Here is a 72,089-nt window from a genome sequence, read left to right on the forward strand (position 1 = left end):
GTTCGTCTACAATTTTCAAATTTCAAAAAAAAAAAAAAGTATCACACATCAAGGACCCAAAATAGCCAAATTTCCAAAAATTAAAACATTACTCGATACTTTTATTTATTTATTTATTTATGCGGAAAATGGTAAGGTATTTATTAAAGAAAAGAAAAGAAAAGAGAGAACGTACAAAGAGGCTAAAAAGCAAAGAAAACTAAACCTAGGAGATCCCTAAAGAGAGACAACTGAGACGACTCACCCCAGGCCTAACAGAAACGCTACAACCTATAAGAAGTCAAAACTAAACATCCATACGCCCAAAACAACAGCACCAACCATTAAGATCAATGAAATTGGGCTTGGTAAGTGATGAAGGGTGATTTGGTACGACCTAGTAAGTAGAGGATACGTAGACGTGATCTATTCGAGGGATGACAATTCAGCTAAACGAACCCATTTCGCAACATTCGAAGCTCGAGTATCCTGCCACCTCGGCCTAGAAAACCACCTCGGCGTAGAGACACCTCGATACCCATTCCAGTTTGGGACTAAAGAATCGAAGTGCCAGTTCAGAACTAATGAGCCGAAACGCCACATAACCTACTCCAAAGGCCTCCCCAACGGATCCCGAGTTTCTCGGGATCATGATGAGGCTCGTCCTAGCTCCACCTGAATCGGGGGTAAAACGATAAACCTTATCAACATATCGCTCTCCTTCAAAAACGGAACAAACCTTATCTGCACAGCCCAGAGATCCCAGAGCTCTTTCGTAAAGCCCACGGCTACTCCATTATATAAAGACATGAAATTTTGAGGAAAAGGTACGCGTGATTATTTTGCTCACTAGCATTCAAGCACTCAAGATTCAACTCGCATTTATAGTAAAAGTACTGACTTAAGCATCAGAGTGACCTCGCCGGGTCAGCTACCCTAAGTTCTCTGATCTACTATTCTACAGATCGGTCCAGCTTGCTGCCCAACCAGAGTTCGGGTCGTCTTCCAGCTAGGAGTATTTAGATCTCACACCATCAATTGGCATCGTCTGTGGGATCCGATTGAAAGGTCATCCCAACCACAGCCGCAGTTTATCTATCCCAATGGACTCTTCCAACAACACTGGAAAAAGCATCAAGATGAACGTTACTAGGGGGCAAAATTAGCAATCAACCTTCCCCCAAGGCCCTACGGTATGCATTGGCCAATTCACTATTCCTCTTACCGTGTTCGGAGTCCCATAATTGTCCGTGTCGCAGGGCACTACACATGTGAGCGTCCCACTTCCCCTAGTGGGCGCGACTTTCTCCGAGCCATCTGTGGTCCCTCCTGGAATCGGGTACTCCCAATTCCATGACCTCATCCAGTGCATCCGGGCAATACAGATCTAGATCCAGCAGGTCCAACAATTTCAGCAGTACTATCTATACTAGTAGTATCAACACCAGTTCCCACCATTACAGTAGCAGTCGGTTCCACCTCGGCACACAGGACTGCACTAGGGACAAAACCCGAATCGACCTGGAACCAACCAAAATGTCAACCGATCCCCTCATCGGGGTGAGGAGACCTCTCAAGTACCGATTCCTCCTAGGGGTCAAGTCTCGCACCATGGGAGGAGAAATGGTCAGCACACTCCTCCAATCTCGCAGGGAAATTTTAGGAATAGGTCCGGGGATAGTCAGCTCAACAAGACCAATCCACCTCGGCTCTCCCAGCAAGAAAATGATGGCTCGCGAGGAGATAATAACCAACTCGGAGTTCGGGGCACAAACTCGAGGTAGGACCCCCCTGTCCCTCACAATAGCTAGTATGAACCTCACAACCAGGAGAACCTAGCGAGAAGGAACCAGGATTCACCCTGTGATAATGTCGAAGTACCAGACCAAACTGAAGTTAGCAACACCAACGTCGAGCCAGTAAAGAAGCAACAGTGGCGATGTTGCAAGACACGCCACCCCTCGACTAGGAACAGCCCACCGGCGAAACCAGGCTAGCAAGCAAAGCAAGCTAAAGAAAAGGAAGAAGTGAGCTCGGTGGCTACGAAGACTACGCCTCCACTACTTTGCCGCTCATCCCCACTGTATCCCGAGCTCTTGGCAACTCCGATGCCGAAAGATTTCAAGGTGCCCCCATTAGACAAATATGATGGGTCATTCAACCCCAATGACCATATGGATTCTTTTCAGTCTCAGATGCACCTAGCTAGGGCTGATGAGTCATGCATGTGTGTGGCCTTCTCCACTACGTTTAGGGGGGGTAGTCCGAACTTGGTATCAGAACCTTGCGCCGGGCTCCATCAAAAGCTAGTCCTAATTTTCCGACCTATTTACTACACACATCATTACCAATAAGAAGTGCCCAAAGTCGCAAGAAAGCCTTCTGAACGTGGTTCAGAGGGAAGGAGAATCAATTCGAAGCTATATAAAGCGCTTCAATGATACTTGTTTGCAGATACCAGACCTCGATCCAGCGGTGCGACTTACTACGGCAAAGAAAGGAATCACCCATAAAGACTTCAAGTGGCACATGGTAGCTAACAAATCGAAAGATATCACCGAATTCCTCAGGTTGGCAGATTAGTTCATTGGTACCAAGGAGGAGATCAACCAAAAGATCGATAATGTACCGTCAGAAAAGAGGAAGAGAGAGAATGAAAGAATGAGCAATGGTGGGCAGAAAAGAAAGAAAAGCAAGTCCTCAAGTAGGAGAAGAAGCAAGTCAATAAGTCGGTCCCCCTCGCGCACCCGCAAGTCAGGTCGGCGCTCTAGGACCCCACCGGTGGAGAGAACAAGCTATACGCCTTTGAATGCTAAGCGATGGGAGATCTTAATGGCTATTAAGGATTCCTCCGTCAAATCGCCTCCCAGGTTAAGGAGAGACCCGACAACAAGAAACCCGATTGTCAACTACCATTTCCACCGAGATCATGGACACAGCACGGAGAATTGCAGGAATCTCTGCGATGAGATCGAGAAACTTATCCATTGCGGGTACCTAAAGAACTTCATATTGCAAGAAGAGAGGGGACAAGCAGACCGGCAGGCATATCGATAGGGGGACCAGAGGAGAAATGAGCTCGAGGTCAATAGGTAGAATGAACAACCACCGCAATAGTTGCCAGAGGAAAGACCAGTCTGCGGGGTAATTAACATGATCACCGACGGGTCCATCATCGTTGGGTGCACATCAGCAGCTGGGAGGACCACGGTCCGCGAACTGGAGAACGAAGAGAAAAACCCGCCAAAGCGACCTCGGCTCGAAGAACCGATATACTTCACGAAGGACGATGCGCGTGGGATCCAGTACCCTTACGATGATACCTTAGTGGTGAAGCTAAGAATTAATGACTTCGAGGTAAAACGCATCTTGGTGGACTCAGGCAGCTCAATAGATATACTCTTCAAGGAGACCTTTGACAAACTAAAGTTACAACAGAGAGACCTGAAACCGGCAGATACGCCTCTGATAGGGTTCAGCAGCGAGGAGGTCAGACCTCTTGGTCGAGTCATAGTACCCGTGGAAGCCAGCACATGGCCAAACATCGTGCGATTCGAGCACACATTCCTGGTAGTCGCGACTCCCTCCCCCTACAACACCATAGTAAGTCAGCCTATCACGCATGTTTTACATGCGATAGTATCCACTTACTATTTAGCGATGAAATTCCCAATAGATTACGGAGTGGGAGTCGTGCAAGGTGACCAGCTCGAATCCTACAAGTGCTACTTGGCTGCCTTGAAAGGGAAAGCAAAGCTAGTAGAGGATGTCGAGCTCAAGCGACCAGTGGAGTATTCCGATGAACGAGCTGGCCCGAAAGAAGAGACGGTCCACATACCAGTCTTTGCCGCCGAACCAGCCAAGACCCTTCAGATCGGTGCCTCAATTAGCAAACCACTCCGAACCCAGCTAGTAAGTTTCTTACTAAAAAATTTAGATATTTTTGCTTGGTCCACAGCAAAAATGCCCGAGATTGATCCAAAAATCATAACTCACAAACTTAATACCAACCCTTTAGTTAGGTCAATAAGGGAAAAGAAATGCAACCTCGCCCTGGAACGTTGGAGGGTAGTCGATGAAGAGGTTCAAAAGCTCCTCGCGGCAGACTTCATCAGGGAAGTCCATTACCTAAGCAGGATGGCTAACCCGGTTCTGGTGAAAAAGGCCAATGGCAAGTGACGCATGTGCGTCGACTACACTGACCTGAACAAAGCCTGTTTGAAAGATTGCTTCCCACTACCCAAGATCGACCACCTAGTGGACGCGACCTCAAGGCATGAGTTGCTGAGCTTCCTGGATGCCTATTCCGGTTACAACCAGATTATGATGGATCCTACTGACGAAGAGAAGACCGCTTTCATAACTGAGCTCGGGTTATATTATTACAAGGTCATGCCCTTTGGATTGAAAAATGTTGGGGCAACATTCCAGCGCCTTGTAAATAAGATTTTTGAGCCGTTAATCGGCAATAAAGTAGAATGTTATGTTGATGACATGGTCGTGAAGACCCAATTTTCAAATTCTTTGTTAAATGGTTTAAAAGATGTTTTTCAAATTTTACGAAGATATAACATGAAGTTGAATCCGAATAAATGCGCCTTCGGAGTCACTTCGGGTAAATTTCTAGGCTATATAGTCAATCGACGCGGCATCAAAGCCAACCTGGACAAAATAAAAGCGATTTTAGATATGAGACCACATCGGAAAATAAAAGAGGTCCAGAGGCTGACAGGCCGGATAGCCGCCCTGAGCCGCTTCATGTCCAAATCGGCAAATCGGTGCTTACCCTTCTTTAAAGCTATAAAAAAGAGTAAGGACTTCGAATGGACTGAAGAATGTCAGATTGCTTTTGACGAGCTAAAAAGATACTTGGGTACCGCCCCAATTTTAACTCGACCCGAAGAAAGAGACGTGTTAGAGCTATACCTCTCTGCGAGCAATGAAGTGGTTAGTTCGGTACTGATCAAAGAAGTAGATCGGGTCCAACGACCCATCTACTATGTTAGCAAAATTTTGCAAGATTTAGAAACTAGATATCTGGAGATTGAGAAATTAGCATATGCACTAATCATAGCAGCCCAAAAATTTCACCCGTACTTCCAGGCCCATACTATTGTCGTTCTCACCAACAAACCCCAGAGGCAGATTCTGCTCAAAGCTAAGTGAATACGATATCCATCGAGCAATCAAAGCTCATGTTCATCGAGCTAAGCGAATACGATATCCGGTATGAGCCTCGGCCAGTAGTCAAAGCTCAAGTCTTGGCCAATTTTGTAGCAAAGTGTGCGTTCAGCACAGCAACCCCCGAGTTGATCGAGCTCGCTTACACTATAGGAGCTTCAACCAGTGTAGCGCTAGTCCCAATCAGAGTGGAACAGACCTGGGACGAGGATCCCTGGATCCTCCACATCGATGGCTCGTCCAACATGCAGGGAAGCGGTGCAGGACGGATACTATACGGCCTAAGCGAGGGAAGCTGGAGTACGCTCTCCGGTTCGGATTTGAGGCATCGAGCAACGAGACAGAATATGAAACACTGGTCACCGGGCTAACCATAGGAAAGGAAATGAAAGCAAAGTACCTAATCATATGTAGCGACTCACAACTAGTGGTACCAAGTCACTGGTGAGTATGAAGCCCGTGACCCCACTATGGCAGTTTACTTGGTCAAAGTCAGAGAGATCTTGTGCAGCTTCGTCTCTCACTTTATCAAACAAATTCCGAGGTCCGAGAACACTGAGGCCGATGCCTTGTCACGACTAGCTAGCACGAGCAACAACACCATGCGAATTGTGTACATTGAGGACTTACCTCGGCCCAGCATTCTCGAGGGGGCAGAAAAGGTCGCTCCCGTGTCACAAGCGGAATCAAACTGGATTGACCCACTCACAATTTATCTGCTACACAGGACCCTACCTGTGGAATGCAATGCAGCTCGGAGGGTAGAGCATTAGTCAGTCAAGTACGTCCTCATAGATGGATAATTGTACAGAAAATCCTTCACGCTCCCTTACCTGTGCTACTTGCAACCCTTAGAGGCAGAGCATGTACTTTGCGATACCCATGACGGTTTGTGCGGTGGACACTTGGGGGGTAAAGCCCTCACACAGAAAGTGTTGCGACAAGGCTATTATTGGCCCACGATGAAGGCAGATGCACTTGAGCTCATCAAAAAGTGTGACAAATGCTAGAAGCATGCCAACATCCACCACCAACCTACTGCTGATTTGAAATACCTCACTAGCCCATGGCCCTTCGCGCAATGGGGAATCGATATCCTTGGTTCTTTCCCGCCAGCAACAGGGTAGAAGAGGTTCTTGGTTGTAGCAATAGATTATTTTACAAAGTGGGTGGAAGTCAAACCCTTGGTAACAATCACAGCCCGCAACATACAGAATTTCTTCTAGAAAAGCATAGTATGCTGCCTCGGACTACCCCGAGTGCTAATATCTGATACTAGGAAGTAGTTTGTTAAGTTTAAAAAGTGGTGCGCCGAGATGGGGATTCAACAAAACTTCACCTCGGTGGCACACCCCCAAGCAAACGGGCAAGAAGAAGTAACTAACACGGCGGTATTTTGCAAATTGAAAGCTCGCTTAGCTTGAGCCAAAGGATTGTGGGTGGACGAGCTGCCCAGTGTCCTTTGGGATTACCAAACTACTATTAAGACCGCCATAGGTGAAACCCCTTTCAACCTCACGTATGGCACAAAAGCAATGATCCCGACAGAAATTGAGGTACCCACATTACGATTGGAGGCTTACGATGAGGAAGCGAACGGTGACGAGCTCCGTACCAACCTGAACCTGGTAGAGGAGGTAGGAGACCTGGCCTACATTCAGACCGCGGCCTACCAACAAAGACTATCTCGGTACTATAACGCTTAGGTCAGAAAATGACAATTCTGTGTCGATGACCTGGTTCTTCGGAAAGTTATGGTACCTGAGCCCGGCATAGGTAAGCTCGGACCAAACTGGGAAGGTCCTAGTTCAGGGCAAAATCTCTCTAAGTCTATGTGAATACCAAACTGGTCGAAAAAGACGACCGACTGGAGAGAGGACTGCGAGTCACTCCCAAGAGCCTAAGGGCTATGGTGCCGAACTGACAAAAGACCTCGGCACTACGATAAGTCCTTGTCGCCTCTTCGGCATAGGTAGACAAGTCCTAGTCGCCTCTTCGGCATAGGCAAACAAGTCCGAGTTGCTTCTTCGGCATAGGCAGACAAGTCCTAGTCACCTCTCCAGCATAGGTAGACAAGTCCTAGTCGCCTCTTCGGCATAGGCAGACACGTCCTAGTCGCCTATGAGGCATAGATAGCTTGGGTGCAAACCCTACGGTGTCTATCCACCTCGGCGTACAACAATGTAAGGTTAATCCCACCTAGAGTCTAGCTCGTTAGATCGGCACTAAGGGATAACCAACACTTAAGCAAGTGAGTAGCACGTGCGTAGACAGGTCGGGTATATACCCTATAGTGTCTGACCACCTCAGTGTACAACGATACGAGGTTATTCCTACTTGGAGTCCAGCTCGTTAGCTCGGCACTTCAGGGTAACCAACACTTAGAAAAATTTTACTCAAAAAAGATTTTGTTGTATTCACACACATGAAACTTTTGAAGTATTGTGTTTTATTAACAAAAGTAAAAAAAAATAAAAAAATATATAAAAAAATAAAAAAAAACAACTACAACTGAGCTTGGAGGCCCAAGATATACATTGTATATAGGAGGTCCAAGAAAAGAGGCACATCTAAGTATCAGATTTGTCAGAATCCCCTCCAACAGGTAGGTCAGTTTCCATGTGGTCCTCCTCCACGTTGTCTCGGTCTGCCTCCCTCGACGGCCTCGCCTTGAGAATTTCATCACTTTCCCCTTCGGAGGAGTCGGGTTCTTCGTCAGCCTCCTTCGCCATCTCAAGAGTGACGATGGACATGGAAATAGACCTGAAGTCGAGCTCGAGAAACTTCTGTTGCATCAGCCACTTGCAAAGTTGAAGCCCGACCGGTACGAGCTAGAGCCATACTCGACCTGAAGTTCGTGAAACTCAGGGGACTCCTTGAACTCCTCGACGGCGCGATCTCTCTCTTAAACCCATGCCTCATGGATGGCGGTGTCGAAGATCTCGATGCGCACCTTGATCATCGCCTCGAAGTTCTCGTTCTCTTAGAGGAGAGCCTCCTTCTCCCCTTTGAGCTTCTTCTTCTCCTCCGTTAGCACAAGGATCAGCTCCTCTTGGCTCGAAGAACCTCACCCCGAGCTAAATCTAGCTCACGGTAAAGCTTCCGAGCATTTTCTTCAGCCTCCCGAACTCGCTTCAAGCGGATCTTGGACTGGTAAACGAGTGAGTGGATAGCGGAGTTCACCTAGCAAATAGAAAGCAAGCGTAAGTACCATTAACAAAAGAATAAGAAAGTAAACAAAGGGGCAGGCTACTCACCACCATACAGTAACTAGTTGCTCTTCCCCTGATCTGACTCGTTGGTATGTCAACCCATTCCGTGACCTCCGTAGGAAACACGACATCCTTGCTCTTAAGAAGCCCGAGCCACGGAGTCATTATGCTCTCCTTCGCTGAAGGGGACTAAGGCTCGGGCACCGGAGTACCCTCTGGCTCGCAAGGTGGGGCCCCCTCATCCTGGTCCTTGTCCAGGTCAACAACTAGAGGCTGGGGGTGAACCTCCTCTCTCGGAAGCTCTATCGAGATCGGCTCTGGCGCAACGACCTCGGGTTGGGCAGGAACAGAGGAACCGGCCTCCTCTCGACGGGACCTCTTCGAGGCCTTTCTCTTCTTTCCCTTCTCAGCACTTCTCAGAAGGTTAGTAGCGTCAACACCCGTCATAGCTTTTGCAAGAGAGAAGAAAAAGAGTTAGCCACAAAGTAAGTGCAAAAAGGAAAAAGGAAAGGTGATATGTGTGCCGAGGTGGAGGCCTAGCAGGAGGACTCAGCCTAGCTCGTACAAGCTTTTCCTTAGCCAGGAAATCTTTCACTTCAAGGCCGAGGTCTCTCCAAGAATTAATGATCGCCCTAGTCTCAACATCTAGCCTCACCCCGGGGTCCTTAATGGCCATTCGCCAGTGAGTCGGGAATGGCCATCCCTCAGGATTCCGAACAAAGAAATACCTCCTCTTCCAGGCCGATACTTTGTTCGGGTTATCGAACAAAACCTTGAACCCAAGGCGATGAGAGATATAATACCGGGTGTCCCCGTGTAGGCAAGAGGAGTTCTTCTTGATGGAGCAAATCGAACTAAAGATATCTAGGGTAAGAGGTCGGTTATACTCATGGAAAAGTGAGATCATGCCAACGATGGTTCAGAGGGAGTTCGGGTGTAACTAGTCAATGGTGATGTTGAAAAACTTAATGATTTCTATGATGAAAGGGTGGAGTGGGAAGCGCAACCCAGCTACGAGCTGCTCCTCAAAAACCGCGAGCTCGTGATGACTGTGAACCTAGGGGTATTGACCCAAAGGGATAAAAAAGACAAGGGTGTCGTGGAGACGGTAACGAGCTACCAAGGACAACAATCTGTTCGAGGTCATCGTGGAAGGACCGAAGTTGTCTGGATCCCGACCTCGAAGAAGATGGGACCCCCTCTCTAGAGGTCGGTCGCTCTACCTGAGGTTCGGGTTCCTCAGGCCGAGATGGCCCGACGTCAGGTAAAGGTGTTTCCCCTAAAAGGTGTAAAGAGGAGCTCTCTAGCGAAGAGCTGGACTCATCAATGAAAGCCGAGGACCGCACCTCGACACCCTCGGGCTCACTAGAATCGCTAAGTAACCTATCCATGCTAGCACTAGACATATTGGACAGGAAAATGAAAGGGGAACAACTAATGAAGGAAGGCAAACTCACCAAGAAGACGACAACGACCTCGAACACAAAGGGAAGAATGGCGAGCTGAAGGACTCCGACACGATCTCATGAGAGCTCAATTACACGATTTATGGCGAAGGTAATGGGCCCTTCGGCGCTCTATTTATAATCCACCACATTCGGCAATCAACGGTTGAGACTTGTATGATCCGGCGACTCCCATGAAAACCGGTTGCATGCTACCTGCAGACGAAATCGGTTGAGCGTGCCCTTTGGCGTCCGCGGAGTTTATAAATAGTGTGACGTCCGCACGTGCCCGAGACGCGACCTAGGTCATTTAATGGTTAAGCCAAATGGTTGAACAGGTCCGACCAACAGTTCGCCCTCCAAATTGTCTAGACTTTCGCCAAATCCACCTGGACTTGTCGTGAACTCCCTGCACTGGGTTGGAACCCCTGGCACGAGGAGTGGGGGGCAATTGATGAAGGTTGATTTGGCACAACCTAGTAAGAAGAGGACACGTAGACGCGATCTACTCGAAGGATGACAACTCAGCCGAACGAACCCATTTCGTAACATTCGGAGCTCGAGTATCCCACCACCACGGCATAAAAAACCACCTTGGCGTAGAGACACCTCGATACCCATTCCAGTTCGGAACTAAAGAATCGAAGTGCCTGTTCGGAGCTAATGAGCCGAAACGCCACATAACCTGCTCCAAAGGCCTCCCCAACGGACCCCGAATTTCTCGGGATGATGATGAGGCTCATCCTAGCTCCGCCTGAATCGGGGGGTAAAAGGATAAACCTTATCAACATATTGCTCTCCTTAAAAAACAGAACAAACCTTATCTGCATAGCCCGGAGATCCCGGAGCTCTTTCGTAAGGCCCACGACTATGCCATTATATAAGGACATGAAATTTCAAGGCAAAGGTACACGTGATTATTTTACTCACTAGCATTTAAGCGCTCAAGATTTAGTTCGCATTTATAGTAAAAGTACTGACTTAAGCATCGGAGTGACCTCGCCAAGTCAACTACCCCGAGTTCTCTGATCTACTATTCTATAGATCGGTCCAACTCACCGCCCAATTAGAATTCGGGTCGTCTTCCAGCTAGGAGTATTTAAATCGTACACCATCATTAAGCAAACAAAGGGAGGCGAAACCCATCCTGACTCCAGACTCCTGAGTTGAAAATGAATTGAAAACAAATGTTCAAACAAGGGATAGCAAAACAAATATTATAATGTAGAGAAAAGTTGTACAAAGTTGCTTGAGTTGAACATGATGTTTTATGAAATGAGAAATAAAATTCATCCACCACCCAACCATAGAGGTTTAAATGCATTGATACATATTTACTCTAGATTCATATGTGAAAATATCTTATAATGAGGGGTATGGGGTACTAGTATTGTTTGTATCACATTCCTCCCTAGGAGGATATTAGATGTAGAAGGGTTGAACAGTATTTCCAGTTCATCCTATTTAACTTCACAGACAGATTGGTCACCTAGTCAGGTAATATATGATTAGGAAGATGACAACAAATGACACCACAAGTGTGAACATTCTTCGGCTCGATTTGGTCTCAAAGACCTGCAGCAGTAACAAGTAGGTTGGTACTCATATGAGACAAACATCTCAGAAAGAAATGCAACAGAAAGTGTGGAGTACAATCTGGTTGACTTACTATTTTGAACCTATCCACAGTTCCAGACAGGAGTCCCCTTGATACATCCATTTTATTTCCCTATGCATAGAATCCATATATAAAACAAAAGACCTAAGGGGGGAAAAATAGGAAGAAAAATGTTTGCAATTTTAAAGACAATAAATTGATTGATGATTGCAGCATACATACCATCTTGTCCAATACACGGTTATGACTTTCAACCTCCTCATGTATGTCTCCAGTTAACTGTTAACCATAAGGTTACAGAGGGATCACGATTTGATTCAGGAAGATAGTTGTCAGGTATATAATACAAACTTATTGCTCTTTAAACAGGATATATCATAGTTCTTTGGTGCTCATATACACCACATGTTTAGATCAAAATTATTGCAAGAAACAAATTGATGGAAACATTTTCTCAAACATGACCAAAAGCGAGTTAGAAGATCATTTAGATAGCACAAAAAATCTTTTAAGGAAAACATCATAGAGTTAAAGTTAATCACAAATATACCCTTATCTATCTTAGAAGTTCTACATTCTGTAAAACATTACAGCATATTAAAAAGAAAATTTGAAGGCATTCAAAATGATGATTGCAAATCCTGCACCTTGTGAGTTGTGGCACTAAAACATACACTTTTACAGTGAGCATCTATAGCACAAACGGGAAAGAGGCAATTATAAAACAGAAAGCCATCCACCAAAATGGAACATACTCTCTTCAATAGACTGACTCTGTCTTGCAATCCATCAAGAGCCCTATCATTGTCATGCTCATCGATTTCATGGGAGTAGGATGAGGAACCCCTAATACCTCCCTCCTCAATTTCATCAAAGAGAGAAGACCTATTGCTACGGAACTCTCTGCATAATGAGATACCTCATAGTAAGTAACACTGTTGTCTAAGATCCAGTATATAATAAAAATTCCTCTTAAATTGACATACAAGGGAAAACACCAAGGAATATAAACAAGAAGCTTTTTAACACATCATAAGTTTATCAAATAAGACAAAGAATCAGGTAAATATTATTTAGAAATTCACAGAAAGAAAGAAAAAGGATATTAAAAATGTCAGCTCTTAGACCTATTCCCAGTTTCTGTGAGATCTTTAACAATGCATGACAAAATAGGAATTGATAATCCGATTTACTAGGAACCATAATGCTTGTAGCAGAAACATATGTTTCTGAAGTAGAGGTGTTAACAGCATCTGACTCACTGACTGTCTAATTTTGGACAATTCAAATGTAATATTGATCGATTTCAGATAATAATTTTGTGTCAATCAATTTACAAAACCAAATTCCAATATATCCTGATTCTATCTAATAAATATCCAAATTGGCAATATTAAAGTGTATTTGTTTATATTGCGTAATTATATCCCTTACCTTCATCTCTCGAATACATCTATGGTGAAGGGTATAGTGGAAAAATATGCAACCTAACCCTAATCAATCAATAAATACCCATCTTTTCTATAATTTCTTTGATATCTTCTTCTTTGTTCTTCCCTTTCATTTCTGCTAACAGACTCACAAGAACTAACCACTGCACACCAGCATGGCAGAACTACAACCCATATACAAGGTCAACAGCATCTTTCTTCTTCCATTTTCTCAGATAATAATAGACACCTATCTTTCTCCCTCCCGTTCAACATTTGCACACTACAAGCCACACCAAGAACAATGGCAAAGCATACACATCCAAATTTGGTAAAGGATTGAATACAGGACAACAAGGATGCAAGGTTCAATAAGGAATTTTGAAGTTGAAAATTCTAGAAGCCAGTTTGTTGATAAGATTGGCGTTACTTAGTACAGATTTAAACATTAATACCTAGGGAACATACATATTGTATGGTATCCCATGAGCCACCTCACCTCCAAAGGACGTCTATATTTTCACTTTGCCAACATATTTTGTTGAGGGTATAAGCACATACATTTGGTGGATGGCTTTCTGTTTTATAATTTTCACTTTGGTATGATACTAACACTTGAAATGTTCACATTAATTTCTACTGCCCCCTCCCCCTTACTTTAAGAACTTTCCTAGATGCATCAAATTTCTAATTTTCCCCTTTTTTCTGTAACCAATGCTGATCTATCAAATATAGTAGGAGCATTGTGCTTAGGTATTTCCTACTTTCTTCACCCTGAACAAAAGCATATAACTTCCCCAATAAAAGCAATTCCTCTCAATTGAGAATCTGCATCTGCAAAGAGAATTGAGAAGTCACTTTAGTTGGACACCAATATCAACCAACAGTTAGGAAGATGCATTGGAAAAACAGGGAACAAAAAGGGATCAGTTTTATCGAGGGTTACCTCTAGGGAATCTACATTCTAGCTGTAAATATAAGAGATGGGTAATGGGGGCTAAGGTAGAAAGGGCTAGCCCAGATACCCTAGAAATATATATGGACTTGGATTGATAAATTCCTTCATAAGTAACTCCCATCAGCTGCTTGTGCTTGATTCTTGTCCTTTTGTTGGCTGAATCACAAACTTAAGCCTTTCTTTATTCCACAATCTCCAAGGAGATTTTACCTTTTGAGGAGGCCCCCAACAATAGCACTAGTAAAATTCCATTCTTCAAGCAATCTTCCTTAGATCTAAGCATTAATGATCCTAAGGCCTTGAATGAGAGACAACAAAGCTTCAGTGACCATTTGATACTTTCATTTGATTCCTTGTATGGATCTAAGTGCAATTATTTTCTCAATTCTAGGAACATATTAGTAGATGCTTTTAACATTCTGAAGCTATTAAAATAAAGACATGACAGAGTGATAGAAGTAGTTCAGGTTCAGTAAAAATGATCACCATATGGTATCTTCAAGCATTTCAGGTGATGCTTAAGAACAATATGATATCCTCTTTCTCTGGACTCCTGGTCATACTTATTCTATATATAAATATTAGAGCTATAGAACCTATTTGGTAATTTTGTGTTACAATAGAGTCAGATGGTCCTGAAAGATTTGTATGAATTCAATTAGCCGTTCCCCTTTCACGGCTCCTAATACCTTTTACTCCTTTTTAGGATGTCCAATTCCTTCTTAAACAATATACTATTTTCTGTATTCCACACTTTTTTCTAACTTTAATTCAAGTTTCTTTGTTGAAAGAATGAGATGTTATATGGGTTAAGCATCATGCTTGGAAAAATACTAGCACCTCAACTCATACCTCCGCCTTTTATTTAAAACATCAGTTCTCTTTTAATGTAAGTTGGCCTATGGTTACTTAGTGAGGCTTTTAATTGGTGGAGATTGTTATGTTCCAGAGATTTATCCTTTACATGATAACAATCCAAAGGAGACAGCCTCATGTCAAACAAGCCCATTAATCCACAAGATTAAGAAGAGATAAAGGAAATTAAATCAAAAGTTAACATTTTTCTTTGGATGGAATCATATGACAGTGAAAGTAACACAAACATACACCACAACAGTAAAAAAAAGGATTACCAACAGCAAGTATCTAGTTTTCCATTTAATCACAAAATAGAATACCAAGAAATTAGATGCCTGAAGAAATCTTTGGAGTTCCAGACATTCACAAGAAACGGCAGCTTAAAAACTGCCAAAGAAAATGGCAGAGCGGAATAAAACAGGGATTAGAAAAAAAATAATAATTAAGCTCTAGAACATATCTCACTGGTCACAACATAAAAATCTAACAAATGCCGGTAGAGATCTTAAGTCAATCAGATAAAAGATTTAATCAACAAACAAATCAACGATAAGAAAATTAAAATTAGAGGGAAAGACATTAGGACGAACCTTCTTGAATTCATAATTCGCGAGATTCAGTTATTCACGTGTTGTTTTGCCCTTCCAAGAAGGGTAAAGGCAGGTTTCGATTTTCTCTTCTATTCTAATAAGAAATTTCACATAACTAACAACAAGGCTGACACAAGCCACCGTCGAGAAACTTCACAAAGAAAACAAAATATCTGTTCAGAACAAATACACGAAATCCGAATAATGTAGGAAAAAAAGATATAATTTCAGGAACAGGTTGCAGTAGGACGAAACTGGAAACAAAATAGAGAAAACCGTGATTGATTCAAAATGCAGAAAGCAAATCGTCGAATGATGGAAACCAAAGAGCGCCTACCGCTTAATGACCAACAATTCCTCAAAAAACAAAATTGTAGATCGAAACAGATTCCGAAAAACGAATTTGAATGGAATGAGAAACTAATAATTAAACCTTCTGTTGACTGAAAGATGAATTAAAATGAAAAAAGTGAAAACGAGGAAAAGAAAAGAAACATACACTCCAGAGAGTCAGAGGAAAACTGATGGTAATCATCCCAACACAGAACGAGCTAACGAGGAAAAGAATGAGACCTGGTGTTTAGATTTTGAAGCAATCGGACAAAACCAACATCTCTCTCTCTCTGCCGTTAATGGGGGCCATGACAAGTGTCAGTAGGTTGGTAGATCGTGATTCTCTCTCCTACACTAGTGAGATGCAGACCGTTGATCTGTAACGGCACCACTGTATCCTTCCACCTTATGTCGCGTGATGACAAAGCAGAAGAATCATCGTACTAATTGAATTTATATCACTTGACAGTAGATATCAGTAGACGTTGATGGTCCAGAGATCCCATCAGTTGTCACAACCGACCCAAGACTATCCGGAGACCACCAATAAAAACACTGTCACCAAATTCCTTTGCGGGTGGTCTCTCACTCTTTCTTGTGTTGTGGTATCTGATTTAGATTTTTGTTAGGAATCGCTGCGTTTGTTTTTCGTGTAAATGTGAATCACGTAAACTTCACCGTTAACTTGGCATTTGCTACTTTTTTTTTTTGTATAAATTATTGGAATGGCCCGTGCACGGGGTATTTGATATAGGTGGTGATGTTTGATTATGTTATTTATCGGGTATAGATTTGTAATTTATGTTATTTTTTTTTATTTTTATGATATTTTTTTTAATTTTCTATATATTTCTTTGTTTTTTATAATTTATATTATTTTTTTCATTTTATGTGTTTTTTCATAATTATTTTGCAATAACATATTATATATATAATGGGAAAATATAAAATTGAGGGTAAAGTTGGAAAATAAAATTAGAGTCTTTTGACCAAATCAATTGCACCATTCTCATTTTTCAGTATGATATAAAAGTTTCTATGATTTTCTACATTTTTTTTTGTAAATTGTCAATGTATTTCTTTGTTTTTTGTAATTTATATTGTTTTCTTCATTTTGTGCTTTTCATAATTATTTTGTAGTGACAATATATATAATGGAAAAAATAGAAAGTTGAGGGTAAAGTTGGAAAGTAAAATCAAGGTGCTTTGACCATATTAATTGCAACATTCTCATTTTTTAACATATAATATTATATTGTTTTCTTCATTTTATGTTTTTCATAATTATTTTGTAGTGACAATATATATAATGGAAAAAAAATAGAAAGTTGAGGGTAAAGTTGGAAAGTAAAATCAAGGTGTTTTGACCAAACCAATTGCAACATTCTCATTTTTTAGTATATATATATATACATGGTATTGAAATTTTTATGATTTTCTATTTTTTTTTGTAAATGCTTTTGTGTATTTCTTTTTTTTTTTGTAATTTATATTGTTTTCTTTATTTTGAGGAGAAAGGTGCATAGGATAAATAGACACCGTTTCTATTTCCTCCTTCCTATTATGAAGTAGGGGGAATGGATAAGATATACACTATACGGAGAGGGATTTAAAAGAAAGAACTAGGGTTTTATAATTTATTTCTTCGCTTCATATGTGTATGATAATATTTGGTCTTTTGCTTCATGTCTCCTACCCATTAATGGTGGGACCGTTATTTGCACATCTAACGGCTACCATTTGGATATAGGTTGATCTTGATTCATCTATATTTAGATTCGAATTGAACATCCGTCTGATTTTTGTAGAAGAGTCTAGATCTCCTGCCAACAAAACACATTCCAAACCCCTACAACCCTACCAAGTACCAAACCCCTACAGTATTATGTTGGTAGGGTGTTAGATTATTGGACTAACCTAATGATCGTCGAGAAAAAACACCCTAAAACAAATCAATATAATGAACCTAAAAGCATTTCCTGATCCAATACAACTTATTATGTTAACGAAGAAAATCGAAATAGAGGGGAAATGGGAAAAAAAATACATGAAAAAATAGGGAGAAAACAAAAAAAGTCTTCATTTAATCATTTAATTGATTGTTCGATGATGAAAACAAAGATGTCGAAAAAATCCATTCCTCCCTTCAATTTGAATTCATGAGTTTTGGGCAAACCATTCGATACTTGACACATGTTGGTCCTAATCAATGAAGAGGTTCGTCAGATAGGCCTAATGGGAGTAGGCCTGTCAATGATACCCAAAAACCCGAGGTCCAATTCGACATCCAATCTGATTATTTTGGATTCAGATTACGTATTTATGTAATCGGATCAAATTCGAATGTTACAATCTACATCCCATTAATAATCAAATCGAATTTGGATTTGACCCAATATGATTTGATTAAAATTTGAATATGATTATATTATAATATTTATTAATTTTAATATATAAATTCTATATAATTATATTAAAATTTATAAAAATATATTTTAAATATTATATTATATAATAAATTTAGTATGTTATATTTATATTAATTTATTATATATAAAAGTTGAAAAATAAATAATTTTTTTATTTTATTGATATTTTAGAGAATCTAAAGTTGAGTCAGATTAAATCCGAATCCAATATGAGTTTGTTAGGATTCGAATTTGAATCCGAGTCTTTAAATCCAATCGAATTTCAGATCAAATTTGAATGTAGGTTCTTAATATTCAGATCAGATGCAAATTTGCTACATCCAATTAGAATCCAATCTGATTGCAGCCCTATTGGGGAGAAGATCATATAAGGCCTAAGAGGAGAGAGGAGTAGGTTCCATAGCGGTTTTATTATTATTTTATTTGCTTTATCCAATTACAATTGTTAACCATTAATTAAATAAAATTAGAAAAATAAAAAAGGGTAAAAATGGAAGATGAAAATCATGTTTTTTTACGAAACATTGTCACCATACTCATTTTTATAAATGGTACAAACAACATTCTCATTTTTTAGTATGGTATAGAAATTTTTATGATTTTCTATATTTTTGTAATTTTTTGCGTATTTCTTTGCTTTTTCTGTAGTTTATATTGTTTTCTTCATTTTGAGGAGAAAGGTGCACAGGATAAAAGAGATGTCATTTCTGCTTCCTCCTTCCTACTGTAAAGTAGGGGGAGTGGATAAGATATACAATATGAAGAGAAGGGTTTAAAGGAGAGAATTGGGGTTTTAGGAATTATGTCTTCGCTTCATGTGTGAATGATGACATTTGGCATTTTGCCTCCTATTGTTCTGCTCGTCAATAATGGGGCCGTTATTTGCATATCTAATGGCTAGCATTAGGATATAGGTTAATCCTGATTCATTTATATTCATATTCGAATCGAATATCCATTCGATTTATATAGAAGAATCCAAAGCTCTTGCCAACAAAATGCATTCCAAACCCCTATGACCCTACCAAGTACAACCCCTACGATATTATGTTGGTAGGGTGTTAGATTACCGGATTGGCCCAATGATCATCGAGAAAAAACACCTAAAATGAATCACTATAATGAACCTAAGAGCATTTCCTGATCCATTACAACTTATTACGTTAATAGAGACAATTGAAAAAAATAGGGAGAAAACAAAAAATAAAAATAAAAACTTCATTTAATCATCTGATTGTTCCTTGATGAAAAAATAGAGGTTGAAAAAGTCCATTCTTCCCTTCAATTCAAATTCGTGGTTTGGGAAAATCATCCGATACTTGACACATGTTGGCTCTAATCAATGAAGAGGTTCATTAAGTAGGTGCTTCGGGAGAAGATCAGACAAGGTGAGGAATAGGTTCCACAGTAGTCTTATTGTTATTTTATTTGTTTTATCCATTTACAAGTGTTAACCGTTAATTAAATAAAATTGAAAAAGTAAAAAAAAAGCATAACAAAGGGTAAAAATGGAAATTGAAAATCAAGCTTTAAAATAAAAAATGATAGAGAGTAAAAATGGAAAATGAAAATTAGGCTTTTTTGACACGTGTTGGCTCTAATCAATGAAGAGGTTCGTTAAGTAGGTGCTTTGGGAGAAGATCAGATAAGGCGAGGAATAGGTTCCACAGTAGTCTTATTGTTATTTTATTTGTTTTATCCAATTACAAGTGTTAACGGTTAATTAAATAAAATTAAAAAAAATACAAAACATAACAAAGGGTAAAAATGGAAAGTAAAAAAACAAACTTTAAAATAAAAAACATGATAAAAGGTAAAAATGGAATATGAAAATTTGGCTTTTTGATGAAACATTGTCACCATCCTCATTTTTATAAATGAAAATGATGAGATATAGAGATTATTCAATTACAAGTGTTAACTGTTAATTAAATAAAATTGGAAAAATAAAAAACATAATAAAGGGTAAAAACGAAAAGTGAAAATCAAGATTTAAAATAAAAAACATGATAAAGGGTAAAAATGGAAAGTATCATTTTTATAAATGATACAAATATAGATATATTATATTATATATTATATAAATATATATATATATATATATATATATATATATATATATATATATAATTCAAGCATTTTAAGAGGGGATAGGATTAGAAATATGAAATCAGGGAGGGGGTAGGATTGGAAATATAAATCAGGGTGTTGGACGATGGATGCTCATCCATTTCTCTTTTTTATAAATGGGTAAGAAATAGACTTGTGTGAAATTATATTTTGGATCTATATTTTTGGAGGTGTAAATCCGGCATGGCCCAATTATGGCATGACTGTATGGGCCATGTCGAGGTTGGGTTTTGTTAACTTACTTAAAATTTTTTTATTATTTTTTCAATTTCTTTTTTAAAATATACCTCTCATAGCTTGACTTGGTTTACAGTTTAATTTGGCCCAAGGCTCGACCCACGACACGGGGCCCACATGGGCTCGAGCCATGGATTGTGCTGGGCCAACCTCCTAAAGTGTCCCAAAGGAGGGAAGTACATCCCAGCTTGGCCCATGGGCCATGTTGTACCGAGCCAACATAGCTTGATTTACATCTCTACATATTTTCACGCATTTAAATGTAAACCTTTTTATCGTCCGAGCTTTTCATCAATAATTGGTATAAATAATATATCAATTTTATGAATGTACTTTTACATCGACTATAACATTTAAAAAAGTTGCAATGATTCATTAAAATTTTAAACCCATGTACATTGAACTGATTAATGTACTTTAAGTAAAGCAGCCTATTTATTTTTATCCATGACTCCACGTTAGAGATTGTTAAGCCCTATTTGTTGCCCATGGCTTTAGTCATGCCATGGGGTTTTTATCCATTCTCAGTAGGAATTACTAAAATTCTTAATTCAAATTAATTTTGTGATAGAACCTAGGGGGTGTTCTTTTTTTGGATTTTGATAGGAGAAAGTTGGTCAATGGGATTTTGGTTCCCATTGACCAAGAATCCCATGTTCTTTTTTCATATTTATGTGAGGACCAGGAAAAGTTTATTTTCCTGGGTACCCATCTCCTAGGTGGGTAAATAACTTTCTCACCTAGGGGGAAAGTTGCCAATACTTGAATGGGACAAAAATGCCCTTAATAATGGATTTTTGTGGCTAAAATGGTCATTGCCTTATTTACATGAGAAATAAAAGAACATTGATATATGCACTTACCCGGGTAAGTGTTTCCTAGGAAAACCTTACCTAGGTAACTGCATTTACCTGGGTAAGTAATTTACCGAAAAGTGAATTGGGCCTTAGAGTTGATGACATAGAATATGTTCGTTTTCCCCAAAAACCAGATTTCCCCCCAAAACCATTGATTTTGGTCAACAAACCGTTGAACCGGGCAGTTAATCATCTGAATGATTTTGTCCATTTTTTATTTTTTTTATTTTTCTATCAGAACGGGCCGAGCATTCAGTTTGAACGATCAGACAGTTCGACCCGATAACTAGACCCCTAACCGGTTCAGTCACTGGGTCGGTTTTAAAAACCATGATCACTGTTATGATGCAAATGGTTTATCTTGATCAGCTGCTTTTCTTTCACTTAAACCTACACTTATGTATTGTTTCAATATTTTCTATGCCCTTCATTTGTTATGTACCAAAATGATATTCTTCTAGAAACTTCCGTGAATCTTTTGACAAAGGGTTGATGGATCCTATTTTTCATAGCTGAGATGCACAACATGGTTAAAGCATAAAATGCCCTTGTATATTTGTTGTGTATTTTGTCTTTAATTAAAAAAGTATTTTCAGTTGGTACTTACTACTTAGGGGCCATTCTTTTTCTAGAATTTCAGAGGGGAAAAGTTGGTCAATGGGATTTTGATTCTCATTGACCAAAAATCCCTTGTTCCTTTTTCAGATTTATGTGGGGACCAAGGAAAGTTTATTTTCCTAAGTGGTACCCATCTCCTAGGTGGGTAAATAACTTTCCCAACTTGGGGGAAAGTTGTCAACACTTGAAAGGGACAAAAATGCCCCTTGTAATAATGGATTTTTATGAATAAAATGGGCATTACCTTATTTACATGGAAAATAAAAGAACATGGGTAAATGTACTTACCTAGGTAAATCTTTCCTGGGAAACAATTACCTGGGTAAATACATTTACCCGGATAAGTAACTTACTGAAATGCGAACGGGGCCTTAGTATTTTACCACTTTATTCTTTGTTTGTCCATCAAGACATTAATCACTTGAAAAAGTTGTTATCTTAATCATCTAATTAATGTAACCCAAATTTTCAAGAAAATATTAATGAACTTCTATTGACTGACTGATTCCATGTAATATATCATTGTCAAGCTTGTTTTGCTATATCTATATACATTTGTTGCTATATCTATTCCAATTTTTGAAGCCCTCACTCAATCTGACACTTGTACCATCACAGTCAAGAACATTGGTAAACTAGAAGCATTATACAGCTTAATGGATCTCCATTGAACCTTCCTCTACACATTCCTTTACGAGTTACACATCTAAAATGTAGATATGATGATGATATATATTTTTTCTTGCAATTTGTTTACTCACAGAGGTAACCTTTATGTCATCCATGTATTGTAAATTTGTAAAATAGTATAAAGATAATTTCTAGGCTGAGTTTGGAAGGAGTATAAATGCAAATATGTAGAGTGTAAAATCTTATATTTTGTATTATTTTGTATGTATTTACCCTGTACATATTTGCATTTGTACTCTTTCCAAACTAAGTCTTAAGAACTCAAAAAGATTTGTCTCACAGAAAATTGAAAACCTCATGTGGTTCTAGGAGCAATTCTTCATAATGAAGCCTGAAGAGATTGTGGTTTGCTCGTTTAAACTGTACCCAACAACAAATCAAGTAACAAAATATATATTGCAGGTAATATTAGGAAGTACAAGATTAGTATGTAAGAAAGTATGAAATATGATTTTGTTGAAATGCTTATGTTTAATGCAGATATTCTAAAGGAACAAGAGGTGATGGAACAAGCACCTAAAGGTTACAATACCCTATCAAAATTATCTCTAGATCCTGAGAATGCTTTGATGGAAAAAACACGATGTAGGAGGCATCAAAAGAATGCGGCGATAAAAGGCCAAATTTTCCTAGGCCTATGGTGAATCATTGGTGTCAGGATGCTCAAGAAATTGGAATCAACGACAAACTGCAACTCTTTTTTACTCGAGGTCAAGCTCAAGGCATTCCTGAATGAAGCAAGATATGATTAGAATTCTGAGCATGTAGACAATCTGCTAAGAAAGGAGATCACATTGATGAGAACAAAAAGAAAAAAAAACTCAAGTCCAAGAAGGTTCATGAAACGATTCAACCAAAAGTTCACAGATCATTTAGAAAAAACAAAGGTTATAACTCCTAGTATTTTTCTTAAGTTTCTTTGGTATTTTGTTTTTTTTTTTTTATTCTTTGCTTTGAACTTGGACTCCCATTTAGTTTGAGGGTAAGGTTTCATGCCTGCATTCTATGTTTTATCATTAATAAATTCCCCTTTCTTCTTCTAAAAAATGTGTGTTGCCAAAAGCATAATAAACAAGTATATATTGTTTGGAAATTCCATAAGGTTGTTGTCAATACAAATTTAGTCTATAAATCCAAATACAAGAAAAATGAAGACAAATTCAAATAAATTGATTTCTTATATTTATGAAATATTTGAGATACAAACTCTTTGTATTTGAATTCTCTTGCAAAAAATATAGCAATTCTGGTTCTCACTTAATGAAGTATTCTTGCAACTTGAAAATTTATATTTGAATTGAAGAAAAGAGTCGGATCACGTGTTTCCATGCTTCAGAGAACATTAGAGATTGTTTCCTTCAATTGGGCTTGGAAAGTTTCGTCAAAAGAAGGATTCTATTAGACTTTAAAAGTGTTGTGGCTTTACTCATTAGAATATGGTGTATGTGCTGCTTACTTTTTCCCAAAAGCCATCTTATTTCACTTAGTGTTTTTCTTTTAACTAAAAGTCTCCTCCCTCTTAATGGGAACTCCTATTTATAAATTTTTTGGTTTAATCTCTTCCTCCCCTTGATTGGGGACTTGATTAGTTTTTCTTAACCCTTTTTGGAGAGTAAAAGATTATAATTATTGTCATTCTTAGAAAGAATAATTTATCATTCACTATTCTCTCTTCAATCATTGACTAATTTCCATCTATGGGAATGTGTGACTTGTTTGACTATTTGATTATCTCTAGTTACCTTTTATAAAGAAAAGAGTTGGTAATTTGCCATTTATGCAATGAATGATTTTTAATCAATTATTCTCTCTTCAATCACTGACTAGATTTCCATCTTTGGGACTTCAAATGGGCTCTAATTCGATTGTTTCCATAAACCATTAAGATTTTAATTCAAATCTGAATTTAAGTTTGACTTTAAAGTGGGTTCCATATAAGCCCTTCTATCATGCTAATGAATTTGTAAAAGTATATCCCAAATATTAAGGCCCATGCACATGAGAGTATGGAGCAAGGTCTAAATAAAAAGACCCACACTAAAGCCCATTAGCAAATTTGAGTTTATGGAGGCAGGGCCCATCTAGAAGCCCATGAAGACTTTAATTTCTACAAATGCCCCCCAAGTCTGCTAATCTCAGCGCAGGCTTGACTATTTCACTTAGACGACTATTAAGCTATGCTTTGCTTTCCTATTTGTGGCACGCCCCAAGTCTGCTAATCTCGTGCCCAACATAACTGGAAGTTTGCGATTGCACTTCATTTATAAGTCTAACTTTGCATGTATACCATACACTATGTAGTAACGATGCCATAGTGCACAAGCCTTGTACAAAATTCAACCAAAAGTTGTAGGTGAAGATGATGCCTCTCCATGTGGAGACTTATTTAGTTAAGTCCAACAATGGGGTTCACGACATTGGAAAGTAAGCATATGGAGAGGTTAATCTCGTTAAAGAACTCTTTCTATTTTACTCTTTTAATTTGTCTCCATTACTTTATTTTGTTAACACCGGATCCTTATCTATATCTATATATTAAAATGGAATGTGCCAATTTGGTATTATCCTCCTTTATGGATTCTTCTCAAAATCACTCTTTTCTTTATTTTTTTTCAAAAGCACTTATCTTTTTTCTAGTTTTTTTTTTTATTTTTTAACTTTAAAATTGAACAAAATAACTCAAGTACTGACCAATCTCCTTTAAGACTTTTAGCACTCCTCAATAACTCATCATTAACTCTCTCTCTCTCTCTCCTCTTCCCCATTAACTCTTTTAATAATCTCTCTCATTAATTATGTCATTAACTCCCTCCTTCAATAACTAATGCCACTTTCTTTCTCCTCTCTCCATTACTCCATTAAATTTCACAAAATTCATTAACTTTATTTATATCTATATCCATTTCAATTTAACTATAATTTTATATATGTTAGATATATTTACATTAAATTGTAATTATTAGTAAAGATTAATTATATTAAAATTGAAATATTCAATGATATATTATTACACTAAATAATCTACTTCCATTAAAAATTATAATCGATTTGAAAATAATAAAAATTATTCAACCATAATAAAAATAATTTAGTAATTTACTTAAATAAAATAAGATACATTAAAAACTAATATCAATTTAAAATTAATATAAAACTAATGCAAGATTATCTAAAAATTACTAGTTTTATAATTAATTTTTACTAATTTAAAGTTCTACTAAAAATAAGAACTTAATATAGTTAATTAAATTTCATGAGGAATTTAAATTAAGCAAAAACTTAATATACTTAATTAAACTTAATTTTTACTAATTTCAAAAATTAATACAAAATATCAATTTTAAATATAGTTTAATTATTTTAAAATCATTTAAATTCCATTTAAAAATAAGGAAAAATATAAAAACCTCCATGGGTTTTCTAACAATCCCATGAAACTCCCCAAAGTTTTGACCTTAACAAAAACCTCCTTATTGTTTTGAAAAAAAAGTGCAAATACCTTCCTTTCGTCATTGTTCCAAATAAAAAATGTTGATGCAATGCAATAATTTTACTTCACTTCAGCTTTTTTCTCTTACTTTGTCCAAAAAAAAGTACAAATTTATCTAGAGAATAGGAAATTGGCTACTCTCATTAAAGTGTGGCTTAGATTGTGATTGGATAAACTAGCCATAACTCAAAAAATAAAACTTGAATTGAACTGAGATGGTCACCACGTAATTGGAAATTTCATAGATTTTGAGACTGCCGCTAGAAGTTTTACTGGCAGTCGGCAAACTGCTACTAAAATAAGTGTCGGTAGAAGTTCTAGCGACAGTTTTGTCGACTGCCGGTAAAAATGAATGACTGCCACTGAAACTACTTTTAGCGGCAGTTGCAACTGCCGGTAAAAGATGGGCCAACTGCCGCTATAAATCTGAAACGTTATATATATATATATATAATCTCTTTTTTTCAAGTATTCCTGTAATCCAAGAGCGGATTCCATTATAAATATCATTACCTGCTTGAATGATCAGTTAATTATTTCAAAACATTAGCTTTCAAATGCACGACTTTGAAAAATATATACACTACAAAAGGGAATCAAACACCATTAAATATATCACCTTCAACCATCTTTACTGTTGCACAAAGACCAAAATAGTTGTTCACACGTGTCTCATTAAATATATCACCTTCAATTATTTATCCACTAGGTATGCATTATCAACTAAAACTTGTAGATCTTCACTTTTATTTTTTGCTTTCACAAGATCTAGATACAGATGGTAAAGCAAATGAAGATCTTCACATTAAATATATCACCGTCAATATCATAGCAACGATTGCAGTATATCAATTTCAAGTGGCAATGCAAATGAAAGCTTGAAAACTGGAGAGAAGAGGCCTGCTCAGAACTTGGCCTCTATGAAGATTAAGCGCCAATAAGCGGATAATGATATATTGGTTTCCATGGTGTAGACTTGGCCATAGACCACAAAGTGATCATCTGCTGATGAAATAAAATTTATAACGGTTAAGAAACATAACCAAATGGTTACAAGGGACACCAAGTTGACTAAAGAATATATCTACATACCTGAGTTCTTTGCTCATCAAGAGTGAGATTGCATTTCCTGTGGGGACCTAGATTTGAACATAGTAGTAAGAAAATAACTGAATTAATTAGTGTTTCTTTCAGATGTTATCAAAAAGGTATGCCTCACTTGTGAACCTCTTAAAGTTTGGCATGCTTAGACAGTTCAGGTCAAGGCATGGCATATTAGATAGCTAAAAGAAAAGATTAAACAATAATTGCTGCATAGTAGTTTAAAGAAATTTAGTTCTCCTTAATATAAAGTAATAACTAGGTCAACTTTACTTCTGTTCCAATGATCTAAGACCTGCTTGCTAGTATCTTGGCAAGAAGACAATAACACATGCATATTTGAGATTTTGGGTTGAAACCGACCTACTCATTCCTCAAGGCTATGTTTGGTTTGAAGGAAAAGGTAGGGAAACCTTTACAAGGTACCTTTCCCTACCTTTTCTTTCAAACCAAACACAACCCAAAGGAAAATGTCATCTAGGTCAGTGTTGACATAGAAAGGACAAAGGTTCCACATCTGATATTTGCAAAATTAATCACCTGGATCTGTAAGCCATCCTAGTGGTAGCATGTCTAAGTCTGGCCAAGACTTCCTTTTCAAGCCATTTGCTCCTAGCTATCATATTGGTGGCAGCAAAGTCCCTGTTAGAACTTAGAACAGTAAATATAAGAACAGCAGTTTGCCTTGATATGTTAAATGAGCTGGAACATGGAGCTTAAGTTGGAAATTTCAACCCAAATTAAAAAAAAAAAAAAATCAAACTGAATTAATGAACAGCAGTTTGCCTTGATATGTTAAAGTGAGCTGCCACTCTTTTCAGAATTGACCCACAGCCCTAAGACCACCTCAAACCATCTTAAGATATATTTCAGGCTCTCTATATTATCACTCATGGCATCACACAAAAACAAAGTAAAATGTGCAAATTACAGGCTTTCTATATCAATCAAAGTACTCACCCAATGCGAAAAAAAGTAATGCTTAACTAGAAACAAGCACCACAAAGGCACATAATAAGTGACAAACTGGCACAGAGTTGGCCATCAAAGCACCGCTTCCAGCAACAGCAGAGGGCACATGAAACTTGGCACCACAATAACAAACTCCCCACCTCTCTCTTCTCATCAGTTATTGCTCAACCTAATCAACCCTTCATGGCAGGCTTCTTTGACAATAAGAAAGCAATATTAATCCCCCTTGACAATAACAGGACAACATAGAAGAGGTTAAACTTTAAAGCTTGACCACCATTACTGTGTTTCAGTCATGAGTTTGTTCCCCAACTATAGACATCCCATCTGACAATGATTCAAAGTCAAATGTGCAGTAATTTAAGGTTGTCAATGAGTTGTACAGGGAGCAGCACCAGCTGGAGATGCCACATAAAGTTCCACCATTCTCAGTGCACTAAGAGCCACTACAACCTATTTATCTGACCCAAAGAAACATAAAAAAGTGCAGCCAAGTAGCTTTCTCTAATATAAGGAGAATTTGTGGAAGGAAATTGATAAGAAGTTTTCCAATTGTTTAACTCCTGTGTCTGTGTCCATGAAACACTCTTGCAACACTTCAAAAGGAGAAAAAAACTATAGGTTGATGCAAGGAACAACTGACCCAGTCCACCAAGCTATCATCCATGAAGGTTTGATTGTATCAACGGGTCAGCGCCCAGTAATCAACTCCAGCAACATGACTCCAAAAGAGAAAACATCTAATTTATCTGTGAGTTTGCTGCTTGCTGCATATTCTGGAGCCAGATACCTGTGTAACCATGAGTATGTTAATCTCCATAATGATTAAAAGCAGGGGAAAAACAGGTTCCAACTTCACAATCAGAATTAGCAGAAATGATAGTTGTAAGCTCAAAAGATAGGCTAACATGGCCAGACTCTTGATTTCTTGCTCTTCTAATTCTAGAATCTAGAAGACTACAAATTGCTTCAATCAGACTAATGCCTTTGGTGGCATATTAATAACTCATGGAAGTGCTTTTTTAGGGGGTGAAGAGAAAGAAAATAGGAAAAAGTTAGAAGGATTGCTTTAACCTAGCAATCTATTGATAAACATGCTTTTCAGTGGCCTAGTTCAGACACCTCCAAATTAGATAAAGGGGGCACATCTCTAACCACTGGTCAAAACTATATGTTGTAAAAGGGAAACAAGTGCATATTGATCTTAAAATTTTTAAAATCTAATGTGCCCAGAACAGAGGGGTTTCTTTGCTTTTTCAGTGACTGGAATAAAAGAAACTGGAATGTGACCAAACCAGTCTCCCTACTAACCAGGAATGCAATAGTACCTCCTGACCAGCAGTTGTAAAACCTAAACCAAAATGATAAGGTAAAATTGTTAAAATAAAAATACAAGAATTGAGAACTAAAACCAGGAACAAATCTCTGTGGTTTCCTCCTTTCCCTTCAGAGTTTTTAAACTTTCATAGTTGAATCTGACTTTAATTGTTCATTTCTTTATCAGTTGAATCCTCCTTTTCCTTCAGAGTTCAGTAACCATAAACTCAATAATTGTTCATTCAGTTGAGTTGTCAATAAAAATGACATAAAAAATCATTTCTTGGTCAGAAACAGATCCATATAACCCTCCCAAGACCCTAGATAGCTGGACCAACATTGGACAATGGCCTTTTTAAACACCACTATAATTGTATAAAGGGAAAAAGGAAAGTAAAATGGTAAATGAAAAGCAGTTCTATGCTACAAGCAGCCAGCAACCTCTAACAAAACAAGCCATATTACCATATTTACAATTTACCTACCCCCAAGTGCAGATTTCCCAATAATTGCTCTAGTCAGACACCAAATTTGTTGACCTATGAATCCAGGTATTCAGCCTGAATGCCAGGAAACCTCTCTAACATAAATCTGTAGTTCCAGTTTGAATAGTAATCAATATCCACAATGTTTGAATAGTAATCAAGATATAGTGCCAATACTTGATTGTGGGAGGTGACTGTTAGGTAGTTTTAGCTTGGCTAGACTCAAGAGACGTGGTCAAGGTTTAAAATGTCGGTGTTGGTGGAAAGAAAGTAAGGTTAATGGACAAAATCATAAGCTACATAGTCATCCAGTAAACATTAGGAGTCAAAATTACATAATAGAGTGAGTCCAAGTAAAATTTAAACTCATAAAAGTGCAAGTCATTCTAATAGATCATCCAATTACACAAACAAAAACCAAGTTTTAACTTCATGTCTAAAGAGAATTTCAAAGTTTGAACTAACACAAAGTGGTAATCATACCCAGTAGGCAGGCAACAATATTTCTACTCAACAGATCTACAATATCGTCAAATTATGTTATAATACCATCTCATATACTGCACACAGTACCAGTAGTTTTCACCGGAGAATATATCAATTATACACAATTACGTAAAACTCAAACTGGACTAAAACTGGAATGCTCCATGGGTCCCAGTTTTACTGGCTAATTGGGCAGTTAACCTATTCAGCCTATAAACCCCCATGAAAGCCATCATTTAACTAGGATCTGGAAAGGCCACTGGTTCCCTGTTTTCACAGTCTGAGCCAAGTTTATAACATTAATTATAGTAATATTTTGTGTCAGTACCCATGGAATGGAAATAGAAATATGTCATGAAAATATTAGGAAACATGTGGACATTTTAAACCATTGATCTACTAATTAATTCCTAGTTAGGGAAGCCAAATCCTTGGGCAGAATCCTGAATTGTTCATTCAGATGGTTTCCAAGGAGTGAAAATGAGTTGTTGAAAGACTTGCTAAGTCTGCAACTTCAAGGTAATCTTTAGAATGGGGATGTCTAAGTCCTTGGATCAATCTGTAACTGTTGGTTCATGTAATATATGTGTCAGTGAGATCAGACAATTATTTGTCGTTTGCTTGTTCTGATCCTGTTACTCATTACCTATTTGGGACAACATGTATTCTTTTATGTGAATGAAATCCAAGACTTACCTACCTCCAAACTAAAAGTAAAACATTATAAAATACAAACCAGGCCCTGGTATTCCACAAACAAGACTTTCCCTTATTACCCTTGCTTTTTCTAAGGCATCAGCCAAACACAATGGCATACTTCCCATAAAAAATAAGCAATTCTCTAGAACACAAGAAAGCTTCGTATGCATAGTAAGGACCCGAAATAGGAACATTAAAAATAAAATTAGATTCAATATTCTTGTTTAAGATTTTAACTCCATAGTGTTATAGAAATCCTAAAAGCAATATTAGCAGCCTCACGCATACAATGAAGTTTCAATCATCGAAAACTAACTTTTATTGATCTGTCATTTAATAAGTAAATAAAGAAAGGAAAAACTTGTTTGCAACTGATACTCTTCTGCTCTTGCACCACTACATCCAACCCCATGCAACTAAACAATGGATCAGGACTTCATGGATTCTTTAAACCATCATTAATATGTATATGTATGCATGCCTTCTTAGACAGTATTTCGCATGGGTTTATAAGGTAGTAAGCTAGGATCGAAAGAAGTAAGCTAGGATTGAAATTAGAAAAAGTTCAAGTTTACCTTATTTGTCAGAGATGGATCAACAAGAAAACTCTGTGGCCGTACTTTTTGGGCTAGAGATGTAAGTTTGGGCGATCCTGAAATCGAAAATAATAAGAGAACACGGTGTTCGCTCCATTCTTCCCAAAATCTGACAGAAGTTTCATTACTAGATTCTATAAATTTAGAGGAAACTAAAAAAATCTGGAGCACCATGTTACAAAAATATACTATATTTATTAACAAGATGAATTAGGAAAAAAGAAATTTTGATTTATTGATTTGTTAAAGTACATTACCTCTGGAGATGAGATAGGGGGTAGGCGTGCTAATTGGTATAAGAATGTTGATGGAGCCAAACGAGGGGAATAGGGAAAAACCTAAAAACAACAAAAAAGACAAATAGAACAACAATTGAAAAAAAAAAAAAAATCAAAACTTCTCTAAAGAGATTTCAAGAAATTGAAATTAATATAGCAGATATTGCTATTGTTGGGCCTAGAAGGATTTTACCATTGAAATCCCTCAAGGATTCTGCCTTCAGCCCCAACCTTATAAGTCACACGCGACTCCGAGACTTCTCACTCCCTCATGTCTACCCTAATTCCAACTTCCTACCTAATCAATTTTAAATCTGCCGCTTCTACTTGTCGCTGTCAAGGATGCCATCCGATTCATGCGAAGAGGAAGCATGGGTTTGGGCCCTGATTAAAACCGAGGCTCACCGAAACACCGATGCTAAACCCACACTCACCAGACTCTCGCTCGCTTCATCTCCTTCAACCTCAGCAATAAGCTCTGCTCCTCCACTCTCCTCTATGGTCTCTTCCTTAGCTTCTGCCACCGTTGCTGACCATTGAAAATGTGGGAATGGTTTAAGGCCTTAGGCGAGTGAATTCGCGCGCGAAATATTATTTGAGTGCACGGAGAGCTTTTTATGAACTAAATTGGTGGTGTATTTTTGCTTGGTGTTAAATGTGCATAGTGGCAGAGGGTAAAGCGCAGTCGCCATTTAGCCCCCTTTTAAAACTGCCGCTATTGAGAGCTCTATCCTCAACCCCATGCATCGCACGAGGTCCTGACTAGTACGAATTATGGGAGAGCATATCAAATTTCTTCTGTAGGGTATGTCAGCAAGATCACCACTTGGTTCAAGCCTCCTCTCTCATCTTCCCCCTTTTATTTGGAGGAGTCCATAACTTTGTCATTAATCGACTTGAAGCACAACTGCATCACATCACTTCACATCAAGAAAACCAAATACTCTCCATCTCTCATTATATACGTTGGAAACTTCTCACTCTATTCCCATAATAGCATTAGTGGGGAGGCAAGGAACCATTGAGAGTGTTTGGGTTTCTTGGCCTTTGAGGATCAAAACCACATGGTATTGACTCTAATCCAGAGATCTAGAGGTGAGTTTATATATTATACCAAGTTCTCATTTGTCCTTCATATTATTTATCTCTTCTTCCATGAATAAGGTTAATATGTAAGGTAGTTGCCTTATGGAATTTACACGTGAGGCTCAGTTTGGAAGGAGTATAAATACAAATTTGTAGAGTACAAAATCTTACATTTTATATTATTTTGTATATATTTGTATTTCTCCTCCTTCCAAACTGAGCCTGAGTTTCTTTTCTTTATTTACTTTTTAGAATTAATATCATCGACTCAGGGTCGCCATAACATGCTAGAATGTTCTAACATCTCATCATATCATTCCAAGATCTTGATTTCAAATACCAAGATGCCTCATATTTTGGGTTGCTAGGACAATTATAGCCATTTGATCTAATATTTGTCTTGGTTAAATTCTTCGGATGTTGATACATAGTTGTGCTTGTAATGTTTTTTTTTTTTTTTTTCCTGCTACAATAGCATTGAATTTCCAAGCCCATATCCATAGAATGACAATTGGGACTGTCATTCATAGCCTATGGCTACATGCTTTTACTTGATGATTTAAATCATGTGAATGATTGATGATGCACGATCTGGCCGGTCTTAGTTGTCGATGGTCTTGCCTCTGAACTGAGTAACAGGGACCTGAAACGGGAGGAGAAGAGAAGCTCCGGGGAGAACCCGGCGTAAGGGCTCCGAAGCTCAAGTTAGAATCCTTCAAAGGCGAGAATAACCAGATAGCACGAGAGTTAGCATACCTCGTCCCTGGGGGGTAGAAGCCCTTTATAACCACCTCGCGCACTCACTTCCAGGCCTCCGTCAGGTCGGGCATGATTACTTCTGAACTCCTGCCAGTTCGGGTGTCATTTCCTCTGGTCGGACAGAACCGCCACTGTTCCTTTTGTCAGAGCCGTCTCTGCAGCTAGTGACGACGGTTGCAGGTGGCGGTGGCAAGATGCCGTTTGAAATGCGGCTGTCAGGCGTCAGATCCCAAATCAGTCAAGTACGTCGCCCTTGGATAAAGACGTCCTTGGTGTCGGGTATGTTTGGCTGGCCTGGTGCTTTGGAAGTGAAGTGTTGGAGTGGCGAGCGAGGTGCCTTGAGTTCGGTTTGGAGTGTTCCGAGCTGTCACGGGTCAGCTCGGGCCAGCTTTGTGAGGCTTGGGGCCCAGTATAGTTCGTGCTCCTTGCAGGGAGCTCGGGTTCTCAATAGGGAGCTCGTTCTTGACAGGGAGCTCAGGCTCCTAGTGCCGAGCTCAGACTTGGGGAGCTCAGACCTTTGATAGGGAGCTCGCTCTTAATCAAGGAGCTCGGGCTCCTAGTAGGGAGCTCGGATTTAGGGAGCTCGGGCTCCTAGTACCGAGCTCGGACTTGGGGAGCTTGGACTTTTGATAGGGAGCTCGGATTTAGGGAGCTCGGGCTCCTAGTACCGAGCTCGGACTTGGGGAGCTCGGACCTTTGATAGGGAGCTCGCTCTTAATCAGGGAGCTCGGGCTCCTAGTAAAGAGCTCGGACTAAGTACAGCGGTTTGGAGTTCGGGCTCGGTAGTGAGTTTGGACTTGCTTCCGATGCTTGCATTGGGTGCTCTACTGTCCCGAGCTGCTTGCCTTTGCCATGTGTCGGGCGATCGCAAGGCCGGGCCAAATTTCCCTTCATCAATTGCCCCCCACTCCCTGTGACAACGGTTCCGTCTTGGCGCAGGGAGTTTGCAAGGTAGTGGGAGGGTTTTGGTCCGTACTGAGCGCGCTCGCTCCAAATTGATTTTCAAAAAAGGGCGCGTGTTCGGAAGTCGTGATGTCGGTTATTCGAGAGTTACGCTGCAGACGCTTTTATTGCGAGGGGACGTGCATCGTTGCTCCGTCAGTTTCGGGAAGACGCGTGCCGACACCTGTCCTCTGACAAGACGTGCGCGACGTTCCGTCAGTCTCTAAAAGACGTGCGCCGATTGGTTTTTGGAAGACGTGCGCCTTAGCGCGGTTGTGGGCCGTTGGATTGGCTTTGATCTGGGCCGTCGCTTTCCGTACGCTGTGGATATAAATAGTGCGCAGGGGGGGCCCGTCCTTGCTATTGTCGTATATCTTGAGCTCGCGCCTTAAGTTTCTGCTTGCGTCCAGGCTTTTCAGCTCACGTCTCAGGTCTTGCTTGTCTTCTTCCTGGGTGAGTATTTTTTTTGGAGTCCCGTTCCGTTTCGCGATGTCTGGTTTGGATGGTTCAGACTTTTCAAGCGGGTCTGATGTGGGTTCCATGAACCAGTTCGCGTCTCACGGTAGTTCGAGCGAGCCCGATGTAGGTCCTGAGGGAGGGGTTGGGCCTACCACCCGAGGTGCTTCGGGTAGGTCGGCATCCACCTCCCGTCGTGGCCGGGTTGTAGATCAGTTTGGCCCTTCGACCATGATGCTTGACGAACTTCAAACCCTTGTAGACTACTATAATTTGCCCAGTGAGTATGGTTATTTTATCCCAACGGGGAGCTTTCCTTGGGAACATGGCCCCGATGAGATGGTGGTTTTCCGGGAACAGCTTGCCGCGGGGCTGCGACTGCCCTTCCACCCTCTTGTTGTCGATGTCCTAAATCACTTCGGTGTGACGGTTGGCCAGCTTCACCCGAACTCTATTAGGAACTTAGTGGGAATGATCTCTTTATTTTGCGACGAGAACTTCCCTCTGGATCTGGAGATTTTTTCTTCTATCTTGATGTTGAAAAAGCAAGTGGGTCCCCTCCCTGGGCATAGGCGGGCATACTACCTGTCCCCTCGCCCGGGCTTCAAGCTCTTACACGGACTCCCCAATAAGGTCCCGGCGTGGAAGCGGGACTATTTCGGGGTGCGAAGTGCGATGGGGTGGCCGTTTCAGACCGGCTGGGGGGTGGCCGCTCTTGATTCCGGCGTCACACTTGATGAGGAGACGGCGGAGGGCCTTCGGCAATGGGTGCGGCTTGGGCTGGATTGCCAATGGTATCTGACGGAGGCCAAGCTTATTGCTGCAGGCCTGAGTTCGGGTAGGTTCTTTCCCTAGTGATCTTGTCTTGTTCTTCGCTTACGTCTTACTGATGCCGAACTCCTTTTCGCAGGTACAATGGATTCACGAGGGTCACGAGGTGCGCACTTATTCGAGGGGATGAAGAGGAGAAAGCGGGTGGCCAAGAGAGCTCGCGCCGAGCCATCCCGGGCTGCGGAGCCCGAGGTGCCGGACTGTCCGGCAGAGGAGCCCTTATGCTGAAACCAAACACGCGGGGGCTCCCGCTTATTCCGAGTCCGCTCATATGCGAGCTGGGCCGTCGGGCTCGGAGGCCCCGGAGGACTTTAGGAGCGTGCTGTCGCCCGTGCATGCTCTTCAACGGAGTAGGGAGGCGATGTTTCCTGAGGAAGTCGTGGCGTGGACCGAGCTCCCTCTGCACCAAGTGGCCTGCCGTGCCATTACTCATGCCATGGTGGTAAGTGGCCTGCCTCCGAGCTTAACTTCTATTTTTTCATTCGTTTCTCTGATCTCCTTTTCCTTTGATAGGTGAACTCCTCTATTCACGCCTTGGCGAACCAGGTGGAGAAATGCTCGCGGCAGGCACGAGTTGCTGAGGAGGCTGCTCGGGCTACCGAGGAGAATGCCCGGACTGCCGAGGAGAATGCTCGCGCTGCTGATGCTGCTGCTCGCCGTGCGCGGTCTAGGCAGGCGAGGTCTCAGAGGGATGCCGAGGCCATGGGGGTGGTGGTGCAGCACATGGCGGAAATGAAGCTGGACTTGGAACACCGGGTCGAATATCTTTAGGAGGATATCAGGGAGAGGACTCAGATCTTCTCTCAGGGCATCGAAGACGCGAAGAAGAAGGCTGTTAGCGATTACATTGCTTCGCCGGATTTCGATGACCTGATGGTAGACTCCTACAGGAGGGGTTTCAAGCTGAGTCGGTGGATGATCCGGAATACGTACCCCGACCTCGATACCAACGCCATATCCACTTCGCGCATCACTCCGGAGATGGCTAATGCCGAACCGGACTCCGAGGGGGAGGCAGGTCCTTCGGGCGTTGTCGGAGAGGCTTCTGATAACGATGAAGTAGCTCCGGGCTTGTAAAATGTAATGAAATGAAATGTACACATCTGTTTTGAAATGAAACGTCTTTTTGTTCGTGTACTGGTGTCTTTAAGCTTTTTTTTTTTTTTTTTTTTTTGCCGAACTGACCATTTCGGTCCGTCAGTTTGTTTAATGAAATGACTTCGGCGTACTTGCTTTGGTGGCCTATAGATAGTACCTTCTCAAGTTGACAACGTTCCATGCTCGGGGTACTTGTTTCCCTTCTAGGGTTCCGAGCTCGTACGCTCCCCCACCGAGTGTTTTCGTTACTCTGTAGGGCCCTTCCCAGTTCGGTCCCAGTTTCCCTACGCCGGTTTCGGGCACCATGACCCTACGGAGAACCAGGTCGCCGACGCGGAAGTTCCTCTTTTTTACTCGCGCGTTGTAGTACCGAGCTACCTTTTGTTGGTAAGCCGCAGTTCGGATGTGCGCGAGGTCTCTCACTTCGTCCAGTAGGTCGAGGTTGGTGTGCAACTCGCCCTCGTTTGTCCGTTCGTCGTACGCTTCCAGTCGTAACGTAGGCACTTCGATTTCCGCCGGGATCACTGCTTCGGTGCCATAGGTGAGGTTAAAGGGGGTCTCACCCGTGGCGGTCTTTTCCGTGGTTCGGTGTGCCCATAAAACACTTGGTAGTTCATCTGCCCACAAACCTTTGGCCCGGTCCAATCGCGTTTTTAGTCCGCGGAGGATGGCTCTGTTCATTACTTCTGTTTGGCCATTTGCCTGCGAGTGTGCGACCGATGTGAAGTTCTGACTAATTCCCATACTTTGGCACCATTCTTGGAACTTGATGTCTTCGAACTGTTTGCCATTGTCAGAGATCAGTACCCGAGGTAGCCTGAATCGACATACGATGTTCTTCCAAAAGAAGTTTTGTATGTTTCGGGCTGTAACTATTGCCAGGGGTTCGGCTTCTATCCACTTTGTGAAATAATCTACTGCCACCACTAGGAATTTCCTCCCGCCTGTCGCTGGTGGGAATGGCCCCAGGAGGTCGATGCCCCATTGGGCGAAGGGCCATGGACTGGTGAGGTATTTGAGGTCGGCAGCGGGCTGATGGTGGATGCTGGTGTGCTTCTGACACTTGCCGCATTTTCTGACGAGCTCGATTGCCTCTGCCTTCATCGTTGGCCAGTAGTATCCTTGTCGAAGTGCCTTTTGGGCGAGGGCTCTGCCCCCCAGGTGTCTGCCACACAAGCCTTCGTGGATGTCGCGGAGTACCAGCTCGGCTTCGGCTGAGCGCAAGCATCGCAGATAGGGGAGCGTGTAGGATCGTCGGTACAACCGTTCGTCTATCATGACGTATTTGGCTGCCTGGCGCTGCACCCTCTTGGCTGTGTTGCGGTCCGCGGGGAGTGTTCTGTCTAAAAGGAAGCTCGCGAGTGGGTCGATCCAGCTCGGCTCTGCTTCGGTGACGGGAGCGACCTCTTTTGCCCCACCGAGAATGCTGGACCGAGGTAAGTCCTCTACGTACACGGTTCTCCTGGCGTTGTGGCTCGTGCTAGCCAGTCGAGACAGGGCGTCGGCCTCAGCGTTCTCTGACCTCGGGATTTGCTTGATGAAGTGTGATTGGAAGTTGAGCAAAGCTTCCTTTACTTTTGCCAAGTACGCAATCATAGTGAGTTCGCGTGCTTCGTACTCACCTATAACTTGGTTGACCACGAGCTGGGAATCACTGCAGATAACCACGTGCTTTGCTCCGACCTTGCACGCTAGGTTTAGCCCGGCTATCAGTGCCTCGTATTCTGCCTCGTTGTTGGACACCGCAAACTCAAAGCGTAGTGCGTATTCCAGTTTTGTTCCGCCCGGGCCGCGTAGCACTATTCCAGCCCCGCTGCCTTGTTGGTTCGAGGAGCCATCTACGTGAAGGATCCAGGGCTCCTCCTCCTAGTTCGCGCTTGGTCTAACCAGGAGGGATGCCATACTGGCTGCTACTTCGCGGGGTTCGGACTCGTTTGGCTCAGGAGCTCCGAGTTCGCCCGAACTGGGGATCTCGGGCTCTACCGGCTCAGGGGCTTCGAGGCTAAACGTGCATTCTGCGATAAAATCTGCCAAGGCTTGGGCCTTGATGGCAGTTCTTGGCTTATACTGGAGATCGTACTCGCTGAGCTCGATGGACCACTTCGTCAGCCGGCCGGAAACCTCGGGTTTGAGTAAGACTTGCCTCAGAGGTTTGCTGGTCAGGACGATGACGGTGTGGGCCTGGAAGTACGGGCGGAGTTTCCGTGCTGCTATCACCAGAGCATACGCTAGCTTTTCTATCTGCGGGTACCTTGTCTCTGCTCCCTGCAAGATTTTGCTAACATAATATATGGGTCGCTGGACCCGGCCTGCCTCCTTTACCAGTACCGAACTGACTACCTCGTCGCTGGCCGAGAGGTACAGCTCCAAGACTTCGCCTTCCTCGGGCCGAGCTAAGGTTGGTACTTTGGCGAGGTAGCCTTTTAGCTCGTCAAACGCGAGCTAACAGTCTTGGGTCCACTCGAACCCTTGGCCTTTGATCGCTTTGAAGAAGGGTAGGCAGCGGTCTGCCGATTTGGACATGAAGCGGCTTAGGGCGGCTATGTGGCCGTTCAGCCTTTGGACTTCTTTTATTTTCCGATGTGGTCTCATATCTAGGATGGCTTGTATTTTGTCTAGGTTGGCCTCGATGCCACGTCGATTGACAACGTAGCCCAGGAACTTGCCCGAGGTAACGCCGAAGACGCATTTGTTGGGGTTTAATTTCATGTTATACCGACGCAGGATTTGGAAGACAGAATCTAAGTCTTGTATTAATTCTTGTGAAAACCGTGTTTTGACGACCATGTCGTCTACATAGCACTCTATCTTTGTGCCGATCAGGGGCTGAAACAGCTTATTTACAAGTCTTTGGAAGGTCGCCCCGGCATTTTTTAACCCGAAGGGCATGACCTTGTAACAGTATATACTGAATTCGGTTACGAAGCTGGTTTTTTCCTCGTCGGACTGGTCCATCCAGACTTGGTTGTAGCCTGAGTAGGCATCCAGGAAACTTAGCAATTCGTGTCCCGAGGTCGCGTCCACTAGACGGTCGATCCTAGGAAGGGGGAAGCAATCTTTCGGGCAAGCTCGGTTCAGGTCGTTGTAGTCGATGCACATGCGCCACTTGCCGTTCGCCTTTTTCACCAGCACAGGGTTGGCCACCCAGTTCGGGTAATGGACTTCCCTTATGAAGTCTGCCGCGAGGAGCTTTTCGACTTCCTCGTCGACCGCTTTCCAGCGCTCCGGGGCTAAGTTCCGTTTCTTCTGTCTAACGGGTCTGACTAAAGGGTCAGTGTTAAGTTTGTGAGTTATGAGACTAGGGTCAATACCGGGCATTTCGGCCGCGGACCATGCAAAAATATCTAAATTTTGGAGTAAAAAACTTACCAGTTCGGCCCGTAGGGGTTCCTTGACAGAAGCACCTATCTGGAGTGCGCGGGATGGGTCCGTAGGTGAGGTCGGGATCGCGACTGTCTCTTCTGTCGGCGAGGCCCGTTCTTCGCCTTGCTCCGTAGGCCGCTCCAGGTCGAGGTCGTCGGCCGGCTTGGACTTGCCCTTTAGGGCGGCGACGTAGCACTTGCGGGACTCGAGCTGGTCGCCCCGCACTACCCCCACACCGAAGTCCGTAGGGAACTTCATTGCCAAATAATAGGTAGAGACCACCGCCCGCAGGATATGCGTGATTGGCCGTCCTATTATGGCATTGTATGGGGAGGGGGTCGCGACCACCAGAAAATCATGGCTGAGTCTGACCGCACAAGGCCATGTGCCGACTTCCACGGACACCGTTATCTTCCCAAGGGGCCTGACTTCCTCCCCGCTGAAGCCCACCAGGGGAGTGCTCGCAGGTTTTAGTTCGCTCCTTGGCAGCTGTAGCTGATCAAATGCCGACTTGAATAGGATGTCCGCCGAGCTGCCCGAATCTACGAGTACGCGCCTAACTTCAAAGTCGCTGATCCAGAGTTTAATGACGAGTGCGTCGTCGTGAGGGTAGCGAACTCCCCGCGCGTCGTCTTCTGTGAAAAGGATCGGCTCTTCAGTCTTCGGCCTCTTCGGGGGGTTCCGCTCCTCGAGGACCGCTTCGCGGACTGAGGTCCGAGCTGCTGCTGATGTGCACCCCGCCACTACTGAACCTCCCACAATTACATGGATGGTTCCCCGAACTGGCCTTTCTGCCGGGGGCTGTCGCTGCATTGGTTTGGCAGGCCTGCTGCTAGTCTCCGGGGCGTCTTTTAAGTGTTCGCCCGGTTGATCCGCTTTATTGCTGTTATTGTTGTGCTGTACAAAGTTTCTTACGTATCCGCGACGGATGAGCCCCTCTATCTCGTCTTGGAGGTTATTACATAGCTCGGTACTGTGACCGTGGTCCCTATGGAAACTACAATACAAATTCTTGTTCCTTTCGTTCGGATTTCCCTTTAGGCGAGGTGGCCATTTCACGAAGGGGGCGTCCTTGGTCGTCATTAGGATCTCGGTCCGCCTCGTGTTCAGTGGCGTGTAATCCGTCCGAGCTGGGAGGGGAGCTCGGAGTGACTGGTTCGGTTTTGGGTCCCGGGCCGGGTTTTTTCGATCGGCCGAGCTAGAGGGCTCGCCGTCCCTCTTTCTTTTCTCGTTTCCGCCCTCGGTTCTTTGGTTGATTTCCTCCTCTGTCCTCGTGAACTTGTCCGCGAGCTTGAGGAACTCGGCCACGGTCGCGGGCTGATTAGCTACCATGTGCCACTTGAATTCCTTGTGCGTCACCCCTCTTTTCGCTGCGGCGAGCTGTACCGCAGGGTCCAACCGAGGTATCTGTAAGCATGCCTCGTTGAATCGTTTGATGTAGCCCCGTATGGGTTCTCCTTCCCTTTGGACTACTCCAAAGATGCTCTCCTCTGCTCTAGGGAACCATTTGCTGGTAACAAAGTGTGCAGTGAAGACCTGCATGAACTATGCCCAACACTTTATCGATCCGGGGGCCAGGTTCCTGTACCAGATGTGGGCTACCCCCTTGAGGGCGGTGGTGAAGGCCACGCACATGCATGATTCGCTGGCCCTGGCAAGGTGCATTTGGGACTGGAAAGCGTCCACGTGGTCGTTGGGGTCGAAGGATCCGTCGTACTTGTCTAGGGGCGGGAGCTTGAAATCTTTAGGCAAGGGGACTGCCAGGAGTTCTGGGGCGAGGGGGGAAGGAACTGAGAGGATCGGGGCGATTCCTACCTCGTCCGAGCTCGCCTCGCCTTTGCCTCTGAGCTCGGATAAGACGCGGGTGGCGGTTCGTCGACTTCGACGGCGTCTCCACTGCTGAGTGGGCCTTGTGCTGGCGCTGCTGGCCTCCGTGTTGCCGAGCTCGATGGGCTTGGAGTTCTGGTAGTCCGCTGCTGTCAGTGCGCCGAATCGGTTTCCCACCAGTGGGGACTCCGGTTTTGAGATCCGAGGTGCTGACCTCGCGGGCGAGGTTCCTGATCCACCTGCGAGCCGTGAGGCGGGGATGACTTTTCTTTCTCTCCGGCCTGGGGACGAGGCCTGGCTGTTTGGGGGATTCTGGGGCCCGGAGGCCTTTCCTTGGTGAAGGCGCCCATCCTGCGGAGAGGCCTTTACTGGCTTCAGGGCTGGGTGGCGAGGTGGAAGCGGTGGTTGGTTCGGTTTCAGTTGGGGAAACTGCTGCTGATAGTGGTATTGGGAGAGGTTGTGCAACACTTGGTGTTGGTGAAGCTGGTGTTGCTGGAACTGCTGCATCTGGGCTTGCATTGCCCGCATGCATTGCATTAAGTCGTCCAACCGATTCTGGCTAGCTGCCAGGGGGACGGCGGTCGGTTCAGAGAAGGTAGTCTCGATGGGAAGAGGGAAGGAGATGTTTGCGGAGGGCAGGCTTATAGGTGCCACTGTTTGTGGCGTAGTCAGGTTGGGGATTCCATCCACCGTGAGGGGGATGGTGAACTGCCCCACACACACCACGGGAACTTGGAGCTGTTCCCCGGTGGTGTTTGTCTCTGTGCCGCGTCCGGCGTTGCTGGATGAGGCCATAAGTAATGAGTTTTTCAGAGAAGAAGGAAAGGGTATGAAAGTTTTGGAGGGAGGCTTTTTGAAGCGTATTCCCACAGACGGCGCCAATTGATGATGCACGATCTGGCCGGTCTTAGTTGTCGATGGTCTAGCCTCTGAACTGAGTAACAGGGACCTGAAACAGGAGGAGAAGAGAAGCTCCGGGGAGAACCCGGCGTAAGGGCTCCGAAGCTCAAGTTAGAATCCTTCAAAGGCGAGAATAACCAGATAGCGCGAGAGTTAGCATACCTCGTCCCTGGGGGGTAGAAGCCCTTTATAACCACCTCGCGCACTCACTTCCAGGCCTCCGTCAGGTCGGGCATGATTACTTCTGAACTCCTGCCATTTCGGGTGTCATTTCCTCTGGTCGGACAGAACCGCCACTGTTCCTTTTGTCGGAGCCGTCTCTGCGGCTAGTGACGACGGTTGCAGGTGGCGGTGGTAGGATGCCGTTTGAAATGCGGCTATCAGGCGTCAGATCCCAAATTAGTCAAGTACGTTGCCCTTGGATAAAGACGTCCTTGGTGTCGGGTATGTTTGGCTGGCCTGGTGCTTTGGAAGTGAAGTGTTGGAGTGGCGAGCGAGGTGCCTTGAGTTCGGTTTGGAGTGTTCCGAGCTGTCACGGATCAGCTCGGGCCAGCTTTGTGAGGCTTGGGGCCCAGTATAGTTCGTGCTCCTTGCAGGGAGCTCGGGTTCTCAATAGGGAGCTCGTTCTTGACAGGGAGCTCAGGCTCCTAGTGCCGAGCTCGGACTTGGGGAGCTCGGACCTTTGATAGGGAGCTCGCTCTTAATCAGGGAGCTCGGGCTCCTAGTAGGGAGCTCGGATTTAGGGAGCTCGGGCTCCTAGTACCGAGCTCGGACTTGGGGAGCTCGGACTTTTGATAGGGAGCTCGGATTTAGGGAGCTCGGGCTCCTAGTACCGAGCTCGGACTTGGGGAGTTCGGACCTTTGATAGGGAACTCGCTCTTAATCAGGGAGCTCGGGCTCCTAGTAAAGAGCTCGGACTAAGTACAGCGGTCTGGAGTTTGGGCTCGGTAGTGAGTTTGGACTTGCTTCCGATGCTTGCTTTGGGTGCTCTACTATCCCGAACTGCTTGCCTTTGCCACGTGTCGGGCGATCGCGAGGCCGGGCCAAATTTCCCTTCATCAGTTCTTATACACTTTCATGTCCTTCTCTTTTGCATAAATTGTTGATAAAGAATAACCATCAATTCTCAAAATTTAAGAGTTGATTTTTTCTTTTATGTTATCAAAACAAAGGTGTCATTGATTATAGACACGTCAGCAAGGCATCTGTATTCCCATCTATTTGATGATTTTAATTTTTGATAAAACTATTTGATGCTATTTAAAGGAATTGATAGCATGAGATAAAATATAGGATCATTGATCTTGTATCCTTGTCCTTGGCATTGTAAGTGGCATGTCAACAATCACAAATTGAGACCCAATGTACAACTAGGACTAGCTACTAACATGATCTTTGACCATTAATGCCCAGTCGTGTTTTGCATTGTGATCTTTGGACCTTGCAACAATCCAAGCCTCTATGATTATAGACAGTTGTGGTGTTTCTTGACTTTCAATCATTATATTCTTGAAAGATAAACAAAATCTTGGTGATTATCATGAGTCACCACATAGGGGGGACACGTGTTGTTCATTCTTTGAATCAATCATGCTATCTTTTTTTTTTTTCAAAGATCCATGTTTTTGGAATGAACATATTATTATTAGATTAACTTCTTTTAACCTTCGTGGTTTGTTAGTTTGACCACGGTGACCTGCTATGATTTTTTTATAGACAATTTCATAGCATTAAGCTCCAGCACTACACTAAGTCCAAGGACTGAGGTTCCCTATACCCATTAAGAGCCTGTAGAAATAAATCTAAGTCATTGTGTATAGATCCCTAGCACTGTCTTCGTTATCATGATTCCTTGTCATTATCCTCCTTTTTTTAGGCACTTATCCTTTGGTTAACACCATTATTGTCCTACTAGAGAGGTTTTTTTAAAGGATTTCTCCAATTCAAAGGGACAATTCATAACTATCTTAGAGGATAAGGATGATGTGACAAAAGGAACTGCATTGACTGTATACCCTCTTGCTATTGCTCCTCTTGCTTCAAAATGGCCATTAATTGATAAGCCTAATCATTTATCTCATTAGTGCCATGAATTCATAAAGGAGTTAAGAGATTTTTAGAATATAGGGGGAATTTGTGTTTCATGGAAGGTCTTACTTTTTCAACTCTTCGATCACCGTATTCATGTTGGGGAAGCTCATTGGGGGACTACATTCTCAAATAAAAGTGACATGGTATACATTGAAGAGTATTAGGAATGGATAGAACATGTTATTAGTCAAAATTGTGATGTCCCTGACAAGGCTAATATTTATAATGTTTTTTATGCTTCTCTTTTCACATATGATCAGAATCCTAATGTTATATGTGCCTTTTGTAAATCATGGGTGTTCTACCACAAACACCCTTCATACGCTTTTAGGAGAGTTGTTCATTTCAATTTGGGATTTGCATATTACTGGGGGACTACCCATTAGGGGCCACTTTTATGATGAGGTGGTTCCTAGGGCTGAAGAATTCTTAGCGTGAACAGGCAAGGAGAGATCCTCATTCCTCAGAATTGCAAGTACCTTTTCCTTGCATTTCATCATTTGAAATAGAAAAGTGGTGGTCATGTTATGAACACAACAAATTGGGTGATATATTGGTCCAAGGGTGCACTAAGGTATAGAAAGCCACCCCTCCAGGAATACAAAGAGAGCAAGGCATCCGAAGCTCACCTATAATCACTCGGGGAAAACTGACCATCCCTCCAAATGATCATCAAAGGAAGAAGAAGCCTTTCATGATTTGGGTGTTGATAACAAGATCAAAGAGGAGGTCTATGAAAGAATGGTAAGATCCATCATATGGACGCCAAAAGGGTTGCGGAATGGGTGGGCGAATTTAAAAAATTTCTTGTCATTCTTCCAATTGGGAATCATATTCCTTGAATTTTCTAGGATTTATCTTGAATCAAAACCGAACAAATTCTGAACCAAAAGAGAAGGGAAGGGATATACTTGATTCGGAGAAGCAGTATCTCCCAACGTTGGTATTCACACCCAAAGAAAATCCCAAGAACTGCTCCCATTGAAGATGACACAGTGATGATGGAACAGAACCAACAGTGTTCGTCCCACGAATCAGGTTCTTCTGAAGAACTCGATGGAAGCAGTGAACACCACACACAATCAAGAACTTTTCTTGATCTTCCCTCACAGAGAACTCGAACTGGTAGTAGATGGCGGCTGCTGCTGGAGGAGAATGCTAGAGAAGAAGATGGCGAACTGTTTTTTCCTTCTCTAGGGTTTCTAAGATCCTATCTCAAAGTTGCAGAGTGTTCTGCAAAATCCTTAGGGTTCGAATTCTTGTTCTCCTCTTTTCTTTGTGATTAAGAAACCTCCTAATCTCATTAGGAGTTATCCTAATCCAAATCTGTATTTGGATAAGGAGTCTTCTTAATTCTATCTGTAGATTAGATCAGCCCACTCCTAATCTTATCAGGAGGTTACCAGATTCAAATCCTATTTGAATTTGGTCTCCATGAGTAGATAGGGTTAAGACCCAATCCTTATGGCTTGACCTAATCTCAGATCTGCCCCTTTAAGTGATTGATCAAATCAGCCCAATTTGAAATGGGCTTTAGGCCCAATATGTATTAAGTGCTCAATAGGCTTCCAAACTGCTGCTCAGTTGGGCTTCCTTGTGTGGCGTGGGACCCAAGCATTGATCTACACATCAGCCACATGGGTTCGGCCCAGCCTCTGTTACAAGGCCTAGCCGAATTCACTAGAAAGCCCAGTGAACCCCCTAAGCCCATCACATGGACTCTATGGGCTCAACACTTACACTAAGTGGTCCCTAGGCCAAGCCATCTTATAAAAACCCAGGGACTGTTGGCAGATGCAAGATTAGCTCATTAAGTATAACCCTAAATGGCCTTACACTCAACCTCTCAGCTCATAATGATCAAACACTACCCGACAAGAGAGGACCTCTCCCTCGGCTGCTAGGAACATTGTTGCACTCTCTGTTCATATGGATCCCGGGAATTAAAACCATTTGCAAATATTTTGAAACCGTATATATCTATATATCTTATATATAAATTTTGCAAAACAAAATTCCAACGATTGAAATCAACTGCCGGCAGTTTGGTTTCCATCAGAGAGAGTGCATCCCCGATCATTACCTTTGTCTGACAAAGGGGTTGATCCTAACACTATGATCACCCACTCAGATGAATTCTCAGACTGTCCCAACGTACCCAGGTTTTGACCCTCGCTAAGGATCTCACTGATTGGCATATCAAAGACAGCCCAATCCGACACCTAGTGTAGTATCATAATCGAGTCTAGGGGTCAGGTGTAACTTTCCAGTTTTGCCCATCAATCTCCAAGGTCCAGGGCAATACTGGAAATCTGGTCCGGTTCAAAGATTCAAGTAATCCTACACTGCATATGCCTTGGGTCTCACCCTGGCAGCTGAGACAGGCCACCCCAACATTTGGCAGCACACCAGTGTCAACATTGGCAGGATAAATCTCCCCAAACTTATCCAACGGCTGTGAACATTCTAAACTAACACGAATCTCATTAAGTGTCCAGTTTAAGGGTCTTATACAGAAACATACCACACAACATGAATCAAACATGCACTTTATTCATTTACACTAAATGTCAAAAGTATATCAAAACTTATTGGAGCTAAGGGCATACAAAACTGTCTAACAGTCTATTTAGCTACATTCCTTTCTTGCTAGTTATATTCATTTGTTCTTCCTCACAATGATACATTTATTCAACTAGGGACATTCAAGATTGCTAGCATGATGTCACATGGCACCAAATTTTCCCTTATTGTTCATATTCTTGCTAGTATTTATATAGGGATGAATAAAGTCATTTCTTCTATAGACCCGGGCCAATGTAGAGTTGTTTTTCCTATTCATTATGTATATGGATGGTTGGGAGAATACTTTAGGGCCTATTATGAGTCTCCTCATGCAAGCACCACTCGTATTATCTTGAATACTTAATTAGTCTAGGAAATGGATGGTAAAGCATTTCAATGAATTGGATGTTCGTGCCTTATTTAGAACTAACAAATACATTGCTTGGCATCACACAACAGTTTCTAAAGAAGAGAGAAAGGTCATCAAAGATAATTAACAGCTTCATGGGTATTATCTTGAATACTTAATTAGTCTTAGGTCAAGCTATCTCACCCTGTGATGTGAGAACTCATGTATAGTGGAGCCTTATATCCCAAGTTTGCCGAACAATTTGGGTAAACTCAAGACATTCCCAGAAGGATTATTAAGAATGTACGCTCATGCGACTTGAAACAAGCACTTAGGCTTGGAGGTCTTGCCTTAATTATAAGGGTAAATTTCTTAAATTATCCTTATGGTTTAGCTAATTGACTAACTCTACCCTAACTGTTTATATATTGTCTTAGATTATCCCTAAGTTTTTTGACAATTGTCTAAAACCTCCTTGTCATTAATGTCTGTTAGCGAAAAGATGAAAATGACTATTTTACCCTTTATTATTTTTTTCAAAATTTCAAAATAAAACTGGAACAAAGGAGAGAGAGAGAGAGAGAGAGAATCGCAGAAGCGCTTATATACCCCCGGTGTGTTGAAGCGGGTTTCAATTTACTCCTCTTTGAACAGATCTGGGCTAGCGCTATGAACTCTGTTGTCCCCAACACCGAATGCGCTACCTGATGTTCCCATTGATGCAGGGGTCATGAGTGCGGAGACATTCCAAGCCCTTGAGGCTTTGTTTCAACCATTTCTTCAAGACCAATTGAAAGTGGCAAAACTCCCAAGTCCTGACATGCTTAAAACTACTCACATTCCTTTAATTGATGACTAATGAGCACATCGAAAACATGTTGCCCTGTTGCAGTGACACTCGTATAAATCTCTACAAAATGGAACCAAACCAAGTAATCCAATTTGGCATCAACAGGCAGTTCATACTCCAATGCTCCACCACCCACAACTGTATTCGTCGTTTAGTATAGATGCATAGGGAAGTAATTAAGCCATTGGTTCATCCCAAGCACTTTCTCCTCGTTTGAATAACCTTAACTGAACTCAAGTTTCCTGTGCAGAATTTCGCATCAAATTGCCAAGCACGCCCAAACAAATCTGTGTCATTGGTAAACCCCACACCCGGCAGATCAGAACCACAAGTCCACTGCCCATAGTTGATCAAAATAAGATTATTGTTAGTGGTCAAAGAATCGTTGGACAAGGGATCGATCTGAACAACCTCAAGCAATCCAATTACTGGAGGCAACGTTGTAAAAATAGATATCCTTTTCACCGTCCTTGACGAAAGTGAACAGATTAGAGTAAGCCCTGGTCTTGCTCACATCACCCCCCAAGGCGACCACCAGCTGAACATGGCAGTTGGGTGTGGACTTAGTAGGGGATACGAGTTAAGGGGAGGAGGAGAAGAGATGAGAAGAGGGAGAGAGAGAGAGAGAGAGGAAGAATAAGGACATGGTAGTTGGGTGTGGAGGAACTGATGTTTCTCTGGACTTCAGACATGTGAAGAGGAGTAAAAGCAGATAGACATGTGAAGGGAAGCAATGGACTAAAAAACATATATAAAAATAAAATAAAAATGAGAGAGAGAGGAGAGTGGAAGGAAGAAGTCATTCTGGGTAGATTTCTCGCAAGTAAGGGAGATGGAGTAGATTTAGATGAAAGGGTATTTTAAGAATTTTTAGAAAATATATCAATCACATGATGTCACATGTGACAGAACTGGATGGAAAGTTCATGGTAAGGGAGGTTTTAGACAATTGTTAGAAAACTTAGAGGTACTCTAAGACAATATGTAAACAGTAAGGATAGAGTTAATCAATTAACTAAACCATGAAAGTAGTTTAAAAAATTTACCCTAATTATAATACCAAGACTGAAGTGATGGTGTCCGCATGCTCTTACCTTAAGGAGAGTCCTCTCACCACAAGGGACTATTACGAATGGTGGCTTAAGAAATCTCGTGATTAATTTACCATAAGAGTTGAGACACTTGCAAAGAGTGTTGATCCTAATTTTCAACTTTCCATTAGAAATGATGCTAGTGAGAGTGCCAATGAAACTTCTATTCCAAATAGGGATGGTCAACGAATTCCACTTCATTGTCCATGATAAATATTTGAACTTGCTAATGACAAGGGGAAGCCACCAAAGCAATAAATGATAATGTGGATTACATAGCATTTGGGTGATGATAATGATAAGGATCATGACAAATGTTGGAAACACCTTAAGCGTGATTGTAGGGTGTCCCATGATAAAGGATTAAGTGCTACCATTACAAGACCTGTGATACCTGAGAAAGTTCCTAACAATGGCTTACTAATCATGGGTTTGCTTCTTAGATACTCGTGCTCGCAACTCCCCCCTTGAGGTAATAATGAATGGATTGTTGTATATTATTTTTTTTTATAACTTGATATGAATTCATAAATTAAAATTATCCTTTTCAATATGATTGCTTTTGTGGGTCAGGGTTGGATTGAACAACCTTGTGCAAAGGATGGTGGTAAAAAAGGACAAGGTGCCATTACTAATCAAAGGCCATTTACTAGCAATTTAAGGGCCAAGTTGATTTGATCTAATTTGTGGAGAAATAGACAATACGTTTCTTATGTGTGGGAAGAGGAAAGATAAAGTAGGTAGTTCTCCTAAATCAGATGTTAACAACTTAACTCCCCAACGTGTAAGCCATTGATGCTTGCCTCTTACTCCTATCACAGATACCTTAAGTAATGGTTCTTAAACCTTTAACATTCATAGCAAATGACATAATTTTAGAGGTGCATCGTCAAAGTGCAATCATGATGGGAGAGAGATTTATAGGGAAGCTTATAAAACTCCCTACTCACAGGCCTACTCAACTGAAAGAAAGGCTAAGAAAAGGCAAGGACAAAGACAGTCGATCTCACACCCTTGCAATTTCATATCCAAAAGTGCATACAAGATGTTGAATGTTATACTCGTGTGATATCAATTCTAGGTCAAAGGCTATCTCCTAAAGTGCAAACTTAGCATTGTTTGGAATTGCAAAAGTGTTTCGATGAAGTTTGTTTGATTAGGACCATGAGAAAGAACATGTGCAGTCTTGCCATGCTAAGCTAGAAATTACTTTAACTAAATTGGAAAAATTGAAGGAAGAACAACAACTCTTGGAGGAAGAAGTTACAACTTTGTGGAAATCCATTTATCAAGGTGAAGAGAGGATTAATGAAAAAAAAACCCCCATAGTAAAGGCAAAAAAATGCCTTATTCAAACTTGAATCAACTCCTCTCTTGAATCCTGAGGACATCACCACTCTAGAAAGAATGGAACAATTGCTAAATGGAGCGTGTAATGAATTAAAGACTTTGAAATAAGTGACATGATCATTCTTCTCCATTTTTTTTGTTATGAACAACTTTTATTTTCTAAGGGTCATTTTATTTAACTGAGTGGTATTAATGGTATTTCACTTATTTGGATAACTTTAATATAATATACACCTTAGCCCTTTATTTGATGACCATGCTATAATTTATATTCATGCAAACCAAGAGTAATATATTAATTAGTTTTTTTGGATTGTTCATGGTTTATACTCATGCAGGCTAAAAATAGTATAATAATAATTTTTTTGAGTTGTTCACAGTTTATACTCATGTGGGCCAAGAGTAATACTATTATAATTTTTTTGGAGTCATTCATAGTCTACACTCATGCGAGCCAGGATTAGTACATTGATATACTTATTTACTTTGAATGATGGTTGTGCCTTTCGAGACTACCTACGCATTTAAAAAGAGATCAAGCCTTAACGTAGTTCAAAATAAATAATACTCCAAGAAAGTGTTGAAAAACTTTTACTTTACTAAGAGGCATAGTAGACAGTTTAGGCTCATATTTAGGAGCAATTGTAAATAGTTTAGGCTCGTATCTAGGAGCGGTTTGTAAGAATTTTCATGGGTAATATTTTCAAATACTTCCCATTAATAAATCATGATATAATTTCCATTTTACAACATCAAGGATTCCCTGAGCTCATCTTCTTAAATGCTTGGTTTTGATTTGAAAATTCTCATGTTGTTACATGATTTACAAAATCAATATTTTCATCATCTTTAGCTCGTTCTCTTTCAACATTGGATTGAAAAACTTAAGTGGTAAACACTAATGTTCATCTCTTGATTATCAAAGCATTACCTAAATTTATTTCAAAAGCAGTTTGGCATTTCATGCTGGAAGGGACAAAAATGCAAGGGTCACCACTTCCTTTTCCCACCTCTTAGTGATTGTCCACTTTTGCTCCCTTTAATTTTTTTTTTCTTTACATGTCTTGTCTACCTTTTCTTTTAATAATAGTTAGGCTTGATGTTGATTGCCCCAATTTATCAAACACTAAAGTGTGAGATGTTGGCATTCCTAGCCTATCAAATATTGATACGTACTACTCAATTATCTTTTTGGGCTCTTTTTTAACAACTTTAATTGTAATGTGATTCACGCTTGATTTTCTACTTGAAACATGCATAGTTTTCCTTGGTTGACGAGATTATTGCAAAATCTCTCCATGGATAACCTATGTGGAAGATGTAACTTGGTTGTTTATTCTAAAACCAGAGGTCATGGATAAATGCTTAAAATGATGTTTATGTCAAATAATTGTAGTCCACCCCCCATCTTCTTATAATGTTCTCTAGTTCAAACATAACTTCTTTAGGATAAAAGACTTGCTCGTATGCTTTATTTAATGATATTTCTGACTTGAAATCACAAACAATAGGGTCAAAAGACCTAAAAGAAATTTCATATGTTGAATGCATTGCCCTCATAGCTTTCTTAAGTGTGGGTAGAATTTTACAAGGGTTAGAGAAAGGTGTTGAATCAAAGGATCCAAATGCAACAATAGTGACATTTATGGTAGCAACGTCATTACGTAAGTCTAACTCAATCAATTCCTTCTTTTCCGATGGCATGATTTTATCTTTGAGAATGAAACATTTCTCAACTAGATGACTAATTATTCGATGGTACAAATAATATTTTCAATGGTTTGTTTAACCTTTCTCTTCAGAGCACTTGTAATCAGAAAGCTCTATGAGCTTTTGAGCTAAGAGAGCATCTAACATCCCTAGAACATAAAAAATCTAGGAATGGATATTCCTCCATTTCTTTCATGAAAAAATTTTGTTTTCCTTTATCTTGAGGGGCACTTTTTCTTGTTTCTTTTTTACTTTTCTTATTTCCCGAAATCTTGATAGGTGCAATAGTAGTTGCCATAACTTCAATTAGTTTAGATGATTTTTCTTTATTCTTTATGTTCTTTTTTTCTTTTCAAAAAGCATGAGTTTATTGCTCTCCAAAGTCACTTAGACTTAACACCATGTCATGAGCACAAGTTGTCAACTCTTCGAAACATCAAAACTTTATTCCCTTGAAGATATAGTGCAAACCCCAATGCATTCCTTGAATACATGTATCGATAGTTGAAGTTTTACTAAACTTATTCTAATAGTTTAGACAGAGATTTATCCATCTATCAATGTATTCAGTAACAGACTCATCTTTTTTCTGCTTTGCCATAATTATCTCACATGCTAATTGTACAACGAGTGCTATAAAAATGATCCAAAAATTTTCTTTCCAATTGGTCCCAACTATGAATAGAATTTAGTTAGATGTTGGTATACCTCCAACCAAAGGCATTTCCCCTTAATGAATGTACAATTTGCTTCACCATCAAGTCACCATAAGTTCTTGCATTGCTGCATGTCTATAAAATGTGAAATGTGTTGTGTGGGATATCCCTTTCGTCAAACTATTGAAACTTTGGGGGTTGATATCCCAAAGGCATAGGCAATTTATCAATATGCTCTATGTAGGGCTTGGTGTAAATTACAAAAGATTACAGAATGCCTCCATATTGGGCCCATATCGTATTCACAATCATATTTTAAGTTGTTATACAAATATGGATGCTACTGAAACATGTTAAATATCATGTGGAAGAACATGTTCTCGTGAGTCCTATATATGATTTTCTTGTAGAGTGACTTTAGGTGCGTGGGAAGGTTCTTGGCTAGATGCTACACCTTGGGCTTCTTCCAACCTATTCCTAAGTGAAGTGGTTTGAAAATCCTTCTCTTCCACCGTCTTTGTCAATTTTGTAATGGTCATAACCTTTCAGTAAGTTGTTCTACAATTGTGGCAACCCCCACCATCATGATGGGAATAATAGTATAATATTCCAAGGATTTAGAAAAAGCTTAGTTTTAAAACCTTTCTTGTAATGATGATGTCACTAATAGTGATCTTAGCCTTGATCCAGTGCTAGAGTGTTCATCAAAAGACACATATGTCTTCTTTTGTAGTGGACCACTTGTTGAAGCAACATATCTTGGGGATGCACTTTTCTCCCTTATATTGGACTTATGCGTAGCTAATAAAATGAATGGATTTCATTGGGCAAATTTTCCTTGATTCACAAGAGAAGTACTACTAAATGAATGAGCAACTCTAGCTTTAATCCTACGTCAAGTTGTTGAGACTATATAACTAGTACCAATAGAAGTTGAGTGAAGGCCATCCAAAGCATTTTCCTTGTTGCTAGCAGTTGTAAAAGACATTTTCAAAGCCATTGATCAACTGATAGCTTCAAAATAAATGTTAACTTGAGAAAGATGAGTGGAAAGAGTTACACCGGGCATGCCAGAAATTTGTTGACACAAAATTCATGTATAAATCCAAATACAAAAAAAAGACATTAAATTGATGTCTTATATTTATGAAATAAATGGGATACAAATTCTTTGTATTTGAATTCTCTTACGAAAGAGATAGCACCTCTAATTCTCTCTTGACGTGCTCTCGTACTTTAGAGAATAGTGGAGATTGCTCCCTTTAATTGGGCTTGAAAGCTTGATCAAAAGAATTCTGTTAGATTTCAAAAGTGTTGTTACTTTCTTCTTTAGAATATGGTGTATGTGCTTCCTTTTTTCCCAAGAGCATTCTTACTTCACTTAGATTTTATCTTTTGACTAAATGTCCCCTCCCTCATGATGGAAACCCCTATTTATAGATTACTTAGTCTAATATCTTCCTCTTCTTGATTGAGGATTTGATTAGTTCTTCTTACCCCTTTTTAGAGAGTAAAAGATTGCAACTACTGTCATTCTTGGAGAGAATGATTTATCACCCACTGTTCTCTCTTTAATCATTGACTAATTTCCATCTATGGGAAGATGTGCCTTGGTTGAGTAGAGATTTGATTATCTCTAGTTACTTTTTATAAAGAATAGGATTAGCAATTTGTCATTTATAGAAAGAATGATTTTCAATCAATTATTCTTGCTCCAATCTTTTACTAGATTTCTATCTTTGGGACTTGAAATGGGTTCTAGTTGAATTGTTCCTATAAACTACTAAGACTTGTAATTCAAATTTGAATTTGAATTTAACTTTAAAGTGGGTCCTACATGGGCCCTTTCATCATGTTAATGGATTTGTAAAAGCAAGGCTCAAATGTTAAGACCCACGCTAAAGCCCATAATCAAATTTGAGTTTAGGGGGGGGGGAGGGCCCATCTAGGAGACCATAAAAATTTTAATGTCTACAGTTTTCTTGTTGTGGATGATATGGATACTTAGAATAGAAAAATGCTCTTGAAATTGGCTTTACCATTTGTATCAAGAAAGAAAAAGGAGGCAGAATCTAGAGAATTGCAATAGCCATGTTTTCTACCATTTTAGCAAATTACTGAATTTGTAGAGTGGGTGGTTGGTCATTTCATTTTCTGTTCATTTGGACTTTGATTTTCGTTTTGTCAGTATTTAGTTGGGGGAGGGGGGGTAAGTTGGTCAATCAAGTAGTTGACCAAGATACTCACGTTTATTTGCTGCTATATTGGGTCCCACGGTCAATCAAGTAGTATCAGTTACCTCGTACAAGGTGTATGGGTAAACAATTTATCCATGTGTTGATAAGTGCTCTCTCCCTCCCACTACTTTCTTTACTTGGGTAACTTGTAACATATAAGAACATTGGAATCTCATTTACCCTGAGTAAGTTTTACCTAAAAAACACTTATCTAAGTAAGTAAAACAAACAAGCCTTTATAAAATAGGCACATTCTTATTCTTAGTGAAAAGAAGAATGTGTTTTTTCATGGTTAGGACTTGCCCTATTTTTTAAAGGGTCATTTACTAAAACACCCCTATAGTTTCATGAATTTACTAAAACCTACCCTATGGTTTGTGTTTTACTAAAACATACCCTATAGTTTATAATCGATTTACTTAATCGACCTTTCATTAGATGAAAGTGGAAAATGACGGTTTTTATCATAACATCCATTCAAATAAATTTAATCAAAAGAAACATAAATACCATTTTTGCCCCTAATAAAAAAGGGGCAACTACTCTATTTTCTCTATTTGGTCAACTTGTTTTCCATACAAAAGAGTGTGAGGGGTATTTTTAATAAACAACCATGGATCCATATCCTTGAACATTTTCCACTCAAATTAGGGATACTTTTGGAATAAACAACCATGGGCCCTTGAACATATTCCACTTAGTTTAGGTAACCATGCTACTATCTTCGATGCCAAAACAAATGGCTCTTAATGAAAGGTAGATTAAGTAAATAGGTTGCAAACTATAAGGGGTGTTTTAGTAAAATACAAACTATATAATAGTTTAAGCAAATATGTGAAACTATAGGGGTGTTCTAATAAATGACCCTTGGGAGAATGACGGATCAGCCTAGGGTAAGAATTTTTAGGCCCAAACACTTGAGTAGGTGTAGGAATTGATGCATAGAGTGGAGTATTTGACATTTTTAATGTTTATAGATCTGCAGTGGGATTCAGAAATCTGTAATGGATCTATCCTTACTTCTCCGTTTAAAATATGGGATGTGCTCAAATCACTCCCCTGGTTTGAGACTTTTGACCTTCATACACCATGATGAATTAGAAATTTTTACTAGTCATTTGAATTCCACATAATCAAGGCTGCGTTTGAACCGGGGTGTAATAAAATTGGACTTGAATTTTTCTATTCTCACATTCTAGTTCTGTGGAAATGAAATGACTAGCCTTCATGCCATCTCAAATTCAAATTCTTCTAAAATATGGTATTTGCTGATTAAAATATGCTTTTTTGCTTAATCCCGCCAAACCCACACCGAAACCATGCGCTCCACCTCCTGTTCCGACCCTCAAAAAGTCAAAGATCCTGGCCCAATGGGCCATCTATTAGCTTGCCCACCCACTCAGGCCACATGGGCGATTCGGTTTGGTTCTCAATAGGGTTCCGTTTAAAGTCCCTTTAAAGTCTTAGGGTTCCGTTTGGTTCTCAATAGGGTACAGTCGTACAGAATCAGAATTCGGAATGGTCCATTCAAGGGCGATTCGGATTCCAATTCTAATTCCAACCGCAAACCAAACGGACCCTTATAATTTAGAGTCCCGTTCTTATGCAGTTCAGCGCAGAAAGATTCAATTGGCGCCAACGGCTAGAATCTGTCGCTCTCTGGGGCTGGGGCATCCAGCGACTTTGAAAAACTAGGGATTCTGTCCTGGGTTCCCTGCGAATCCATGGCGTGTCGGAGTTCCTTCCACGCCTCACTGGAAACGGAGAAGTTCCTCTGTCAGCGACTTCTCGATCAAGACCAACCGATCTCCGAGCGCTTCAGAGCTCTATTTTCACTTCGCAATCTCCGAGGTCCCGGTCCTCGTGAGGCCCTCGTCCGTGGTAAGTTTCTTCCACGAGTAATGCAAGCTTTGGTTTGATCGATGGTCTCCATATTCGATAGTTAGTTATTCAACTGGACTTGCCTCCGTGATGTTCTTTATAGAAACTCAGATATTGGTTTATGTAATTCCAGTAGAATCTGCATAGACTTGTACTTCAGGTAATGGATTTTAATGAACTCCGTAGAAATTCATCCAAGGTATGCTTATGGTTAACAATAGTTGTAACTGTAACTATCATTTGGCTCTCAGCAACGAGGGATTCTTCGAATTTGCTTGCCCATGAGGCAGCTTTTGCGTTGGGCCAAATGCAAGACGTTGATGCTGTTCCTGCCTTACAGGAGGTTCTTAATGATCTTTCTTTGCACCCCATTGTTCGTCACGAGGTAACCTTTCTTTTCTGCGGTGTTATCATGGTCTCGTATAGTATCATGTACTGCTCTTTTTGGTTTCAATTATGATCTCTATTCATTATTGCAGGCAGCAGAAGCTCTTGGTGCAATTGGTTTGGAGAGTAATATTCCTATTTTAAAGAAAAGCCTATTGTCAGATCCTGCCCAGGAAGTGAGAGAGACATGTGAATTGGCTCTTAGACGAATTGAGGAACATAAGACTTTTGATGATAATGATCAAACATCTGCAATGTTTCCTTCACCTTTTCTGTCGGTTGATCCAGCCATGCCTGCTTCTTTTAGTTCTTCTGTAGATCAGCTAAGGTTTGCTTGTAGACTAATAACTGCTTTGATCTTTTTAATGGTTATGAATTATTGAATTATCAGTCTGTTTTCTATTAATTTGGTTTGCTTCTTGGTTTGAGCCAGTGAGCAAACTAATCTGCTCCTTGTCAGTTAGTGCTAGTTTGTTGATTGTTTCTACCTACATGATTTAAGGGAGGTTCTTCTGAATGAAGAAAAGGGCATGTATGAGAGATATGGGGCTCTTTTTGCTCTTCGAAACCTTGGAGGTGATGGAGCTATTAGTGCTATAATTGATTCTTTAGGTGCAAAAAGTGCTCTCTTGCGCCATGAGGTATCCCTAATTCTCTATTCTTTTTAAATAGTTGTCATTTTACTTGATAGTATATCATTGCTTGAGAAATAAATGATATTTTCAGTAAGTTTAATGATATTCAGAATAATCCAGGTGATCCACATGGAGATCTGGATATGAATGTCACTATGTCATCTTCTAGTTAATAAAATGCACCACACTCTTATACCACCTACCATGCAGAGAGCTGCATATGACTTTGTCTTATGCTATTAGTATTGTATAATTGAGATCTACAACCAAATACAGCCTTAAGAAAAGTAATGAAAACTAAGCAGAATTTATGTGGTGTATCTCTTGGCCCAGGGCCATAGAAGTGTTAGTCTGAAAAGTTTATCCTTTTGCATGTTGAGTTACCTGGAGTATCTTTTTCCTTTGGAATGATTATACAGAGGAGCCTTTCTGGAATGCCAAGTCCTCAAAAGAAATAAGTTCATAATGCTTTTCTTCTTGTATGTGTAAGAAAGGTAGAGAGTATAGTGAACAATGCAACCATCTTATTTTCATCAATACTCAGCAGTCTATTATTTTATTTGTGGTTGGTTAGGTCTGCCTATCCTATATTCGATATGTCTTGTTGAGTCGGTATGCTGCATATTTTTGGTAATAAGACTAACTTATTATAAAAGTTTCCCATTTTTTGCATTATGTGGGGATTTTGAAGGAAAGGAACATCAAATTTTGAAATAAAAAAGGCCATGCTTGGCAATCATGTACTGAATCCAAGTCAGGGTAGCTCATTGGATTTCAATCTGAAATATTTAATTTTTTTATTCTTTTCCCCTCTATTGACCTAATTACTAGAGACTGCCCTTAATTGTGCATTCCAGCCCTTAATTGTGCATTGAGCGAGCATATTTTGTTTAAATTTGACTGTTGCTCTTTAGGTAATTCTTTGCTATCATTTATGGCATGTCTAAGGACTCTGAAGGTAATTTGGTGCTGTTGCTCCTTGGACTGTGTGGGACAATGGAACTCTTTGGTGCTAGTCTAAGGGTTTAGGCTGGCTAATACTTGGCGTCTGGACAGGATTGTGGTGGAAGGGGCCCAAGTCTCAAACACACTCTGTCTGGAACTGAGCCAGCCTAGACCTGGAAATCAAAAAACCATTGCCTCGCAATCAAGCCAATCAGAATACCTTGGAATTCATCAACCCAGTAAGCTGTCCTAGTGACCACAAATAAAGTGTGGTGATGATCCTGAAAGCTCTAGGAGTTTCTTGCTTCTAATGCCCCAAAGAATGGCCAAGCACAAGTACCTCCATAAAACTCTATTTTCACCAACAGAGCAGAGTAATAGCATCAAATTAGGTCAATCATATTTCTTAGGGAAGGACCATTTTCTCCAAACTGACCTTGAAAATGATGCACCACAGTGAGTAAATAATTTATTCCCTAATTCCCAATTATCCGAGCATATAATAGACATAAGGTCATAACTTCCATGACCTGTACATTTTTTTTAGTGTGTTGCAGTCTTTACCTTCTTCCATGTGTCCTCCCATCCTAAAGCCTTTATTTTAGTAGGAAATAGGAACTTGGACTTCAAAATGGTCTTATGTCTTACATGAGATCTTGAAATAAGAGGTTAATGAAAACTTGCCCTGAGCCTCCAAAACTGTATCCATTTGTTATGACCAAACTTCCTTTGTTCACCCTTTTAAAGATTCCTATTGGTCATGTGCTATTCATAGTTGCCATTTTTCAAGGTACTAAGGCAAGGCTAAGCAATAAAGGAGTGCTTTATTGCCTAAGCAACTGGGCTATGGTGCTTTTAATGAAAAAACATGGTTAATTTTAGCTTGATTCCCTAGCTTTTTATTAGTTTCTTTTGTTAGTTGAAGATTTGATGTAGCAAGTATCAGACCATAAAAGTCATCTAACATTAAAAAAAACATTAAAAGTAGAATGGGAGCAACAATGGGGAGGGGGATGGAGCCCCTATTCTATTAATACAAGAGAAATATCATATTTAATGTGAATCTATGTATGTATATGTATATGTATAAATTGGAGAAGGGAAAAAACAAACAAATGAAAGGATGGGGCTCTTGCCTCTTGCTATGTTAAATAAGGTAGAGATACAGGGATGTGTGTGTGTGTGTGTGTGTTATCTGTGGCCTGTGGGCCTTCTCAGAGTGATTTGTGGCCTGTGGACCTCACATCAAAATAGGACATTGTTAGAGTCTGTGTCATATGCTACAATCCTCTCACAATATCAATCAAAATAAATTTAATACCAAATCTACATGTGATTGTGTAGGCATTCAAAGTTGCGAGTATATTCCTTATATTTAACAATCATAAAAAGAAGCAATAAAATCAGGTTTCCAGAATGACGTGAGAATAGAAAATGAGAAAATTTTTCTATGAAGATGAACCAATTCACTGATATAGTTCATTGTAAGGGTCCTGAGCTATGTGCTGCTTCATCATGAAGTCAGAACAAGTTGATTTGGTAGTCCAAGAATTGGTTCATAGATGTCAAGAAAATGCTGTAAAACATTTACACAAAAGGTGGGAAACCCTTAAATTATCAGGGCACTGGACACCAAAACAGCAGTTTATTGAGACTAGCTCACTCAAAGTAAAGTTAAGCAAAACAAGAAATTGTTGGGACCTCTATGATTTTCTATTAATTATTTGAAAGTAATGATTTGAACAATAATTTAAGTGCTTGTAGAAAATGGGTGTTTGGACTTAGAGACTTGGAGATGGAACTCTCTTATCTAATGTTCAACATAAACATGGAAAGGCTAACTGTACCATGCGAATTTTGGAGTTATTACGATTTGGAAGAATGAGATGGCAGTTTGCATCTGGTGAACCACTTTCTCCATGGCCTTATCAATGATGGGAATTCTATGAGAGAGAATAAAATGTTGGGATGCAAGTGGTTTATTTTATGCAGTCTTAAGACCTTGGAGGATTGATATGCTTATTTTTGTGAAGGTCATCTCTGTGAGTACATGAGTTGTTAAGTTTTATGCTTGGAATGAATGAGCATGTTTCACTAGATGAGGTGGAGGACAGGGGAATTTGCATGTAGAATGCAGAAGGAACTTTTTCAGTTAGAACCTTTATTTTGCTCATATGACAAGAACCCTGTTTCATGATTAGCCTCATTTGTATACCAGCTATCCCAAACAAAGAGATCTTCCTTTCAAGTCCCAATATATGAGATACCCATTGGAAGAGATATATCAAAAGGCTAACATAAGCAACTTACGCATTGAAGATTGTGAGTGCCAACCATTTCTTTTGGACTGCAAGTTGTCCATCTTTGTTCTCTAATGTATAGTTTTTAGGAGTTTGAAAATAGACCCAAATGTGGCATGTATGGGTTTCTTTCTAGGGAAGGAAATTCATGTAAGCCTAGTCCTTTTTTTACAAAATTAGAAAGAAAGAAATCTGGTCCTTTTTGTAAATTTCTCAATCTTTGGAATGAATAATGACCAGATTTCTGAAAACAAGGGTGCCTCCATAGAAAATGTAATGGACGGGATTAGAAATGCTACTACAAACAGGCTGTCTTTGACAGAAAAAACCATGAAATATGTAAGAACTAGGGTTCAAAATAATTGGAGCTTGAGAATAAAAGCTTCAGAATCTAATATGTGGTGAGAAACATTACAGAATACAGATCAATCATTTACTTGAGCAGAAAATTTTGAAGGAAGAAATTGCAAAGACATGAGTTGCATATTGACAAGCATTGAGGAGATTGATTTTCCATTTTCCAGAATCCGGGAAGGTCATCTTGGTGTAACACAGGAAAATTGACAATGAAGGTTGAAAGTCAAGATAAAATTCTTGAACCATATAGTTCGTGGGTTTGAATAGGTTTTCTTTGTACTCGACTTTTACTTGTCAGAGTCCAATTAGAATTTGAGATATCAAGTCTTCAAGATGTTTTCTTTCCTCTTTTCTCAACTTTATTAATGATTCCTATTTGTTTAACTTCATAAACTTAAATTTGTGCATGGATTTTCTGATTCCATAATGTGGACATAGCCATTACTAGGAGCTTGTTCATGGTCAAAATATGCATGCAAAGAATTAAACAGTAAATTTAGACAGATTTTGCTCATATTCACTTCACTATTTAACAATTTTATTCTGTCTTTATTGTGCAAGCAGTTCGTATCTTTTCTTCTACGAATGACTTTTCCACCAGCTCCCTTCTTATTTTTTTAACTAGATATTTTAAGATAATGCACAATATTTTGCAGGTTGCATATGTCTTGGGCCAACTTCAAAACAAAGCTGCTTCTGCTGCCCTTTCTGAAGTTGTTAAGAATGTGAATGAACACCCTATGGTTAGACATGAAGCCGCTGAAGGACTTGGTTCTATTGCAGGTATTAAATGAGAGTTGGCAATTTTACTTTTGTTTATCTGATTTTTACACAGGCTGATTGAGAGAAACTCGTTATAAGACATCTGCAGCCCATGATTAGACCTGTTCATGGGTCGGGCCAGGGTGGATCTGAGCCGGGCTTTGACTATATATTAACAGAATATATTCAGGCCTGAGCCCAAGCCCAAGCCCAGCCCAACCATCAGACCTAGATCTTGAGCCCGGCTCTTGTATAAAGCTCGGAACTTGGGCCCAACTAAGAAAATTGGGCAAGAAGATTTTTTTATTATTTTTACTCAACAATAAAGCTAATTTATTTATATTAAATGACCTCATAACCCAAAAATACTGAAAGATCTCACCATGGCTTTAGAAAAGAGAAGAGGAACAAAGAAAAAAATATGTATTATATAAAACATTATCAAGCTGGGCTTGTTGGGCTTTTTTGAGAAAGCCCAAGCCCAGCCTGAAAAGGAAGTTGGGCCTAGTGTTTTGGGCCTGAGCCTGAGATCGTGGGCTAAAATCTTGTCCAAGCCAAACAAAAATGGGCCAGCCCTTCGGGCTACCCAGCCCATGAACAAGTCTACCTGTGATTTTGTGGCCAGAAGGGATACCATTCCTGAAATATTTTGTTCTTTTTGTCAGGTTTAAATGGTAATCCTTTTTTTTTTTGTAGGCTATACTAACAACATTACGTTTGAAACTTTGAGAAGTAAAGTTTCCTTGTTCATATTTGTTCTTTGACATGTAGATAATGAACATTGTTCACCTTTGTAGTTGCATCTTCCTTATTGGTCTTGTGTTGGCAATTGCTATCTATTGAATCTCGTTGTTTTCTATGTTCCTTATCTCTGGCTTTAAGTATTCCTTGTGTTTCATCTACTAGATAGCCAAAGTGTGTCACTTCTGGAGGAATTTGCAATGGATCCTGAGCCTATAGTCTCACAGAGTTGTGAAGTTGCTCTCAGCATGCTGGAGTTTGAGAGATTGGGCAAGCCCTTCGAGGTAAATGACATGAACTAAATTACTCAAATTCAACTTACAATATATTTTGCATATGATGGTTTTTGATAAATCTGCCTTTGCATGCACAGTATCTCTTCATGCAGGCACCTCAGGAGCAGTAGTCTCATATATAGTATTCTTGATCCATTAAGTCACAAAGTAGATATTTCATCAATTACTCAGAGATGCCTACGTTGAACCTAGTGCTGCTAGTGTATTATTACTGCTGAGAGTATGACTAACGCAAACAGGGTTTTGCTTTGTATAGTAAATGCATGATTGCCAAAATGTATTTTTAACAGACATCAGGGGCAATTGCCTATATAGGTGATGCTTTTTCACGGAATTTTGAGATCAGTAACGTTCCCATTTAAGGTTGGCGGTGTTTTAATTATGAGCTATTGAGAAGTGGTTTTGTTCAAACAAGGTGAAACAGAGTTCATTGCTGCATTTTTTTTAAAGGTGAATTATTGATAGCACTGGTTAGGGATCAATTTTGTTTAATTTGACTGAAATGGAGTTTCTGTGAGAAATGGAATCGGAATCCGAATCAAAATCCATTGGAATCAAAATGGTCTATTCCCATAGCCTGTTTGGTTTAGACAGGAATTGAAACTGGAATGGGATCTCATTCCCATGGGAGGAGAGGGAATGGCCATTCTCTCGAATGGAGGAATGTTATTCCACCAGGAATGGGAATGGGATTCTAATTTTCCCAACCAATTGGTTGGAATCAGAATGGGCCATTTCGATTCCCATAAATCAAACGGGCCCAGAAGTGAGCCAAACAGACGCTTATTCTCTTTTTTCTTTCTTAAAGAAAGAAAAAATAACATTGGTTTTCTGCTATGTCTAAAAAGCATTGTCCATGATTGTCAAGGTGCCAAGCTAGATGACAGTTGACAGGTAAGCATTTTGTTGCCTGGGCAATTAGACACCCACCTAAGCCATGCTTGCCAGGGCCTATACGGGCCCGGGCCTGAGTCCAATGCTTAGGCGAAGTTTGCAAAACATTTATATATTACATCATTAAATATGTTTTATATATAATATATACTACAAATATTATAATATGACACATATAATGCATGCAATCTAATTATCTATAATATTTTATATTATATAAAGTATAACATAAATTTTATAAATATACTACATGTTATATAATATTAAATATTATTTATGTAATATTTTTTATTTGAAGTCATTGACCCGGAAACCTGGTGCATGATCACCCTAAGGCTGTGTTTGGTTGTAGTGCAAATTTATTTGCACTAGTACAAATGCATGGAAGTGCAAATATAAAAAATGCAAATTCTTGTTTAATTTTGTTTTGAATTTTACTCTATCATCCTACTTCATTTGTACTGCAATGGAACAAAATAAGCTAAAATCTGAAACAAAAATAGGTCAGAATTTACACTCAAATCATTTGCACTGCCACGGTTTTGCATCAGTACAAATTTATTTGCATTGCAACCAAACACAGCCCAAATTTCATCTATATACCTCCAAATTAGATGAGATTTTTTTTTTTTTATTTTGAATGTTCCCTACAAGATTTAACAAAATAGAAAGAAATCAAAATAAATATAAAAAATGTTATCATTGATAATATTTCTCATCATTCTTATCTCTCTTTTCTTATTTGTGGACTCCACATTTTCCCCACACCTTGTTATGGTGGATAATTGTGTCTAGTATATAAATTAAAAAAAATAAAACAGAACATTAAAAATAAGAAGCCTTCTACAGTTCTACTTGCCTTTCACATGCAGCACTTAAACCAGTATTATATTAACCTAGATTATTAGCTATTTTAGTATAGACTAAAGAAAACCAAAAGCGTTCTACCCAAAAAAAATGTTATACGAAAAAAAAAATGCCATATACATTGATTTTTGATAATTTCAAGTTGGAGTCGGCTTGTCAAACTTGGGGACCAGACCAAAAACTAAAATTCTAAGTGGATCATCAGTTTCCTGGTTCAACCGCTAAGTCAGTTCATGACATGGTTGGTATCCAAGTAACTAAAAAAAAAAAAAACTATTTAATCAGGTCATCCACAAAACATTTTTTTTTTAGTACTGGCATGTGCCATGGGCGTGTGCAATTGTAAAAAGATATTTCAATTTTGAATTAAAATATTTAGACAACTATCCTTTCCAAACATTGACATTATATATTGATAAAAAGAATTGGCATTATATGATACTATTAAAATATTTTAAATTGATTTTTATGGCCTGGACATGAAACCAAGACAAGTATTGACATTATATAATCAAGATATGAGATAGAAGTGGGATCTAACTCACAAATGGGCGCCTCACATGCACATCCACCGTGCATTGAGAACATCTCCCATGAAAAATAACTAATAAGTACGGGAGATGTTCCCAATACATGATAGGTGTGAAGAGAAGATCCCGTCTCTATGAGATATGATGCAACTTCCGCCCTCGTAGGGGGGGCTGGTTAGAACACTAAGCCCAGTTAGCAGGGTTAAGTGTGTTAGTGATTGGAGTGGTGTATGCACTGGCCCACACTATCATTCTCTGCTGCTTGCACACAGATTCCATTTGCTGAACTAATGCGTCATGGACGCATGAATTGGGAGGAACAAATTCACTCCCCCCCGGCGCGACCCCAGTCAAAAAGATAATTTGTAATTTTGTATAGACTCGTACAATCGTACTGGATTCAGGTGCTCCACTAAGCTCAGCTTACTCACCCTTCGTCACCTACCTTTTGATTCATAACCAGCACGGCACCTAGGGTTCTTTTTAGGGTTTTTACCGTTCAGTCCAAAAATCCCTTCTTTTTTTTATGGCACTTGATCCAATAACTACTCCAATGAAGTACATGCATCAAGCACAAAACAACTAATCATTCACGTACCTGGTCGCCGGACAAGCTCCATATTCACACTTGGAACTATAACTAACCAGAACCGATGTTGAGCATCATAGATTCCCAAATTATGTGTTTGACATGACTCCTCAGTGCCCACTCATGCTATTCCCGTTTACTCAGACGTACGTAACAAAAGTTTCTGCAATTTCAAAAGGGCCGACTGTTAGCCATATGACTCGGCATGTCGTGCACGAAAAGGCCCGCTGTTTGAGACTTTGAGTGGTGGCATGTGCAGTCACAGCTTAAGCAGGGACGGGAAGAGCATGCATACTAGTTGACCAACGAATCACATGCTTCTCTGTTGAAATTACTGTTTGAGTAAGGTTTAAAGTATTAATACAATTCGTATATGGTGTATCATATTGTATATTTTGATTTCTGAATTTTTTTTAATAAAAAATATATAAAATTATATTTAAAAGCTAAATTAAAGAAAACATAAAAAAGTATAAGGTTTTAAGAACCATATAGAGGTGTATGGATACTTTGAAACAATGTTTTAAAAACCAATTGGGAGGCCAAACCGTTTTTACCTCTGGGTTGAGCGATTCAGACCATACCACATCAATGCATATATGTATTAAGTATATATGTGTATAAATATATGTTTTAGTAATAAATAATGTATAAATATATTTTAGATATGTTATATGTATTATTTTATATTTAACTTATGTTTTTTAATTCAGTTTTTTTTTTTATTTATAAAAAATATTAAAAATTGCAATTTGAAGTAAAAAAAAGAGTTTTTTCGTGAAAATAGCAGGGTAGGGACCTTGGGATGCATAGATCTCGAAAAGTTATCTAAAATCAAAAAAAAAAAACCCAATCGAACATTGGAGTGCAAAGTTATTGCCCCAAAAGTTTTGCATGCATTGAATGTGCAACCTACGACCCAGTCACCAGGTTGAATGGGTTAATAGTTAAATAGACTGGGTCAAATGGTTCATGACTAAGTCAACAGTTTTTTATCATCTGATGGGTCTTGACTGAACCAGACCCAAAATCCTGATTGAGTGATGGTTCGGCTGGCCAGGTCAATGCCGGGTTGAAAACATTGCTTTCAACCTTGTATTTAAATGTATGGAATACAGACACATTGAAGAGAGAAAAGAGATGCAGGAGTTATATATAGCATAGTCCATGTATGAGTTCCCTGGTTTTGACGACTCCCCTCATTGTATAACAGGTACTCGTGTGCAAATCCTATATGTATGCACACTCCCAGGTTTTGGCAACTTTCTTCATTGCGCAACATTCTCCTAATCAGCTGGTTTCTCCTCAATATTGAGTATTCTTTTATAAATTTCGAAGGAAGGTAGTTGGGTTAGCTTACACTTACGTCTCCCATGTAGAATTTACTACCTGAAAATGCTTTTTAACTCTCTTGCTGATGAGAGTCTCAGTCTTCTTTGGCCCATCAACTGCGGAGTAGTTGACCTAGACATCTCACAAAAGAGCTCCAACCACATCAAAATATACGTTGCCTGGATCCAGCTATTCTGCAATACTTGGCAGATAAATTACGGGGCTTATTCCACTCTCCTTTTAGCCTAAATCAAACAAATAAATAAAGAGAACCTTTGGAGCTCTTTTGTGTATATGTCTAGGTTGGAAAAAATAGGTCAGAATTTACTCAAATCATTTGTATTGTCATGGTTTTGCATCAATGCAAACTTATTTGCATTGCAACCAAACACAGCCTAAAGTTTTAATTGAATCTAAAAAGTTGCAACATGAGCTACGAACCTAGAAAGTAAATGCATTAGTATATATAGTTTTGATTTGTTTGCATGTACTCCGTTTTCAGCAATTTCCACAAACACAGCAATTCCAATGGAAGAAATAAATTCCGGATTGATTTTCTTATATATTTCAACTATTGTCCAAGATATAGTATGTCCCATTTGAACCATCAAGGGAGGTGAAAAAGACTGGAGGCCAGAGTAAGAGGAAATTTTAGAAGCAGAATCAGGTTTAGAATAGGCAATAGCATCATCAGTCAATTCTGGATTAAGTGAAGGACAAAGGAAAATAAATACTCAGTTCATACTTAATAGGAGCGGAAATTTCTGGTCAAGTTACCATCAAACTGATTTAGGGTCCGTTTGGTTTGCAGTTGAAATCAGAATGGGATTTCATTCTTGAGGGGGAGGAAATAGCCATTCCCTCAAATTGGGAATACCATTCCACCAGAAATGGGAATGGAATTCCGATTCCACCCAACCAAAACAGTTGGACACTTGGACCCATTCTGATTCCAATTCCAAACCTCTATTCCCGCAAACCAAACGGGCCCTTAATACTGTCGATGTAATTTAACAAAATGAAATGATGTTCTGTTCCTACCCCTCTTCTCACAGTGGTGGGTAAAAATGTTACAATATTGTGTTAGTTGTTCTTTAACTTAAAATATACATTCCCATGCTTATGAAATCATAGGTGTTCTTTTTTTTTAGGGATAATGGCTTTGAAGCACATTGCACAGCCTTTGGGAATTGGTTATCAGAATATATGGAGACAGAGAAGCTTAACTTTCCTCCATCACTCATTCTTGGTAGATTAAATAATTGCTACCAAGTAGAAGGATGTCCTTACGCTCAAAGCCTCATTTGCACTTTTACATGGAAACTGGGAGCATAACCCTGGTCTGTACACTACTTCCTGTTCCTGTGCTTAAGCGCTTTGGTTGGAATTATGATTCCAGGAGAACGAGTCTCTCTGTGAAAGTGATAGAAAAAAGCAAATTAGAAGTTAGGACTAAAAGGGGAAAGGACTCCCTATCTTCTCAAAGAAAAAAGTTAAAGCAAGATGCACCATAAACAAAGACAATAAGCCCTTAAAATCCTCAAATACCATAATATATTCCTTTAAAATTTTTGCAAATCCAATAATTCAGAGTTGCAGAAGAATTACAGCATTAAGAAAGAGGAAAAGAAATCTAGTTCACATTCAGTAAAATCACAGCCCCATTTTGTTTGACCTCAACCTATTTTCATTTAGATCTGAAAATTCTCTAATGGATATCCCTTGTTTCCTATTCACAAGGAGAATATTTCCATCCAAGTATAGATTATTGAACAAAGAAACATTGTTCAACAGTCTAGCAAATCCAGCATTCTTTGCAGAAAGTGTTCATAACAGGTTTGGATGCAAATCCTACCCACCCTTGGTCAACAGAATGATTACTATCAATTGCAGCAACTTAGCATAAATCAATTATGCCACTTGTTTCTAAATCTTTTAGGTCTTCCCAATCACTTCCTAGTTTCATGAGAAAAAGGACAAATGCCTCAAAGATAACAATGGAAACTAACCATAAAGTGAATGAATGGGAATATTAATACCAAATGAAACTTCATTACAACTTTTGAAGTAAACTCTCCAAGTGTAAACTTCCTTTTGCAGAGCTTTCTTATAGTGGATAAAAGAATGCATTTGAAGTAAACCATTATAAAATGAATGGTTCCTCAGTAGTCAGTACCCAACCTCAGAAAAGCATGATCCCTCAAACTATCATACATGTACCACTAAAATATGGTTGATAGCAATAATTGTGCATTGATACTATTTAATCACTTTCTCTACAAAGGAAAAAGAGAGGTATAAAACTGGAATATTTACTTCTTTTATGAATAATTTTGATTTATGCACAACAGAAGTCAAATTTTTCCATACCTATCAACAAAATACAACATCCACCGGTTTGAATACAAGCCAATACCTTGTAGTGTAAATATCTGTATCCATGCTGTGGTGAAGTTCATATCCTGTTTGCATCCAAGTATCAGGGACTTGAATATAAGACCTTCAGTAGGGAAATTGCCACTCTGCACAATCATCAAAATCAAAACTGCTTGCACAGTCCAACAAGGCATTCTGCTGATGCTCATAGCGGCATATGTAATTCAACCCAACAAGAAGCTCACAGATAGCTGCCTCTGTCTTTCCTCTATCAGAAAAATACAATGTTTGTAGCAGAAGAACATTTGTCCTAGTAACGATTTGATGTTGCTCAAAGTTACGCTCTGTCTGCCACCTGATCGTGTTATGTGCCAGTGGCGCAAGCCAGCTAAGCATCTTATCAAGTGTCTCCTTCCAATCATGAGCAAGGGGGGCATCATATATGGCCAAATTCTTAACGTAAGACTTGAGATTTGCTCTTAGAGACATTCTTAAACTAGTTGGTAACATCTGGTATAGATCATCTCTAGCTTCCTCGCCAACTAAATGTGGGTAGCGAAGTAACTTCTCTATAACAATTATGATATTTGCATAATGTAAAGCAAGAGCAGAGCCTCCAACAGTGGATGGAAGAGCACGTAAGACTAACCTACTTTTGGAGTCAAATCGTGATCTGCTGCTAATCATGCTACATTTGGATTGTCTTTGATCCACACTAGAAGGAACACTCAACTCCACCCGGTCAGAACAACCAGATGAGTGCGGGAGCTCTCTACTAAGCCCGTTTGCGGTGCTGCAGCAACCTGAACTTGCGCCATTTTGCTGTTCGTATTCAATGTAATCATCAATCCTAGAAGCTGAACTGCTCAAGCTAAGGCAGTCCATGAAGAGCCTCCCAGGGCTAGCTCCGCATGGAGGAAGACTAGAATCATCATGATGAAATGAAACTACATCACTTCTCTGTGTTGCCAATCCAGACCTAGCACTGGTCTTCTCCGCTTTACCTCTCTCAAGTGATCCCGAGTTATGAGTGCGACAGTTTCTTGA

General features: G+C 40.2%; 3 protein-coding genes and 1 long non-coding RNA gene across 9 annotated transcripts in view; 1 reads left to right on the forward strand and 3 right to left on the reverse strand.

Moving 5' to 3' along the window:
* Nucleotides 1–11,007: 11,007 nt before the first annotated feature.
* Nucleotides 11,008–16,120, reverse strand: LOC104600826 (bet1-like SNARE 1-1). 2 transcript variants are annotated; one of them, XM_088900013.1, is made up of 6 exons: nt 15,845–16,120; nt 15,272–15,422; nt 12,191–12,338; nt 11,658–11,714; nt 11,487–11,546; nt 11,008–11,392 (listed from the first exon to the last, which is right to left on the reverse strand). In XM_088900013.1, the coding sequence occupies exons 2-6, from the start codon at nt 15,283–15,285 to the stop codon at nt 11,303–11,305; spliced, it is 369 nt and encodes a 122-aa protein (XP_088756139.1). In that variant the 5' UTR covers nt 15,286–15,422; nt 15,845–16,120; the 3' UTR covers nt 11,008–11,302. The 2 variants fall into 2 exon arrangements, with proteins under 2 accessions (XP_088756139.1, XP_010262259.1); XM_010263957.3 differs by having other exon boundaries at nt 15,771–15,856.
* Nucleotides 16,121–26,661: 10,541 nt separating this feature from the next.
* LOC104600828 (uncharacterized) lies at nt 26,662–33,049 on the reverse strand. 4 transcript variants are annotated; one of them, XR_016083609.1, is made up of 8 exons: nt 32,183–33,049; nt 31,969–32,049; nt 31,691–31,767; nt 28,772–28,918; nt 28,117–28,319; nt 27,697–27,798; nt 27,148–27,194; nt 26,662–27,057 (listed from the first exon to the last, which is right to left on the reverse strand). It is a non-coding gene; the product is annotated as an uncharacterized LOC104600828 (long non-coding RNA). The 4 variants fall into 4 exon arrangements; XR_735764.3 differs by lacking the exon at nt 28,117–28,319 and having other exon boundaries at nt 31,691–31,820; nt 32,183–33,041; XR_735766.3 differs by lacking the exon at nt 28,117–28,319 and having other exon boundaries at nt 26,662–27,060; nt 32,183–33,035.
* Nucleotides 33,050–57,754: 24,705 nt separating this feature from the next.
* Nucleotides 57,755–64,868, forward strand: LOC104600830 (deoxyhypusine hydroxylase-B-like). Its single transcript, XM_010263961.2, has 7 exons — nt 57,755–58,031; nt 58,283–58,416; nt 58,511–58,746; nt 58,921–59,059; nt 63,312–63,438; nt 64,324–64,442; nt 64,532–64,868. Exons 1-7 carry the CDS (start codon nt 57,875–57,877, stop codon nt 64,562–64,564), a joined length of 945 nt encoding a protein of 314 aa, XP_010262263.1. The 5' UTR covers nt 57,755–57,874; the 3' UTR covers nt 64,565–64,868.
* Nucleotides 64,869–69,695: 4,827 nt separating this feature from the next.
* The window catches only part of LOC104600831 (uncharacterized), a 4,073-nt gene continuing 1,679 nt past the window's right edge, over nt 69,696–72,089 (reverse strand). Inside the window, exons 1-2 of one of the 2 annotated variants that reach the window (XM_010263962.3) lie at nt 71,083–72,089; nt 69,696–70,079 (exon numbers count right to left, since the gene is read on the reverse strand). The exon at nt 71,083–72,089 is cut by the window's right edge and continues 1,679 nt beyond it. In XM_010263962.3, coding sequence (XP_010262264.1) covers nt 71,169–72,089 — 921 coding nt within the window. In that variant the 3' untranslated portion in view covers nt 69,696–70,079; nt 71,083–71,168. Of the gene's footprint in view, nt 70,080–71,036 lie in introns of both variants that reach the window. The other variant, XM_010263963.3, reaches the window with a different exon arrangement.

Source organism: Nelumbo nucifera, chromosome 3, assembly GCF_055504915.1.
Source record: "Nelumbo nucifera cultivar China Antique chromosome 3, China Antique-T2T, whole genome shotgun sequence".
In the NCBI taxonomy this organism is placed as follows: Eukaryota; Viridiplantae; Streptophyta; class Magnoliopsida; order Proteales; family Nelumbonaceae; genus Nelumbo; species Nelumbo nucifera.

Bases quoted from the DNA above. Each gene is read 5' to 3' on its own strand.
- LOC104600826 (XM_088900013.1), bottom strand. The intron at 11,715-12,190 runs GTATGTTCCATT...TATGGTTAACAG, and splicing joins GAGTCAGTCTATTGAAGAGA to TTAACTGGAGACATACATGA. The intron at 11,547-11,657 runs GTATGTATGCTG...TTCTATGCATAG, and splicing joins ACCGTGTATTGGACAAGATG to GGAAATAAAATGGATGTATC.
- LOC104600830 (XM_010263961.2), top strand. From the start codon at position 57,875: ATGGCGTGTCGGAGTTCCTTCCACGCCTCACTGGAAACGGAGAAGTTC. The intron at 58,032-58,282 runs GTAAGTTTCTTC...TTTGGCTCTCAG, and splicing joins TCGTGAGGCCCTCGTCCGTG to CAACGAGGGATTCTTCGAAT. The intron at 63,439-64,323 runs GTATTAAATGAG...TTCATCTACTAG, and splicing joins AGGACTTGGTTCTATTGCAG to ATAGCCAAAGTGTGTCACTT.